At 41.5% G+C, this 72,089-nt stretch overlaps 3 protein-coding genes and 1 long non-coding RNA gene across 5 annotated transcripts; all 4 read right to left on the reverse strand.

Moving 5' to 3' along the window:
- Nucleotides 1-219: 219 nt before the first annotated feature.
- Nucleotides 220-7,300, reverse strand: tlr5b (toll-like receptor 5b). Of its 2 annotated transcripts, XM_084001019.1 has the most exons (5): nt 7,132-7,300; nt 6,096-6,155; nt 2,791-5,080; nt 1,211-1,299; nt 220-901 (listed from the first exon to the last, which is right to left on the reverse strand). In XM_084001019.1, the coding sequence occupies exons 2-5, from the start codon at nt 6,141-6,143 to the stop codon at nt 656-658; spliced, it is 2,673 nt and encodes an 890-aa protein (XP_083857145.1). In that variant the 5' UTR covers nt 6,144-6,155; nt 7,132-7,300; the 3' UTR covers nt 220-655. The 2 variants fall into 2 exon arrangements, with proteins under 2 accessions (XP_083857145.1, XP_083857146.1); XM_084001020.1 differs by lacking the exon at nt 7,132-7,300 and having other exon boundaries at nt 6,096-6,228.
- Nucleotides 7,301-22,297: 14,997 nt separating this feature from the next.
- thbd (thrombomodulin) lies at nt 22,298-24,635 on the reverse strand. The gene has a single exon (XM_084001124.1). The coding sequence runs from the start codon at nt 24,414-24,416 to the stop codon at nt 22,773-22,775; it is 1,644 nt and encodes a 547-aa protein (XP_083857250.1). The 5' UTR covers nt 24,417-24,635; the 3' UTR covers nt 22,298-22,772.
- Nucleotides 24,636-25,286: 651 nt separating this feature from the next.
- Nucleotides 25,287-28,829, reverse strand: LOC311007821 (thrombomodulin-like). Its single transcript, XM_084001162.1, has one exon. It carries the CDS (start codon nt 28,704-28,706, stop codon nt 27,129-27,131), a length of 1,578 nt encoding a protein of 525 aa, XP_083857288.1. The 5' UTR covers nt 28,707-28,829; the 3' UTR covers nt 25,287-27,128.
- A 4,520-nt stretch (nt 28,830-33,349) lies between these two features.
- Nucleotides 33,350-34,134, reverse strand: LOC311007180. Its single transcript, XR_014596406.1, has 3 exons — nt 33,991-34,134; nt 33,612-33,725; nt 33,350-33,392 (listed from the first exon to the last, which is right to left on the reverse strand). It is a non-coding gene; the product is annotated as an uncharacterized lncRNA (long non-coding RNA).
- Nucleotides 34,135-72,089: the final 37,955 nt, after the last annotated feature.

Consider the following 72,089-nt stretch of genomic DNA (forward strand, 5'->3'; position numbering starts at 1 on the left):
TCTATCTATCTATCTATCTATCTATCTATCTATCTATCTATCTATCTATCTATCTATCTATCTATCTATCTATCTATCTATCTATCTATCTATCTATCTATCTATCTATACTCTTCAGCACTCAGGAACCAAATGACTCCACTCAATACTGGAACGTACAATCTTTATTGTTCTTCAGTTTACGTAAAAAAAATGTAAGGGCTTAACAGACAAGTTTTTATAATTTTTTATAAATCATATGTCATTGATAAAAACATCAAACATGTTATATTTTTGCAAACTGGCTATTGTTGTGGCCTGCAACAACAGCCAGTTTGCCAGTTTGCAAAAATATAACTCAGTGGTAGGACTTAGTCTTTTTGAGATTTTATATACAATTAAAGAGAAAAAATCACTGCTCTGCAAACGAATGCCCTTGTGCAGTATCATGACCATTAGATCAACATATTGACAAGCTAAAATGCTCAAAACTGTTATTGCACTTGATTTTTCATTTTACATAATAACAATCATTTCTGTACATGTAATTGGGTCATGGAGTGTTGTAAATATTTAGAATAACAGCTTCCTCCTCCTACTACCTCGCCGTGACACTGTGGATGTTGATATCAGACAGTTATAATGTATTCAAAGGTTAAGGTCAGATTTCTACAGTTCACACAGCAACCGCTCTGATGTTCTCCAGCTTTATGTTGTCTTCATGCTGACGCTGAATGTTAGGCTCGACAGGCTGCGGTCTGTCCTCCGCCATCTTCTTTACTTTGGTGTCTTTGAGGATCTTTGAGTTCAGTCGCTCATAAAACCACTCCAAGTCCTGAGGGTCCTCTGGCCAGGTGAGATATTCTCTCCTCTGTGCAAAAGCCCTGATTGCGTTGTGCTTCATCAGCTGGTAGTGAGCCACCTTTGGTTACATTTCATCAAAATAAAGATTTAGGTCAGAAGTGAAGATGAAGAACTAAAGCTTTTCTATTTCAACTCACTAAAAACTGCAAGGCAACAGTTCTGTGAAGCAATGTCCATTTAAATCTGTACAAATCCTGCCATCTACTGGTGAAAAGAGGGCACTTTTCACCAGTAGATGTGTGTCTTTGGTGCAGCTTGCTCTCTACAGAGTAAATTCCCAGCTAAATCATTTTATCAGGGGATAATGTGTTGATGTTGAGTGTACGAGTTGCAAAATAAAATGATAAGTCAGCAGGCTAGTACACACCTTTCCTACCACCAGCATTATCAAAATGTTCTTCAGCTCCTCCAGCATCCGGCCCTGGGCCAAGGTGAACGCCTCCAAACACCAGCCATCTACAGAGACCCACAGACTGGTTAGTTTTGCTTGTGTCATGATCTCGTTTTATTTGCTTTGTGACTAAAAATGACAGTTGTGTTAATGTGAGCCTTACTATGGCTAGAGTGTTAGCTTGGTTTAATTTCAGTTAATTTATTGGTTTATTCGACAGGGACAGTGCAACAAGCATGAACAGAATTTAAAAGAAACTGCAAGTGAGCCAGAGTTAGCCAGTAAGGCAAATTTTCATCCGTTCATCCGTCCCTGGCCAGATGTTACAGGCAACCTAAGGGCAACAATTAAGCAATGCAAAATACAACTTACTTATCAATTCACCTAATAAAAGCTCATAATAACAAATGACATGTATATATTTATATATGTATATATACATGTCATTTGTCAAGAGCAGGTAGGTGACTCATAGCAACACCGGCATGCAGACATAACATGCAGACAAAGAGAAGAAAAAAAAACCCAGTTAGAAACACATGTAGATAGCACATAGAGCTATGACATTAGCACACACAATAACAGGCATTAAAAAGCAGGACATCCAATAATGAGCATTGAAAAACAGGACATGAACTTGTACAAGTGGGTACATGATTGATTATTATTATTATATTAACCACTGCCTTATCTGCCTTTTAAAGGAATACTGAGTATTTGATTCTCTAATGCCCTGGTATTGAGTTCCAGTCCTGTGCTGCTTTTGCTGAGAAGGCAGCTTGGCCAAAAGCACTCTTTCTCATGGGGACAACACAGTCTCCTCCAGCTGATCCTCTGGTTGCCCTGTTATTGTTTGATCTCTGGGTTATGAATGTTTGAAGAGGAGGAGGGGCAGTATTGTGCAGTATTTTAAAGACCGGGCAGAGATTTGCATACTTAATTAAATTATCCCAACTCAGAAGATTATGCTTTTTTAAAATAAGGCAATGATGATAGGAGTTGGGTTTTCGATCCAGGACCTTAAGGCTAAACCTTAAGTGGTTTAAGAGTGGTCTTGTTTGCTTGTGCAACACTCGTCAAACAGTATATTAAATGTGAAACAATCATTGCATTTATATATAATAGGCTAGTAGCTCTCAAAAATGAAGTCTGCGTCGAGTGTTTCATTTGATGTTTTGGGAAACACATCTGTTCATTTTCTTGATAAGAGTTGGCTGAGAAGACTGACACCACCTTTATGTCTCTGTTAAATACAAAGCTACAGTCAGCATGCTTAGATTAGCATAAAGGCTCAAAACAGAGGAAACAGCTAGCCTGGTTTTAGCCCAAAAGTTTTAAACATAAGGCCATGGCACCTCTAATGAGCCAGGTTGTATAACCTGTTCAAAGGCAAACAGTCTTTATGCTAAGGTAACCTGCTGTAGCTTCTTATTTGTGTCGGAGAATGCTATCAATGCTCTCCTATTATACAGTACTTGGCAATAACAGAAATGAGTCTAGTCTGAAGTGTTATACCCTTTTGACCGGTAATACAGATCAAAGAAAAGATGTTCTACCTTTAAGGAACTCGTTGGAGATGATGCACACCGTCTTCCTACTGCCCCAGACGGCGTCTCTGATGTTTGAAAGGTGATCCTCACCTGGCAGAAAGTCTCTGGCATCAAAACAACAGTGGAAGGTGTTCTCCTCTGAAAACTGGTTGTCAAGCTTATTTAACAAAGCGGCCTCCACCCACAAATAGTCACTGTTGCTGAAGCAGAGGAAGACATCGTACTGCACGTCTTCCACAGGAGGTTTCTGTTTAGGGCCCGCAAGAACCCTGCCAACCATCTTTTTGTAGACAATGAATATCATCCCCCTGAAACGTGCATAAATGATCCCACTGAGCAGGGCAGAGAGGATAAGGGGGGCAGAGAGGAAGAACAGAGCAAACTTAATGTGCTGGACAGCTTGTTCATCATCCTGTTCACATGGTTGGACCATCGTGGTGTAGGACTGCAGAGGAAGGTTTTGGAGAGGAGCTGGAAACTCACATCTGTACTCCTCAGGGCCCAAGATAGTGACGTTGGTCTCATTCAGCCACTTCAGGAAACTCTCCAGGTTACAATCACAGTAAAATCGATTTGCTTCCATGTTGAGGAAGAGGAGAGACTGAAAGGTTGTTGGTTCCGGGGAGGCCAGGAAGTTGTTGGTGATGTCAAGTCTTACTAAGCTGGCAGGGAGGACATTCGGCTGAAGATAGGTCAAGTCATTAAATGAAAGGTCGAGATTTATGACGGAGCTGAGACCTCTGAAAATACCTTCTGGAAGAGTCGTGAGTGAGTTGAAGCTTAGAGAGAGGACAAGAAGACTGTCAAGCTGATCAAACAGGTCAAAGCATTTCCCTTGCTCCCAAATAATCTGCAGGAAACTGTCATGAAGATCAAGCATTTGCAAACTATTTTTATAAGGTACTGTAACATTTCCATTTAGTGTGCACCACTTGACTGAGTTGCCGCTGTAGAAGAATCTCTGCAGATGCTTAAATGTGCTCATTACGAAATAAAAATCCTCCAAGTTTGTTAATCTGTTGTCCGTAACATCCACAAAAATGCAGTTCATAGCAAATTTAGCAATGCCACTCAGTGATGTCAACCTATTGTCATTTAAAAATAGATATTCCAGGTTTGGTAACATTGCAGGGAAACCCAGGCCTTGCAACGAGTTTCCTGTCAGATATAAGAATCGTAATTTGGGAAGACCACTGAAGGTGTTGTATCCCAACACACCAATGTGGTTGAAAGATAAATCCAACAACAAAAGCTCTGTCAGGCTGGTAAAAGTGTGAGACTGTATTTCTCCTAGCAGGTTGTATGACAGGTTGAGCTGCCTCAGATGTCCCTGAAGACCACTGAAGGCATTCCTGTTGATCTGATTGATTTTGTTTTTGGAAATGTCAATAATCCTTGCAGCCTTTAGGGGGCTGAAAACAGCCCTCTCCAAAGCAAATATATAGTTTTTAGAGATGTCAAAAGTGAAAACTGAACTGTTCACAAGGCCTTCGAATGTCTTTTCACTTGGATCAGGTAAGTTGTTATGTGAAAAGCCTTTGCCTATGTGTCCAGACAATATCAGATGACCAATTGGAGTCCCTTGTATTGCTTTGAAAAACTGTGTTGTTGTGTTCATGTTAAACCCATTGGAGGATAAGTCAAGGGTGTTAAAGGCCATTCCTCTGAAAGGGTTCCCACAACTAATCATGTCAAAATCTCCATCATACATTCTACCTAAGCGGTTGGAGTGCAGGTCCAGGAGTGTGAAGTGCTTCCCCCTGAAACCAGCCAGATCCTCTTCACATAATCTTTCAATCTGATTCAATTTGAGCTTTAATTGTTTGAGCTTTGTGAGTTTTGAAAAGAATAGTCCAGGTTGGAGTCTCTCTATTTTGTTACCAAACAGTTCAAGTGTTTCTAAGGACATGAGTGGCTGCAGAAAATTTTCTGCCAGGATGGATTCTTTCAAATTGCAATGATCCAAGAAGAGGTGTTTTACATTAAACAGTCCTGCAAATGCATTTGGCTCCAGCTTGAGACCGTTATCGCCCAGAACCAACCGTGTCAGTTTTTTCTGCCTGAGGAAAGCGTAGTTCCTTATGACAAGCTGCACTTTCTGCGATCCTAGATCCAACTCTTGCAGCTGGGTGTAGTCTCTGAGCGAGGTGCTGTTAATCTCACTGATGTAGTTCAGTTCCAGGTACAGGTGGGTGATGTTGGGAGGTAAAGCAGGAACCCGGTAGTGGTGCTGTGATGCACAATTAGCATTAAGGCCATGGGCACGTAAAGTACATGATGGGTAGCACGTGGTTACCTGCAGGTTGGAAGATTAAATTAGTTACTGATAAATAGCTGAACTCTTACAGTTGAAGGAGTTCCTTTTTCACGTTTTGCTGTGAATCAGATAAGATGATTGATGTAACCCTGATGTTTCTGCAGCAAATGTGTTGCTGGAAACAGGAGCCAGTTAGCTTAACTTTGCACAAAGACAGGAGGAAACGTCATTATTTTAAAGTTCCAATATTATATATAGGTATATGCACATGTCTGTTTTGTGTTTTGATTATGAAGCAGTCTTGGTTCTATATGATACTATGAAGGACTGTAACTTTGTATTGCCACACCCAATCAGTCACTGCTCTAAGCCCTTGCCCCTTTGCAGAATTTGGTTTCTGTGAGTGTTTGTCTGAAATCTCATATATTCTTATTTGATCACTCCAAGAACAGCCAGTCAGAAGAGTGGATCAGAGCCTCCTCTCCTTGATTGGCTAATAAGAACATAGGGTTTAGGCAAGTTTATCCTCACTGTAGTTTCTACGATGAAATACGGTGAAATCAAAGCACCACAAACACAAGATAAAATGGCAGTGCAGTGATAAATTAAAGATATCAGCAGACAGAGCATTTAAGATAAATACATAACAACATAGGTTTGTGTTGTCAGTGACCTGGTGCTTTAGAGTTTCAGATAGAAGCCCAACAGACATGTAAAACTAGATGATTCTCTGTACAAATCCAGAGTTTACATGATACTACAAGTGCCTGTTAGAAACTAGGCATCCTCCTGGCTTACAGACCTGATGATGTTTCTTAATCATGAAATGATTGATGGGAATGAAAACAGGAATGAGAGGCTTTGTTTACAAAAGATACACCTACTGTACAGACCGGGCCAGTCCAACTGTTTCCTCTGTTTCATGCTCTGCAAAGCTAACTGGCTGCCGGTCGTCACGTCTACCACACAGACTGATCTTTTCATCTGACTCAACAAACGAAAAACAAAATGTTACTAAATCAATTTTACTGTAAGAGTGATGTTCCACACATACCTGTAGGTATAAACCAAAGAAAACCAACAGTAGATCTGGAGTCCACATGATGTCGTCGCCCTATCAATATATCCACAGAGAAAGTCAAAAATTAGAAGAGCTTAGCAGATGTGCTGTTGTTGCTTTGTCTCAGCAGAACAAATATTTAGTGAGGACAGAAGAAGGCCATATACTGTCGGACTGTTTGCTTTGGCAGGTTCAGAGTTCACTGGTGCAGCTTCAGTGTCATGCTGCTCAGTGCACGACACTGCATCCCTCATATCAGCTTTAATAATCACACTTCACATCGCATGTGTGCTAGATAAGCTCAAGATGCTTAGAAGTGAAACTACAATCTTCACCTCTGGTTTGATCTATGCATTTAATTATTTTAGTCCTGTAATGGAGGTGCAATAGGCCACTAAATACTCCTTTAATAACACCAACAGATGGGAAGAAAATAGGTCAAATTAAAAAAAGAAATAAAAACTATATAAGACATATAAATAGGAAGAAGTAATGAAGCCTTTATTGTCAGAAGCAAACAGCTGTTTTGCAACACACAGTAGAAAAAAAAAGGAAATTGTGTAAGTCAAATAGGGGGTGGCAAAGCAAGGCAATTTTATTTGTATAGCCCGTTTTTACAAACAGTTTGTCTCAAGGGGCTTTACATGATATCACAACAACATCCTCTGTCCTTAGACCCTCACATCCACTGAGTGCATCACCTCCACATGTGCTTACCATCTGAGTCTATAACCTCTGCTATAATAAACTACGCTTCTCCTCATCACACGTCTTCTCAACAAGCAAACGTTTACAGTGAGTAAGAGATGGACTTCAGTGTTGGCACAGTCACTGGATTTAAACTGAAGGATCAACGTAACAGCACAGATTCAATGAGCTTATTGCACAATAGGCCTACTGGTTTATTTTGAACTACATTTGTAAAAACAGCAACAACAAATAGAACGGCTGAAGACTTGCTTTTACTTTCAAATGCTCGGTTTTCCTGCCGCACCCTCCTGACGGTCAGACAGGGAGACAGAGATCTTACCGTGTTGCTCTTGTACTATCAGAGAGAAGCTTCAGTGTCCCTCGTGCAGGAAGAGACGCAGTGGAATACCTTCTGGTGCAGACCCTCCTCGCTCACACACCAGCTGGAAAACTTGGACAGCGAGAGATATCTGCTCTACGACCCTGAATAATACCTGCCATGGGTTGTCTGTGGCTCTGACTAAACAGGGGATGTCACAATTTCCCATATGAGCAAATATCTTCTTCCTCTTTCGAAGACAACTTGTCCTAGTTTTTCCTGTTTCTTCTTATTGTGGACTCAAGTGACACCCACCAACCTCTATCTCCATAGCTCACAGCTCCTACCACTACAACTACATTGTAGTAACCATACTGCTGTTACTACAACTACAAAGTAATACTGTGTTGTTTCTGTTTTTATTTTATTTTATTTTATTTTCACTTTCTTAAAGCAGAAGTAAGCGATATTTTTGTGTTAAGTCTTAAATAGTTCTATCTTCCGACAGCAATCACTTACATAGAGTGTTTGGACCGAAACACGGGTCTCTCAGTCCCTCTGCTCTGCTCTGAGCCGAGAAGAAAACTTTTCTCGTATCCTACAAGTTTTATCCAATGAGGAGAGAGAACGGCATGAAGGGCTGTGTGTGCAGCCAAGGGATGCGCGTGAATGCGGTGACGTAAGACGAGGACTGTTATGGTGCGTTCAAGGCAACTCGTAACTCGTGTTTTTCCGACCTGTGAAGTGGTACCAGTTCGATCTGGTACGAGTTCACGGGTCAGAAGTTACGAGTGGCTGTTATAGTGACTTTCACAGGTAAAACAGGTCGGAAAAACACGAGTGGGTTGCCTGGAACGCTACAAAGTCGTAAGTCGTGACTTGAAGCTGTAATTTACGGTTTCAAAAGCCTGCCTGGAACGCAGCATTAGCCACAACGACCGGATCGCTTACTTCTGCTTTAACTGACAAATCAGTGTAAGGCAAATGAGGGAATGTGCATTTTATTCATTTCGTCCACTTGGGGGCAGTGGAAACCAGCTGTGAACATCATGATGAATCCAACAGAACTGAAAATAAGTGTTTACTTAACAGTTTCATATTTTATTTAGTCATATTTTAAGTCTAATATTCTCATGTTCTTGTAGCTGTTTTTTTGGCCTTTAGTTGACTGCTCAGTGCTGCTGGTCTCTGTCTGTTGCTGCTTGGTGCAGGTTAGAGGAGATGGACACCTTTGAAACTGAATCCCCTCAACCACTTGGAAATTTAACACAGGTACAGAATTGTTGGGGAACAATGAGTAAATCATGTGGGTCGACCAGAGATATCTTCAGAGATTTCTTCTCTTTACCACGTTTATTCTAACACTGCTGTAACTTCAAGCATAATGTTCATGTGAAGACCGGAACTGTCCCTGTGCTGTTACTGCGGTCAGGACTGGAGGGCTCTTTGAATTGTCAGTGTCATGGATGATAGTTTTTCACCCTGCCTGTAGAGGAGAGCACCCAGCAGAGATCCTTGGATGGAATAACTCCAGATTGTTTAGGAGAGAGAGAGCTTTACAGTGATACCTGAAATGACCTGGGTCAGACAACAGACAGCACATTATGTCACAGTAGCTGTTAACTTATGGTGAATTTAGGAGAAATCTACTGACGAAAGAGACAAAATGAAGTAAAATAACCAGCTTAATGTGGATTTTCTACCATTTCTTTTGACTTTTCTGAAAGAATACATGTTGAGGATGAAAAATGGCCCAAAATCTCAAAATCAGTGCATGAAAAAACAGGGTTTTTGCCTGTACTGTCTCGCCTCAAAATGTGAACTGGGGACACAGTAGATAATAAATGATTTGCTAAAAATACTGAGCATATTAATCATGTCTGAAGGACATGTCAGTAAAAATCTGCGTGTGTTCTGTGAGAGTTTAGTTTTTGGCACAGCTCTGTCTCCCCAAGAGGCTTTACTGTAACTTTAACTTTATCATCTAGATCTAGGAAGAGAGAGGGTTTGGGATTGTGTTCAATCTCTCATTAAAAGTATGTGTGTGTGTGTGTGTGTGTGTGTGTGTGTGTGTGTGTGTGTGTGTGTGTGTGTGTGTGTGTGTGTGTGTGTGTGTGTGTGTGTGTGTGTGTGTGTGTGTGTGCGTGTGTGTGTGTGTGTGTTAAACAGAATTACAAATTTGAAGTAAATAACATTTATTGTGATCAGAAGGAGGAGACTTCGGTGTTCAGACTCCAGCTGGGTCTTCCTAAGGTGCTTCATTTATATGCATGAACGTGGATGGATGCAACTGGTTGAAGATGGTAAAGTGCTGAAATGACAAAACAAAGAAGAGATAGAGTGAGCATTCTTTAAGTTTGTCACCTGACACGTGATTGGCTGAGGTTCAGTGAGTCAGATCATGATTGGATGGGGAAGAGAATGAGCTGATGGAGTAGGACTTAGAGGTTTAACGCCTTCGCTGGAAACATTTCTTACACTTAAAAAAGTTTGGATTGGAAAGTTGTGAAACTCAACAACAGGCCAACAGGAAACGTGAGACAGCTGAATACTGTGAGTTAGTTTGGAGTTAGTTATATCACATGATAGTTAGTTCTAGCAGTGCTGTTGTTTCCTTGTGGAAGTTCTTCATAAATGAGAACATGAGATGTTTCCATTATCATGAGAAGGTTTCTGCCATTGACCTCCCACCTCCTCCTCCTCTATTCCTCTTCCTCTTCTCCTCATCTGTTCCTCTTCCTCTTCTCCTTCTCTCCTCCGCCTCTCCTCTCCTTCCTCCTTTACTCCGCTCCTCTTGCTTCTTCCTCTCCTGCTCATCCGCATTTCTTCCTCATCCGATCTTCCTCTTCCTGCTCTAAACGAAAAACAAGAGAGTGGCAGATTAAAGTTAAACCTCAGAGATCAGGGGAACACAGGTTCTATCGAAAATCTTATAATAACACAGAATATTTACCTTCAACATGAGAAACTTTGAGGACATGTGCCCCCACCATCCTCTTCCTCCTCCTCTGTTCTTCCTCCTCCTCGTCTTTCATGCTTCTTCCTCCTCCTTTCTCCCACTTCTCCTCCTCTTCTGCCCCTCTTCTCTCCAACCCTCTCTCTCCTTCTCTCCTTGTGTCTGGTATTACTATAATATTCTACTGTAATTTTGACACTCGCCTTGCAATCAATTTGTTAAATTCAACTATTTTCTCATAAATTCAAAGTCAATAAACCACAAAGTTTTTCACTACAACAGCCAATAAATGTAAATGAATTCAATCAAATATGATATCAAACAAATTACAGTAAATGATTCGATTCAAGTAAATAAAGCAATTCATTTGAACTGAGTTTCAAGAAAAGAAAGAAAGTAAAGAGATTCAGTTAAAATTGTTTCAAAGAAATTAAATGAAAATTTATTCAAATAAACTCTTTTTAAATTGATTCAAATACATCAAATCCTGACAAATTAATTTTTATCGATTTGAATAAATTAAAATCAGTTCAATTCAAAACTATTCAAATAAATTCTATAACTTCAGTTCAGTGTAATTCAAAGAAATTTGATTTCATTGAAGTCATACTCAGGTGAGGAACAGAAGCGCTTACCTGGAGACTTACCTAGAAGATCATCTGTCATGCACTCCAAGTAAAATCTGTCCCAGGCTCGTTTCTGCCCCCGGCTGTCATAAGGTTCCCTCCTCTCCATCACAAGCCTCAGGTTCCTGGCCCACTCCGGCTCTGGCCCACATCCAAACAGTCCAAGCTCACTGGAGGACTCAGGGGTTTCGGTAGGACATGCCTCCACATGCTCAGGTGTTGCAAGAACCCTATGTTCCTCTTCTGGGGTGGGATGGCAGGGACTGGGGGAAAACTTTGGGGAAAAGAATACAGAGGGAAAACAAGAGTTAGAGGAAGAGCAAGGAGAAAGCCCAGGGATGGAGGAGAAGGAGTGAGATGTACAGTAGAGGGAGAGCCAGGTTCTGGTGCTGGAGCCCTGCTGACCGCTGGGCCGGATGGACGGTCAGAGTCTGGAGCCCTGCTGACCGCTGGGCCGGATGGACGGTCAGGGTCTGGAGCCCTGCTGACCGCTGGGCCGGATGGACGGTCAGGGTCTGGAGCCAAGGACGACCTCCCGGCGTAGTGTTGCTCCATCTGAAGGTCAGAACAAATCGGTACAAGCTTTATTACACCTCTGTTCCACATCACACAAACTAACCACAAAAAAAAACTTAAAATAGTCATGTCACAAAGTGGTAATTTGGTAAATAAAATAGTACTGTTGATTTTGACCTTTCATATGGATTACACTGTGTACTAGTAGCATTGCTAGTAGCATAGTAACATTACTGAATAAGCTGAGAACATAGAAACTGATCAACATAATGTATCAGTGATTATTTCTTAACAGATATCTGATGTTGTCATAAATGATCCTTCCTGGAGATGGAGACACAGCACCTCATTTAAAGTCTTATTGTATCACTGGCTCAGGGAATATTTGAACTTTGCCCTAAAACGGTTGGATTTCTTGAAGTAATCAATACCTTCAGTCACTTATGCATGTTATATTGTTACTCTGATAATTTGATTGTCTCCATAGTTGTTAGTATAATACAAACCTGAACTGTTTTAGAAATGTATTTGCTTAGGGTGTTTTTATCAAATTCCTTCTATTTTTGTGTGTCATGTAATTAACACCAAAGGGATAAGAGTTTTGTTAATTCTAACAACAAATACTAAATTACATAATATATATATAATAAATAACATATAATCAGTCTTCAGGCCATGAAATGATGAGGATTAAAGTACGTGTAGGCCTACTAGCCTACATCATGTCTGTCACCAACAGGTTGGAGGAAATGGAAACAATATTGTTTGTGTCTGTTTATTTAAATGAAGAAGATTTTTTGGTCTGTGTGCAAACTAATTAAGAGAGCAGATCGTTCAGCCTAAACAAACATAAATCTCAATTCCTCAGTTTAGTCACTGGAGGTGTTTCCAATAATGACAGTAACATAACTAGGCTATTTGTCATGTTAAACACATTGAAAACAATGTAAAAATCTCACTTCTTCCTCTGGTGACAGAAAGTCTTCCATCGATGTTCAGAGGCAAAAAGTCCAAGGTTCAATGTCGATCTTCAAAGAAATTGTCGAGTGAAAGCTGGAAATGTTTTGTTTCTGTTGTTGTTTACGTTTAAAATAATGATGATGCACCTGGAGACCAAACATGGCAACTGTGAAATTCTGGAATTCTGACTGTAACGCCTCACCTGTCCAACACCTGTCACCTCACATGACGAGTACGGTCCTTATGGATGTGGCTGCATCCTTGTAAGAGTCATTCAACTTCTTACCTTCAGTTTCCCATGAGCCCTTCACCATTCAGACCTAACACACTTGAATAATACCATTTGTGTGAGTTTGTGGTGATTAGATTAAACCTGCCCAGCTTGTGTGAGTCTATTTTAAAGTCATTGATAAAGACAGTAAAACTACATGCTCTAGATTTAAACAAGATTACAAAGTTGAACACATTCTAGATGAATTATGCTACACAGCCACGCTCTCAGTCAACCAGTTATTTATTCCCTAATGGTAACCAATGTCACGTAGCCTATAATAATGTTAACAATGTAAAGATAAACAGAGCTACTGTCTGTTACTGAGTGTCAGTGTGAGGCCAATGATTGTGTCCTACACCTACCTGAATGCCTAGGTAAGGTTCAGCAGGGTTTGTAGCCAGATCAGTGGTCAGTACAGACCACCTACCACCACTAGGGGGCGCTGAGGACCGTGGTAAGCTCCCTCTTCAGCCAGTCAACTCTTGTGCAGTGGACATGGTGGTGGAAACCTATAAATATCTAAGTGTACACCTGGATAACAAGTTGGACTGGTCCCTCAACATAGATGCACTCTAAAGGGGCAGAGCCTCTTTTTCCTAAGGTCTTCTGACTGGACTCCCCCCAAAAAGTATCAAACAGCTGCAGCTAATTCAGAACGCTGCAGCTCCAGTTTTAACCAGAACAAAGAGATCAGATCACATCAGCCTAGTTCTTAAGACCTTACATTGGCTCCCAGTCAGCTACAGGATAGATTTTAAAGTTCTGCTACTGGTTTACAAATCACTGAATGGTCCAGAATACATGAATGACATGTTAGTAGAGTATAAACCCAGTAGAGCTCTGAGATCTACTGATTCAGGTCAGATAGTGGAGCTCAGAGTTCAGACCAGACATGGTGAAGCAGCATTTAGCTGTTATGCTGCACACAAGTGGAACAAACTACCAGCAGAACTGAGATCAGCCCCAACTTTTAAATCCAGGTTAAAAACATTTCTCTTTTCACGTGCTTATAGCAATCTTATAGCTATCTATTTTCTTTTATTTCACTTTTATTTGCTTTTGCTTTTAACTCTGTTTTTAGTGTTTTGTTTGTTTTTATTCTGTTTTATGCTTCTTTTTTTAATGTTTTGTCTTTATGTAAAGCACATTGAGTTGCCTTGGTATGAAATGTGCTATATAAATAAAGATGCCTTGCCTTGCCTTGCCTAAGAAAGCTCAGATCTCTAAACATCTGTAGTAACATGCTGTAGATGTTTTATCAGTCTGTAGTGGCAAGTGTTTTATTTTATGCTGCAGTCTGCTGGGGAGGAATTTTGTGAAATAAAGCAGGCTAGGAGGCTGGATAAGCTTGTCAAGAAGGCTGGCTCTGTGATCGGAGTAAGGATGGACTCTCTGGGGGAAGTGGTGGAGAGATACACAACGAGGATGGTGGAGGCCATCCTGAACAACACGGATCATCCACTTCATAACACCTTGATGGACCAAAGAAGTAATAATGGTAGACGGCTCCTCTCTCTTCATTGCAGGACTGAGAGATACAGAAGATCTTTTATACCTGCCAACAGACTTTTTAATTCTTCTGCAAATGGTAGATGAGCTGACAGACAAATTAATTTTCCTTTGAGGATTAATAAAGTAATTCATATTCATATTCGTGAAGACCAGTTAGTGAGTGGTCCCAGTGGTTCTAATTCATGTTTTCCTCTCTGTGTCTTTGCAATGCTGTCAGTCAAATAAATGTGCGATGATATTCTGTTCATGAATATACTCTGTTATCGATTCACCTCAGCAGATAGTACTGTTATTGTGACACTTGATGCATTTTATGTAAAGGAAAGGCTTTTAGGTCAAAGTTAGACAACCACAATCCCCCCATACATATCCTCATCCCTCTCCATCCCTGCTCTGGTCCTTCACATGTCATATCATGTTGATTGCGCACATGATATGACAGGTCTGTAACTCTGTGCATATTCTCCCACCGTGAATGAGCCGACTCAACAGAATCCTCTGACACTCAAGTGGAATCTGATGACTCTCGGGCACCACAAGACCTAGTTCTGAAACTCTGTGCTGACCCCTCTCTCCAACCTGCACACAACCCCCAAAATGCCACAACATTTATTCTAAATGTTAGATTCAGATGGGCACTTTTTTATTTTATGTCTGTAACTGTTAATGTAAAAAAACAAAAAAACATTAATAACAGTAACATTACCTTAGATGACTAAATGCATTTACTCACCATATCTGAGTACAAATCTTAGATCCATTATAAACTTCTACGGCATCACATTTCAGCTAAATATTGAGGAAATTTTGTGCTTTTTACTACGTCTATGTATCTAGCTGTATTTTATTTTATTCTATTTTACCACCACCTAACCCTTTACAGTTGAATTCTATTTTTACACTACACGAATGCATCAGTAATGAAATCAGTGATAAAATATGTAATACCTACTTTGACACTTAAAATGGACATTTTACTGAGTGAAATACTTGTATGTTTTACTTTAGAATAACACCATTAACAACAATACAATACTTTTACTCTTTTTATTTATTTATTTTTTACACTGATAAAAATAAAGTGCTTGATCTACTTAAAAAAAGTAAGGCAACTTTTTGCATCATTTTATCCTGTAGATCAAACAAGAGTAGTCTTTGTATGTGCAACATTCATTTTGCAAGTACTGTCAACTTACTTTTGCAGGTGATGTCAACTTACTTTTGCAAATAAAGTCAACTCAATAGTATTAAGTTGCCTTCACTTGCAAAAGTAAGTTGATGTTAGTAGCAAAAGTAAGTTGATGTTACTAGCAAAAGTAAGTTGATGTTGGTAGCAAAAGTAAGTTGACTGTACTTGCAAAATGAATGTGGTACATACAAAGACTACTTTTGTTTGATCTATGTGATAAAATGATGCAAAAAGTTGCCTTACTTTTTCTATGTAGATAAAACATGAGATATTTTTGTTAAGGGGATCTACTTAAATTAAGCATGAAGCATCAAAAAATGACATAAGAACAAAATTAAGAGGGTGAATTCCCTTTAAATCATAAGTACACTCAGCAAATGTGTGAGAGTTCCACTAGAGGAAAGGTCAAAGGGTCACCACAATCAGGAGGTCACAAGTCACCAAAATTGACATGTTTTATTGCTGACAAATTCTCACAAACAAGCAAACTCATGTCAATATATACTGCCATTGAACTGGGCAATAGGCTAAATGAGTTTACTGTATAGAGCTGCAACTATTAGTTGTTTAATTTCTAAGTTTCCTATTACTCAATGTAAGGATTGTTAATTGTTAATTAATCTTTGAGTCATTTAAATTAAAGAAAAATCCAAATTCAGCTTCTCACATGAGAATATTTCTGGTTTGTTTACTCTTTAATGAAAAAAAAGATTAATCTTTAAGTTGTGGACAGTTGGTCGGGATAAAACAAGACATTCTAAGTTGCATCTTGGGCTTCGGGAAACAGTGATAACACATTTTTCACCATTTTCTCACATTCCATAAATCAAAGTATTCATTGAAAAAAAAAAAGAAGACAGATAGTACAACAATGACAATTACTGTTAGTTGTAGCCCTAATACTGTATACTCTGGAAAAATGTCCACATTATTCAAACTTAACAAAGGGGCTTGTTTACCTTTTTTAACAACAGTTACAGTGTTGCAACATTTTAGTGTATTCATGACATGGAACATAGACACTTTGATAAGAAAATAAGACCATAAACTCCATTATACTGACAGCATTGGAAACACTCGCCAGACACGCCATAAGACAATGCCAATGACCCAACACATAACTCATGGGATTCACATCCTATTACATAATGGTTCTTCAAGTGAACTTTGGCAAACATGTCCTCCAAAACAAACATTCATTCTGTCTACCCTGAGGAAGCACTTGCAGGGATGAAACCCCACCGACAGCCTGACCTTAAAGGTTTGAACATCCTAAGCAAATGACAGTTACATTCAAAATCTGACCAATAAATTGATAATGCAAAAAACACAGCACCTCACAAAACTGTACAGAGTTTTCCTGTTCTGTATAGATCTGCCTCCTGTAGCAGTACCTGAAAAGCTGCTTGAAAAATACACCTAAGGTCACTTACAATGATTCCCTTGACCTGAGCTGAATTCTATCAGCCATTTAAAGTGCAGACATCTGATCTGAGTTTACACCACAAAACAAATTTAAGCAGCATACACATGAGCTTCAAAAATGTAACCTGAGGAAGTGCTTTTGGAAAACCTTTGAAAGTGCAATGTATAACCAACAACTGTAAACCTTGTCAAGAGGGAGCTTCAGTAATGTCTGTATGGCTTTTAGGCATGTAAACTGACCTTCAGATCGTGGACCTTGGAGGACACCTTTTGGTTGACATCCTCCAGCTCTAGAAAGATCTTCTGAAAAACCTCAAAGGTGTATTTCAGTTTGTTAGGGTACCTTAGTTCCAAGGCGTAGATGAGGCCCATCAGGAAGGTACAAGCATGTGCGACATCAGGGATACCAAAAAGGACCTCTGCTCCCTCGATGGCTATTCCAGCCTGCTTCTGGAGATCTCCATCTCTGGCTTTGCTGACCACAAAGATGTTGAGGACTTGTGTAGTAAGGGCCTCTTGTACAGTCACAACATCGTCATCATCAAAAACCTGTAAAATACACCAGAAAAAATAAAACCCTCTTGTATATTAATGTGAAGGATGCATACAGTATAGCTCTCTTGGTACTCTTTCTTTCTTTTGAAACAGTTTTCTTTACCTTGTAGTCCTTGATTAGCTCCTCCGTCTTTTCACCAAGGTAGAGAATGAGGCCTCTGATCACAGCTTCTCTTCTGGACTCAATGCTGTTGTCCTACAAAAACAGAAATGAGATCATGTTAAGCACAAACGTCAGACTGCTACTACATATAACTAACTGTTTAACTGTTGTACACAGGGTTCAAAATTTTCAATTGATTCAAAGATTTCAAAACAAAAAGGGCACTCAGGCCAGTTAGGTGTCTATCGCTCCCGTTCGGAAATGTGGAGGCATATTCTAGGAGTGTGCCCCCCTTCTAAAATCCAAGAAAACAGACTTAAATCAACAAGCCAACTGTGATGACGTAGCGACCACCGGCACTGCTGAGAACTTTAAAAAAAAAAAAAAAAAAAAAAAAAAAAAATCTGACTCATTCCTTCATTCCACACAAAATTATGTTAATATTGCTCTATGATATGTGTTGAAAATGCTTTTAAGTATATTATAGTAATGAACAAATTGAAAAATATACAAAAAGGCTATTTATAATTTTTGGCCAGTAAAAAATCTTTCTGACCAGTAGATTTGAGCCAAAAAGTTAAGTTTGAACCCTGGTTGTACAGTAAGTACATGCCTCATTTAACATGTCAAGGGTCTCATCAAGTTTCTTCCCAACAGCGCCTCCCTTCCTCCTGTAGAGGCTCAGCAGTCTGGGTGTGTATTGGTCCAACTTCCCCAGGAATGTGGACTGTAGTGGCTTCAGTGTGATCCTACGGAATTCCTCCTCGATCTGCAAAAGAGAAGAGAAGAGAGATAGAGAAACATCATGAAATACAGGCAAAAAAGAATTACAGAGACACAGGGCAACAGAAACAGATCAGAGGTAGAAAATTGACCCTAAGGGTACACTGAAAGCAACATTTAAGTGGTCATGTGTTTTGCAAGGAATGTTACACCAGAACAAGGCTGTAACTACCGCTGAGGTATTTTTTTTCCAACCTAAATGATTCAATAAAATTAAAATTAAAATAAGAAGATGACACAATTCAAATGTACAACATACCTGGGAAAGCTCAAACAGGGCAGGCCACCGAGCTTTGAAGTCAATCACAGCTGGTTTATTGAGGATCACATCATTTCGACGTAATGAAAAGGTTTTCACCATCTTTTCATTGATGATTTTGGTGTTGTCTCTCTTCTTGTACTCATAGAGAAGCTCTACTCTCTCCTTTTCAAGGGTTTCATCAGTTTCACCTTGAGGATGTGGTGGGAGATAGTTTACCTCGGATTTCTTTGCTTTTTTCAAGCTTTTAGTTGGAGGTCCATCTGCAGCTGATTTTCTCTTCCGACAGTTTACATTTAGTTCTGGTAATCCAAGGTGTTTCACCTTTGCTCTGAAATTGCCAACCTTGTATTTCAGGCTGTTCTGCCAACCATATATACCATTGGATGACACTGGGTCCCTCAAACAGGGGTGTTTCATGACCAGGGCCTCAGCAACCTGCTCCCTTTGTGCTCGTGAAGGATAGGCAGTGTAGACAAAGATGCTGTCTGCTAGTTTGTCTAGAATGTTGGGTTTTACTGAAGGGTTGCTGAGTAGGGTTCCATCCTTTCTGTAAGCTGCATTTGCAGCTTGTAGAATGAGCTCTGTGTCAAAGGAGAAGGTAGGTATCTCAAACTGAGCTGGCCAAGATGAAGAACGAAGAGAGGAGGCGCTCTCTGGAGAAGACTGAACTATGGTCTCTGGAGAAGACAGAAGTATGGTATCACTGGATGGATGGGAAGAACTGGAACGGACATCTTCTGATGACTCAGCGCAACTGCTATCAAAGCTCTCCTGGAGTCCTTTGGCATTCAAAGAATCTTCAAATGTTAGTGTGGTCACTGGTGCAGTAAGAACCACCTTGATGGTGTCTTTGTCTTTTACTTCATTTGTTTCCAGGAGACTGAAAAATTGACCATCAAAATCCTGGTCCTGGAACTGCAAACTAAAATCTTGTTCAATTGCAAATGTGTCCTGTACAATATGCTTCAATTCCTCCACGGTCGCCGGGATTCCGGAGGGCAAGGAAAGCTTGCGAATTTCCTCTTGTAGTATGATTCGAAGTCTGGCAGACATGTTGATTATTCTATAGGAGGGGGGATGAAAGGAGACAGAAAAAAAGGTTCTGTTGAATTTAGGCATACAAACAATAAAATTACAACATAGGTACAGATCTTGCAAATCCATCCCATAAAGAATAAAAGCCAGAATTTAGATCCAAGTACATTCAGACCTTGATGGAGGACAAAAGGGGTGGTCTCTTTGGAGGAGGTCAGGATAGGAGTCACCCGGGAGATTCAGTGAGACGCCGATTTAGGGGCTCGGCTTCTGTTTAGTAGCAAAATCTCCCCGTCTGCTTGCCAGTCTGTTCTCAAAAGTAAAAAACAAAAAGAAAAAAGTATTTTTCATGACATCTTTGCGCTCATCTTAAAAGAAAACTGCACTCTGTCTTTAGAGTGTGTGTGAAAAGGTAATTTTTACACAAATGTGTATGGAACCTTTGCATCACACAGATCCGGCAATACAGCACGTTCTTAAGAGCGACCTTCTGGCACAAATTAAATTACACATGACCGTATGAACATCAGTCAAATATTACAGATGATATTGTTCTGATGCACATGAGAGTTCAGGACCATATGACTGTACAGGAGGGCGAGGGCTAAGAAATTGAAGAATTTAAAGAAACTGAATTTAGGCCACCTTTAATCTGGTGATCAGGTAAATTTATCTTTTATTCTGACAGCCTGCATCAAGATAATATAGGCTACTGTTAATTTTTCCACAGGTAAACAGGTAAGTTTATATTTTGCTACATTTTGGACTGGGCTGTCACAACAATTTTCTCAGTGAAAGACCAACTGAATCTCTGCCCCCAAGCCATAAACTACTTGAAATAATCTAACATTTGCCCACTTCCCCATAACAATTGCAACTGTCTGTACATACCTTCATCCAGCGTGCTTGACACGATAAATCACCTGGTAAGGATACAATGACATAGTTAGTAACCTACCACTAAAGAAAACAAAATCAAAATAAATAATTTATCTTTTAAATTACAGAACATTTGCAAACATGTAGGCTATCTACTACAATTAACCTAGTGTTTCTATATAGTGTAAATACAATCTCTGTCCAATGAGAATCATGTATCTCTATAATGTCAGCTTACTGTTTTCATCTTTATAAAAAAAATGTATTTCCTAGCTAATTCAAGAAGGATTGTAGTTTAGTTTAATCAATTTATTGAACATGTTAAGAAGAAAACAAAACATTGTAAATAATTTATGTAACTAGTAGGAAAGTAGGAACATTCTCTCAACCCATAATAAACACTTGATCGTTAGAAAAACATTGTTTTTACTGGACAGGAAGACTATGAAAAATTGTAATCTCAAGTAACTACTGTCAGACAACTGTACTATGGTAAAAGTACAAGTACAAGAAAGCTAGGACCTTAGAGATTACTACAGAACTGTCACAATTAAGACCATGTGTTTTAGAGTTAATTCATCAGAAACACAGTAGAGAATGTAATTTTAAAAAAAAAATCTCCACCTAGAAGGAGGGGGGCGGGGGGGCTCGGCGCTGTCTATCACCTGGGGCTGTGCTCGCAGCGTTTCAGCGGCTAACAAGAAAAGCTAACTGCCTACACTACAGCCACCGCTGCGACCAAAAACCTCCACAAATTAACTCACAAGCGCGGCCACCCACACCCAGACACACACGGGTGTTTATTTACGGCCGACTTGCATCTTAAACCCCTCGCTAACGGCTAACCCCGCACAGGTGTGTTGTATATGCTGCCGATAACACGGCGCCCGGCGCCGTCTCATTAACGTTATGTGGAGGGGGAAAAACACACATCCCTGCTTACTTCAAATTACAGCCGCTTGCAAACATGAGCTGTGTTTAACCAACTATCACATTAACTTTATTCTTACCGTAAACTTCAGTCTCCACGTTCTGGAACTTCTCCCCTCAGCGGTCCTCCTGAGACGAGCGGTTTGACCGTTTGCTACCCAGAATGCACCACACGGGGCGCAGTCGGAGCAGCGTAAATACAACGAGCGATTTGTTTGTTGTGTGGGTCTGCATAACAAGATTTGTTGAGCCACTTACATAAAGCTTGTTAAGAAAAAAAATCAAAATGACTTGTGTTTTGAACGAATGTAGACTAATTCACAACTTGATATATTTATGTTAAGAGACTAACTTTGTTTTTTTTTGTTAATATCACAGACTTAATTGTGTTACAATTACATACTCTCAGAAGTACTTTTTTCAGTGTACATTGCAGTTATGGCAATTTTATTGTTATACTAAAAAGAACAAGAAAAACACAAGGTGTTTCCCTTAGGTAAAGGGGAAACATGATATACTCATGGATTTGCTAACAAAAGCAATAATGATCAGGTTAGTAACACAAGACCCTTTGAATGCATGAATGTGTGTGTGTCTGTCCTGCAAGCCCGTCTTTTCTTCAAACGCTCTTATTCTAGCTGCGTTTGTTCTCCATGTTTTCAGATGTTGTATCTCAAGACGTCCGGCAGCAGGAGAGGTTGAGCTCTTTCAGTGCAGGATGGCACGACACCAGGTAAAGCTATATCTTATTGTGACATGTCAGGAACTAACAAACAGCTTTGGTGTTTTTTTTTTTTTTTTTTAAGAAATTATGTTAAACTTTCATAACATGGTGTCAGTTGGCAAATATGATTTTACTTAGAAGTGAGAACATCTGTATATGTACCATCTGGAGCATTTCAGTCTTGTGTTAAGTAGCTCCACAAATGGCACCAAATATGATTTTTGGATTCACAATGACCAGTAACTTGTGGTGTAGCTGTGTCTCCTCCGTTTCTCCTGTTTCATATTGCTCTATTAACAATCTGATGGTGTAATGTAAAATCTCAGGGCAGTGGACAGTTTCCTGCAGAATGCTCTTCATTATGTTTTGCTGTGACATTTCTATAGTCCACTCCTAGTGAGACATGGTCTAAGTCTTAATATTTGTCCACTGTTCAAGTCATCGACGTGTATCTGTGATGTTGTGTTCTTAGTTTATGTGTTTTTGTGTGTTTTCCACGTGGTTCATTATTGGGATTTACAGTATCCACGTATCGTCCGTCCCTTGACTGTTTCCTCCACACGGTGGAGCTGTCGGCCTTTGTCTGAGGCAACGATCAAATCAACAGACTCCTCAGTGACATTTTATAATTTAATCATATTTAAGCACACACTGTTTTCAATAACAAACTTCTCATTACATTAACACTGTTGTGAGTTGAGCTGTAGATAAGAACCGGTTTTCTCAGGCAGTGAAGAAAACCTTAGTTGTTACATAATACTTCTGTTGTCTGGTGAGTTTATAGTGACTTCATCTCCTCTCTATTACTTCAATACTGTGGAATCTGCATCCTTCATAGCGGGTTCAAGAGTCTCTGTCGCTCTGTTGTCATGATCTGTACATTCACATGTCTTACTTCAGCTGCCCCCCCCCCCCCATGCTGCTGTCCTTCCCTCATGGTTCTTTGGCCACATGGTGTAAACCGTGCGCCTCTCCCTCGTGAGCTTTGAGCGCACCGTTGCTCTCCATCTTCCCTCTGCGGTCAAGGATGTGATGAGCCAGAAAAACTACCAGCACGATGAAAAAGACAGTACACAGTATTATCCCGACAAAAGCCCCCACTGACACCCCCGAGGGCTGCCGTGTAGGTTCTGGTCTGTATGACGGTGATGTGGTTGGGAAGCTCGGCGCTGTGCTGGACTCGTACAGCCCTCCATCCGTTGGATCCACCGCTTTTACGCACTTGTACTCGTCAACCAGCCTAAATCCTCGCTTGCAGGCGCACACATAGCTACCGTAGGTGTTTGTACAGAGCTGATCACAATAATAGAAGGAGCACTCGTCCATGTCTATGCAAACTGTGTGGCCAGCTCTTTCCTCTGCTATATAACCCTCAGGGCAATAACACTGGAACGCATCGTTTGGGTCGCACTCCGCCGGACACTCCTCCCTCCCGCAGTGCAGTCTGCACCGATTCGGGGACGCCGGGTCCACTTTGTATCCGTCATAACAGGAGCAGTTGTAACCACCGGGAGTGTTGAGGCACTCGTGCTCGCACGGGGCAGAGACGCACTCATTCTCGTCGACGCACCGGTCGCCGGACTTCACGTATCCATCCTTGCAGACACACTCAAAGCCACCGATGGTGTTGACGCATTTGAAGTTCTCCCCACACTGACGGGAATCCTTGCAGTCGTTGAAATCCACGCACGACCTGCCGTCCTCCGCCAGCTTAAAGCCGTGGTCGCACGTGCAGGCGTAGGTGTCTCCCTGATTGTAACAGGCGTGATCGCAGTGCAGGTTTGCGCACTGCGTGTCCGTGTCCATTTCGCAGGCGACTCTGTTAACAGGGTTGACGGTCTGACCCGGTCCACAGTAACAGGACGGGACTTCATTTGGGTCCACTGCGCATTTGTGCTCGCAGCCGCCTTCATAGATCTCGCAGTTCCAGGGAGCCTTCATCCACCGCTTGGAGTAACACAGGTATTTAGTCCCAGAAGACACCTGGGTGGCCGTGGTGCCCGCGGGCAGAGACGGCCCATCATCCACCCTGAAGCCCATAGGGGTGATGTAGATGACAGACGCGCCCATCAGCCGCACGACAGAAAGACTTCTGCACGGGTCAACGATGCCGTACTCACAGAGAAACCCGGCTGCCGGTTCCTCACAGTCTTCCTGGATCCATTTAAAGCCGCTCTCTTTGGAAACTGAGACGCAGCGAGGAGAGGAGCAGCTGCTGTCAAAACTTGGCGCCCAGTTGAAAAAGTCACTTTCGCTGTCTTCCGTCACCCACTGGAAGCCTCGCAGCGCAGCCGCAGCGTCTGGACAGCCGCTCTTCAAGTGCAAACCGATCCAGTACCGCCCCGTGAGGTTCCCCGAAATAAGACCCAGACTATCATGAGAAACAGATGAGCGTATTGTCATCAAGTGGCCTCCTTTAGCTTTACACTGGTCTTGCGCTGCTGTGAAGTCGCTGGGGTCTTGGACCAGCTCATAACACACATTCCCGATGCAGTAGCCGCTATTTGTGTCTGTTTCACTGGTTCCTCCCGTCAGGGAAACCAGCATGACAACAAGCAGTCCCGTTACGTTCTTCATGTTTGCAGCTCGGTTGCGTCTCTTTTAGGTTCTTGCGAGATCCAGCAGTCTATAGGCTTGTTTGTCTGAGGAACTGTTTAGCTCGTATTTATAAGCCCCCAACTCCATGCTACTGGACCGGCGGAGGAAGGAAGTCGCTCTTAATCAGTCCACTTCGCTGCTCGCTGCCTCTTCACTAACTTTCTGCTGGGCAGAGAAACATTATCCCCAATTACGCACGACTTTTTACGCACACACGCACACAAGACGCGCGTACGCAAGGGGCTTCCACCCGACGCCCCCTTCTCGAGTAGCCCCTCCCCCCACTCCCCTCTGCACAACATGTCAACCGGTTTGCCAGTCCAGTCCCTCCCCCCAACACACACACAAACACACAAAACTACTTTTCCTGCACGTTTTCACATTGGTTTCCACTTTTTCTGAACATGAACGTCACTTGCTCTCAAAAGTTCCCTCAAATCTTTTCTATCCACTCATGTACTTTACAAGATAATTCTAGTTCATCCATGTACATTATAAGCATAAAAATATTGCACGTTTGAGAACAATATAGTCCTGTTGTCCACTCCAGTGCACATGCATGTTGTAAAATTGAAATGAAATTAAAATTTCTTATTTTTTTCTTTGCAATTGGTTCTTTACCACCCCAACACTTCATTTATGTACAACAACAACAACAACAAAAAATCAAAATCAGAAAACTTTTTTTTCCTGGGTCTCAGGAGGATACCCCACTCATTTATGTTAAATGGTCTGCAGCCGTATATGTGCCACCAGATAAAGGGAGCAGATGAAAGAAACAGGAGGAGTTTGAAATTAATTAATTAATTATCTCTTTATTAATCAATGTGAGTGTTCAGTTTATGCCCCATTCTCACCTCCTATGTGTGTGTATATATATATACTGTATATACTATACACACGTATAGATATAGATATTTAGGCTATTCCAGTGGTGCTTGCAGAATATGAATATGACTATTACAGAGGAAAACAAATAAATGAATAAACAAACAAACAAACAAACAAACAAACAAACAAAAGAGTACAATCATCAGGATACAGCCCTTCTCTCCAGTGTTCAACAATGGCACATTCAACAGGAAAATGTGATACAGATGTTCAGTGGCTGGGTATATGAGGAGGAGGCGCATGTGTGTTTCCATATAAGAACATTAGCAGCACAGCTTTACATTCATGTGGAGCTATACAGTAAGTTATACAGTAAATTATACATTCAACCATCAGAAAGGCACAGCCAGTGCAGCAGCTCAGATTTATCTGTGAGCAACATAACATAAATGTTTTAATGTTGAGATTCATATAATCAAACTAAACTGTGACTATTAGTATTTAAATGATCTGTGTCATATTCTTTTTAATCTGTGATACATAGAAGATGGTTTTTCTGTAGCCTTAAAATTAATTATGCTTATAAATGCTGCCATTAAGTAGCAGTGTGATGTTCACTGACACCACTTTTGATCAGAATTTGGATTTAAATATGTTGATCTATTGTATTTATGAGTCTCATAAAAAATTAGTTGTCAGCCCTTTAACATGTTCAGCAGTCAGATGGCTTTCAGTGTGTTTGGATTACAGCAAATGACGACAGTCAGTGTGGATGAACCGGTTGGCTGAAAACAGTCCAGAGGTGTTAGTGTTTTCACACACTTCATGAACCATTCCTATAACAACTGCTGCACCCTAAAGTAAGCAGCGGTCCGCCTTAAAATGACTTATCTCAAATGTCCAAATCCAAGAAAGACAGGAATATTTTTTATGAGCAAAACATCAGTCAAGTCGAGTCATTGAGTTGACATAACCCTGAAAAACTTGAGAGATCTTTAAGGAAGCTGCACCATGATAATAATAAAAAAGACCATACTGACTTTTTAGTACCATAACTAGACATTTCTGTGTGACTGCATCTTATTTGTCACATGACTATAACAAATTAACCTGCATTGGGATTGAAATCCAAACTTTCTATCAATCAATAAAAAAATGAAGATGCAGCTTCAGGGAATGATCATTAAAAGACATATGGACCCAATTCCATAGAAACATATATTACACATTCAGAATACATTCAGCTGCTTTTCAACACGTCTTCATTTACTGCAGCTCAGAGCCAGCCCAAGGCATAAGCGAATTAAGCACCTGCTTGGGGCCCCGTGACTATTGGGGGGCCCCAAAAGGCAAGTAACTGTTTTAAATTGTAGTGCATAACTTTTGTCTATCCTTAGAGAAACACTGCGTTATTACAAAAAACTTTAATTACTGTTGCATTTCAAATTGTTGTTGCACTTTTCTGTTGCAGTCTATATTTAAAACCAAAAATTTTATAAAGCAGATGATGTGTTTACAGTAAATGCATTGTCTGTTGGTTTATTTTGTTACTTTTAGTCGACCTATAGGTGACATTCAGTATCCCAGTACTAAATCAATTTGAAGATTAAATGAAAAATCAACCCAGTGCCATTTCAGAATAAAAACCATAGATGGGTAAAACAAAAAACTGCCAGGATATGATGATTCATAATGACATTCATAATAGTATTATTGGCAGTAATAGAGGGCACCAAAATAAAGATTTTGCTTAAGGCCCCATGGAGGCTTGGGCCGGCCCTGCTGCAGCTTTAAAAACAAGAAATATCACAATAACTCCTCAAGTGCATAAAACATGAGAAGGTGCTCAGCGCGGTGCCATCACTGTCTCTGCAGGTCGTTTTTAAACTGCTTGTCGAAGGACAGCCTCTTGTATGTCTCTGTAGTCACCTGCTGCAAGTGGAAAATATCCAGATCCGAGTGTCCTAAAGAGGATATATTCAGTTTGGCGCAACGCAACATTAAATACCGGACCACACAGAACAGCAGCACTACACACAGCAGCACGAACACACTGATGCCCAAAGCGCTGCCGGTCATGACGTATGACGGAACCCCGGCGGACACGGTGTCGGCCGGTGTGGGGCGCGCGGGGATGAAGGCTGAGCCACTGCTCTCCTCATTATAATCGATGATGTCCTCCTTACACTGGTGACCGTCGTGCAGCGTGAACCCTTCACGGCACGAGCATGTGTAGCTACCATATGAATTTTTACACTCGTGATCACACAGCTTTTTGTCCTCACATTCATCATTGTCGGTGCAAATTGTCGTGTTGCCCCTCATGTCTCTGATGTATCCGTCAGGACACCTGCATGCTGCCATGTCCGGCTTGTTTTTGTCTTCGTTGGGGACGCAATCGGCTATACAATCTTTCTCTGTGCAGTTCCGTTCACACCTGGTGGCATTTATGAGTGACACCCTGAACCCATTGTAGCAAGTACACCTGTAAGCCCCGTTGTGCATCTCACACTTGTGCTCACACTCCATACAGATGCTACTGTTCACACACACTCCTGCGTCTTCAAAGAATCCATGTCGGCACAGACACTCATACTTCCCCGGGGTGTTAACACACTCCTGACCCTCACCTCTGCACCGATCCTGCTCCTTGCACTCGTCCACATCCTGACAGGTCATCCTGTCCGGGGCCAGCCTGTAGCCCATGTCGCACTTACACACGTGAGAGTCTCCCTGCTTCTCGCAGCCTTGAGTGCAGTGGTCGCATGGCCCCGTGGCGCAGCTGATTTTGTTGTGATGGAGACGTTGTCCTTCGGGACAGACGCAGGTGTTTGCACCAGTGCACTTGTACTCACAGCCGCCGTCCATCACCTCACAAGGCCAGGGAGCTGGCATCCATGTTCCCTCGAGACATATATGTTTGGACGCTGGATATTTGCTGCCGTCCTTTTCCTCGACAGCCACGACTCCCGTTGTAATCAGGTCCGAGTCTTTTAAGTCGAAGCCCCAGTGCGACCTGTACTTCAGCCTCCCGCTTACGCCTGGATTTAAGCTGCATGTTGTTGTAGATACAACATAACGGCACACGAACCCGTCCAGTTTGTCTCGACACGGCTGTGAAGTCATGTTGAGGTCCTCCCCCATCCGCAGACCGGGACATGTTTCAAGACCTGTCCGGCCGGTGAAGCTCGGTGTCTTTACCCACAAAGAGCCGTTGAATCCGCTGAGAAGACTCCTTAAAGTCTCCTGTGGTTGTTCCACATCGACCCGCAGTAACTCTCCGGACTGTTTCTTACACCTTTCCTGCGCGCCCTCAAAGTCCTCGGGCTCTTGTAAAAGCACCAGACAGTGATCCTTGGCGCAATGGCCGCGCTGAGAGAAGACCGCGTCCACCAGACCGCACAGGACAGCCGCACTAATCAGCAGGTAGTAAGTCATGGTGACACACGATGCTATAAAGCTCTGTGTTGGACGATCTGAGGTTGATACCGTGACTGGAATCTGAGCATAGTGCTCATATATACAAGCCTCCAACTGAATGTGTGTGTGTGTGTGTGCGCCTTTTTTTTTTCAGGCGAGGAAGGAAGTTCGTCCTGGCCAACCTCACTAGCCCACCAAAACACACACACACACACACACACACACACACACACACACACACACACACACACACACACACACACACACACACACACACACACACACACACACACACACACACACACACACACTTTTAATGAGAGATTGAACACAATCCCAAACCCTCTCTCTTCCTAGATCTAGATGATAAAGTTAAAGTTACAGTAAAGCCTCTTGGGGAGACAGAGCTGTGCCAAAAACTAAACTCTCACAGAATACACGCTGATTTTTACTGACATGTCCTTAGGACATAATTAATATGTTAAGTATTTTTAGCAAATCATTTATTATCTACTGTGTCCCCAGTTCACATTTTAAGGCGAGACACTACAAGCAAATACAGTTTTTTCATGCACTGATTTTGAGATTTTGGGCTATTTTTCATCCTTAACATGTATTCTTTCAGAAAAGTCAAAAGAAATGGTAGAAAATCCACATTAAGCTGGTTATTTTACTTCATTTTGTCTCTTTCGTCAGTAGATTTCTCCTAAATTCACCATAAGTTAAGAGCTACTGTGACATAATGTGCTGTCTGTTGTCTGACCCAGGTCATGTCAGGTATCACTGTAAAGCTCTCTCTCTCCTGAACAATGATGTAGCCTCCAAAATTTGTAATTTCCTTCATATCTGCAACAAATCGTAAACGTATGATTTACTTTAACAATCTATGGAATTTTACGTCTTTAAAGGCCATTTTCTCAAAATGAGTTTTTCCTCAGACTCTGAGCCTGAAATCTCCACTTCAGCAGCACTTAGAGACACAAAACCTTTTATTCCTGTCTATATTCTGAAGGTTTTTACAGAGGGGATTGTTGATATATCATTCACAGCCGGATTTATACAACATTTTATTACTAAAAACATGGTAAAATTTGATTTTTTTTATGGCTGGTGACAGTATTTTCTCATTTACAGAGTGATAAAAAGAGATATCCAAAATCCCCTCTGTAAAAACTTTTGACTATTATGTCAACAAAAGAAAACAAGAATTTTGATAGGGGCTTCCATTGTTTGGAAATTAGCGCATATTTCATCAGATACTGCGTAATTTACATATTTAAACATACAATTTGACAAAACTTGTAATACAAAAAAATATTTGTCTTAATGTAAGTGATAAACTTGGGAAGTTTCATGGTGATATCTGTTGTTATTTTTACCCTATTCACCTGTAGTGTCTCCCCTTAAATTTCAGAGGTCTGCTCCTCTCCCCCCTCTTTTACCATAATTAAATTCCCAGTGGCCCCAGTTACAGTAAAATAATATTAATATGTAATTGTCCCTTCCAGGAGAGACTGTGACTCATGCATTCAAAAGGCGGGCAAACTTCCCAAAGGTGCAGTAATGAACACAAAGGTAGGGATGCTATTATCCGACTTACGGTTGATCTAAATCAGTCAGTCGTTAACCATCTTTTCTCAAATTAGCAGAGGAGGAAGAGAGCTGCCCTTCAGCCTCTCAGGGGGCTTCATGACTAGACGCTGAAGAGGAAGTAACGAACAAGAGGGGTGGACACGCTTCCTACACTGTAAAAAAAATTCCGTAGAATTTACGGTAAAATACTGGCAGCTGTGGTTGCCAGAATTTTACCGTAGAAAATACGGTCACAATGTATTACACATTACGGTATGCTGTTTTGGCAACCGTAAATTTCACAGTAGAGAACTGTTATTTGTTTACGGTAATTTGCTGTAAAAATAACAGTTATAATATAAACCTGTTTACGGTAAATTCTTTTAAAAATAACGGATATACTGTAAACCTAATTACAGTCCATCAGTGAAAAAACACGGTAAAACTGTAAGATATAGTACGGTATTTTATTGCAAAATTCACGGTAAAATACTGGCAGCTGTGGTTGCCAGAATTTCACCGTAAAAAATACGGTACAACACATAATGGAATTACAGTTTGTTGGCGTAGATTTTACAGTCAGCAAATGCAAATGGTAAATTATTAAGGAAATAACCAATTAAAGGACAATTCCAGGCGAATTCAACTCGGGGGTGTATTTTCCTATCATTTTAGGTCTAAAAGAAGGAATCTTAAGATTTTCAGTTTAATCGCTCCTGTTTTGCAGTAGTTGCGTCTGTCCCCGCATCGCCATGGCAGCAATGAATGGGAGTGGATGTAAGTTCCGCTGTTTATGCTGTTTCCAGCCCTCAAAGCCGCAATTTTTTTCCACAGACAGCGTAAGATGGAGACTCAAACATGCACCGAGAAGTTTATTTACTTCAAGCAAGCCGACATGTTTGTAAAACTAGATCTAATTCAAAGTCTCCCAGAGTCTTGCGCGAGCCCGAAGTTGCAGTGCTGGTGTATTCAGGTGCAGTTGGAGCTATCGTTTGTGTCATAAACACAGGAATACCAACTCTTGACTTGCTTCAAGTGTACATTTTTTTTTCCACAGACAGCGTCAGGTGGCTACTCAAACATGCGCCGAGAAGTTTTTTTTACTTGAAGCAAGTAAAGAGTTGATATTCCTGTGTTTATGACACAAACTGTAGCTTTCCTACTGCACCTGAACACACCGAGCACGGCAACTGGGTCTCGCGCGAGACTCCGGGAGACTTTGAATTAGATCTAGTTTTACAAACATGTCGGCTTGCTTGCTTAAATAAACTTCTCGGTGCATGTTTGAGTAGCCATCTGACGCTGTCTGTGGGAAAAATTTGCGGCTTTGAGGGCTGGAAACAGCCTAAACAGCGGAACTTACATCCACTCCCATTCATCGCTGCCGTGGCGATGCGGGGACAGACACAACTACTGCAAAACGGGAGCGATTAAACTGAAAATCTTCAGATTCCTTCTTTTAGACCTAAAATGATAGGAAAATACACCCCCGAGTTGAATTCGCCTGGAATTGTCCTTTAAGCCCATTGTAAACCAAAGTACAGACTATAATTGATAAACTTTAAGAACCTCTCTTTGCATATACACATTCTCTGTGAAAAACAGAACTTGTCCAGTATACTCACAAGGCAGTGTTGACATCTTGAAAAGACAGTGTGTGTCCATACATATGAAGAAGGATAGTCCATGATAGAAGAAATAAACATAATGAAAAAAGGAGCCACTTGCCCTGTGTTGATCAACACTAATGAGTCACTGAGTCCAGACTTGGCTGAAGAGGGCTCTTAACATATACATGGTGTTCAAGAAACTGGAACTTAAAGCATCCAGCAGTCACCAGTTCTGCTTGAAGACTGATATATTGTCCATTTGGTGTCCACTGTAGACTGGCATGATCCTCTCTGCAGCCAGAAAACAGAAACAAAGCAAAGGTTAGATTGATGCAGTGCCTGAGCATGGTGCCTACAGAGATAAATTCAGCCTTCTGTTGTTAAACTGAGCTCCAATGAGCTATACATAGAATGAAACCAGCACTCTGGAATATAGTTTTGCAGGTCATCAGGAGTATTTCATTTATTTTATTGTATTAGTGTAAAAGGTAGAAACTGTCACTTTTCAGGACTAAATTATCATCAGTATTTGTTTCACCCTTGTCGAATTGCAGCCTAAATCCTGAATCCTGTCCGTAATACTGATTTTTTTCTACTGTATGTTTGTATGAAGCTGTTGGCACCGTGCACTTGTGGGAGATCGATTGAGTGAAGTTTGAGTTGTGCTTGCATCTACTCATTTGCTACACTGACATAAACCATGGCTTACCTCTAATTAGCCTTGACAAGACTGGTGTTTGAGTCATTGGGTCCAGACTTGACTGAAGACAGGTGGGACAGAGTCTCATACAGACATGGTACAATGTTGAAGAAGCTGGAACTTTGGGCAGGTGTTGTCATCATTCCTGCTTGAAAATTCACCAGCAGTCTTCAATCAGGTGTTTACTGTGGACTGGCATGAACCTCTCTGCAACCAGACAAAGAAAGACAACAAAGAAAACATTGTTAATGATAATGATAATTATTATTATATAGCACACTGTTGCAAAGTGCTTCCTGCAGCAACAACAACAACAAACAAAACATTAATAAAAGAAGTTGGAACAGAAAAAAAAAATGGTGAATGAAGAGCAGGTTTAAAAAATCTAATAGAAAGGCCAACCAATAAATATGATTTCAGGAGGCGCTTATAACAGTTAACAGATTTAGCAGATCTAATAGATTGAGAGAGATTGAGGGAGAAACTGTGGAGGCTACAGCTGAAAACACACAATCCTTTGGATTTGACATTAAATCAGTGATTTTGATGTTTTTTTTTAAGGATAGTTCCGAGGATTTATCCTTAAGGAACTCCAGATAATAGGGTAGTAGACATAAATGGGAGACATAATTATTGATGTGGCCATGTAAATATTTGACAGGTATGAAGAAACAAAAACATTTAGGCTAATGGCAGCACCAGTTCAGAAGCCTATCAATTTAAATGTACTCACTGAAGCCGAGTGTTGATAACGCTGAAGATGTACTGGCCATGCCACATTCCTGCAAAGTAGGCTGCCTTGCATTCTCCAGCTGCACCATGCTGAGGAGAAGGTAAAATGATTTTGTAGTGTTAAAAATGTGTACAACTAAGGATGGGATGGTTCTGTACAAATATATATGTTGAACACAAAATGAACTCATGTAACACTTCAGTAATAATGATAATGGACAGAAGTAACTACATGGATATCTGAACAAGGCAGTTTTAGGCTGGTGTATTTTCCCTCTTCCACACAAACACAGTAACACATAACTTTACCTTAACAGTAATGATGTTGGCCTCCCTTAGGAACTTCTGCACCTCCATGAGAGCAAGGCTCCTCTTCAGACCGTCTATCTCCATGTGCTAACGTTAGCTTCCACATACTTTACTCTGATTAGAAAACACAAAAACTCTGGTTACTCTCAGGTCCTGTCTCTCACGCTACAGTCTCATGCTATAGTAGTCAGCGTTATTAGCTTAACGATCCACCGTTAGCGTTAGCATAACGACCGTTATCGTTATTAGCATAACAATAGACCGTTAGCTGTATTAGCATAACGGTCGTTAGCGTTAGCCTAGCCATCGTTAGCGTTAGCCTAGCTCATGTGCTAAACGGCCAAAGTAACACAAACCATGCTCATTTTTAAATACTTACAGTTCATCTGTAGCTTTTCCACGGACAGTTGGTATCGATCCAACCTGAGAAAGTCCAGTCCGATCCACCGACACTAGTTGCTGAAGCAGTCAGACTTTTTTGCAGACTGAAGCTGGGGCATTTCCATCAAAAATAAAATTAATCCACTTTACTTGTGTCGTCTTTGGCTGACAACAGAGCAGCTTGGTTGTAACCAGGTTGTAACGGCGCTCCGGCCAAAAATAACGGATCTTGGTGGCGCGCAGCAAACCAACCGTTGACCCAACAAATGGGTTACTATGGTTACTGCTGGGTCACCTGTGGGTCACCCAAGCCAGAGCTGACTCAAGCTTCTTTTTTTTTTCCTTTTTTTTTTTTACTGTGTGTAGGTATGTTATGGAGACTACATGTTTGTACAATAGAGATGTTTGTATTTTAAAAAATATATATTTATGTCTAAACTCCATGTTTGCACATTTATTCTGAAATTTATGTTACATATAGGCTATTACATGTTATTTTGACTTAGTATCTTAATCTTATCTTAATTCTGTTTTGACAACATGTAGTTTTTCTATTGCATTAAGTGCTTCACATCGACCCGAACAATGCCCACGTGACCACAGCCTGTCCTGATACCATACTTTTTAACATTCTACTTTCTATAGAAATGATGGTATGATTTAATGGTTGTGTACCGTAAATTTAAACGTAAACACCAGCAAAATCTGTAATTCAGACAGAATGATACCGTCAATTTTACGGTAATTACACGCTTGTGACATTATGGTATTTTACCGTGAATTTTGCGAACTTTTTACAACATTCACAGTAAAATTCCATATTTTCTACTTAGTAAGACCGTAAAATTTAAAGTTATTTACTGTATCTTGATTTACGGTAATTCAGTGTATTTATTACAGTGATATACTATTTTTGATTTTACGGTATTTTACTGTTGCTATTTGACAGTTTTTTACCGTAATTTCTACGGACATTTCTTACAGTGTACCTTCCAGCCTCACTGTGCGGAAACCAAACGTGACTGTAAGTGCATTACATAAATCCAGTTTTTCCTTGAGCTGCCAAGTTTTGAGGTGGAATGTAGCATGAGTCGACCTAAAGGAACGTGATCACATCCGATTGATTTCCTCCCAGAGTGACACACAGTGACTCAGTTGGTGAAGCACAGGTTGCAGCACAGCAGGGACTACAAGCATTGGGACATTAATGTTTCATTTGCATGTGTATTTTGGGACACCTGAAAATAAACTTATCATAGTGATTACAGATAGGAGGGTGAATCACAGAGGTGTGTGTGTGTCCAGTGCTGTTTCAGTGGCTCCCTATTTCCCCTCATGAAAGGGCGTGGCGGTGTGGAACGGGGTGGAGGGGACGTGGTCCGAGGTGTAGCCCACAAGGAAAGGAATCTTTTGTTCATGCTGTAGAAACAAAATAATCAGTCCTCTGTTTTTATTTGAGTTGTGACTGTTTCATTTTGAGATCCTGCCCTTTGCATGGATGCCTATCAGTGGGTGGCGTGGGTTCAGTCCAGCAAAGTGACAAACCAACAGCTTGGCGCCAAAAAATCCAGTCACTCGCCATTGCCATGTTGTTTCTTTGATGTCTATCTTTAATGCCTGCAGTAAGTTTAGCTTGGCACGCCTTTGAGAATGTTTCGTCTCTTTTAAATCAAGCCGGTTCTTTCCAGTCGTTGCTGTTTTCCCAGTGACACCATGTGACGGAGGCGCTGAGATAAGGATGTGTTGTTGTTTTTAATTGGATATTTGTAACATTGCTTCATATTTCTTTTGGAGCAATTACAATGAAACGTGATCCTAGCAGGCCTCTTGCCACTACATAGCCTATACGGTATTCCTAACTGATGCTGGTTGCCATGGTCACCTTCTGGTATGAATTAGTGACAGGTCGACTACGGATTATAGAATGAGGTAATATGCACTCGCCCTCTTACTGCTCAGTAATCTATTATGGCCCATGTATTTGTAGTGGTGGTCATGGTGATCAGTCCTAAAGTGCGCCTTTCTTAAAGGTCCAGTGTGTAATATTTTTCAAGGTTTATTGGCAAAATCTGAACATACTACCAATGAATATATTTGTATAAGTGTATAATCATTATAAAATAAAATCCGTTTGGTTTTCGTAGCCTTATAATTCTTCTTTTATATATACATATAGCAAGGGTCTTGCTTAAGCTGCGTTCACACCGGACCTTTTATTTTTGTCGCTGGCGACAAGTTTACATATTAAGTCAATGCCACTGGGCAACTGAGCGATTAATCGCTGTGGCTACAAGCGACAGCGACAGAGTGACACAGCGATAAATCGCTCTGTCGCTCGAGATAAGAAATCCCAAGTCTCTGGCCGTCAGTCGCTTATTGCTCAGCGCTGATTGGCTGCCGTAATCTATGCGTAACTATGACAACTACTGAAAGCAGGGAAACGTAATACAACTCCACCGATCCAGAAGAGCAAAGCTGGCTGTTTTTGTATCACTACTCTACTTTTCCATAAGCGGGGTCAAAAATGACCTCATGCATTCTTATCAACACTGACTGTCAGTACACATTTACACTTACACATCTGATGTCAGTCTCACCACCCAGGAGGTCATTTTTACACAGTAACATACATGTTAGTAGTATCTTCATTTATGAATTTATTTTCCATATGACTTTTCTGTGATAGAGTATAACATTAGTATTATTGTCATCAAATTAACCTACTTTATGCGTGGACAGTGTTATGGTCCCTGGACCTACTGAATGTTCTCTGTTCGTCCTCCATAGTCAAACAGACAGACGGACACACAAACGACGGATTTTGACATTTTTTGATACCTGATTGATTATGATGAATAAAAAGTGATAAATGAACATGTCAAAAAAGAAATCACTCTTTTGTTGATCATCTTGAACCAAAAGTAAAAAGAAATCTCTAAAGTTTATTGCAAAAACGCATTGATTCTAATTGGGGTCATTTTTGACCCCACTCATGGAAGAGTGTAGGTATTGCAATGGTTAAGCATTATTTGCACAAGAGGTATGCTTATTTGTTTAATAGGGACAGTCCGACCAAAGGGAACTGAATCGATTAGAAAGTTATTTCACAATACATCAGAGCAAAAAACAAGTTTCCCATTGCTGGATTTCAAAATAAAACTAAAAAACTAAATGAATAGGAAAAAAATATTTTATGAATACAAACAGCACTATGAAACATTTGACAGCTAAATACATGCAAGGCATAGATATGAACTAGGTAGGAAGAGTATTAAAACTGAGCCCTGCTCTTACACATGTTGAGGGAGTGTCATGTCTGTGTATGACAACTGCTGATGGCTTATTTGCGTCATTAAAACACATTCAATCACAGTAGTGAACTAGTCATACTCACATAGTACATTCATGTTCATTCTTGTGACCAGGTGTCATAAAATCATAATTGAAATTATAGTGTTGACTGTTTTGATTGTTTGTCAGTGAGCAGAAACCGGGATGTTATTTTACAAAGAAGAAACAAATCTGTCAAAGTGTTGATTCAGCCAACAGTAATAATTCACTCACTGAGCCACTTATGTCGATGAAAACAATGTTTGATTTCCAGGCTTTGTGAGGGCAGTCTTCATGTTGGCACCTTGCTAACTTTTTTATTTTTTTATTTATTTTTTTTTAACGTTATTACAACTACAATACGCACACACACACAAGCACATGAAGTACGTGAAGTACATACAGTAGGCTACACACACACATGTGGAGTATTAGCCTCACATATTTCCAGAGGTAAATCAGAATTACATTATAATGAATGTGTAACCAGTATTTTGTGTATCATTATCATTTATGTGTGTGTGTATTGACTTTGCAATACTAGAAACACCCTAAACAAGGTTGGCATCATTAGTTAATTCCACTTCTTCAGTTCTGATTAATGGGCAGTAAATGTGAAAGTTACAGTATGACTGGCCGTTTGTGCGTCACTGGACTGGTAACTTTGACCACATTTGTCCAAATCTGGGATTTCCAGTAGGCTAAGTGATAGAGATGTCAGGGTGTGGTTTGTGGTGGTATGACTGATATCAGAGAGGATTTCACTTACCAAAGTAAGTATTTTTTCAGTCAGAGAGAGACAGGGAATAGGGAGAAGGGCCTATGCCACGAAGCATAGGAACGCCAGGGGTGGAATTGAACCTGAGGCCGCTGCAGAGAGGACTATACCCTCTATCATTGGGGCACCTGGTATATCTGAGCTACTGTATACGACGCCCGATACCAGAAATGATTCATTTTTTGGGTTGAACTGAAGTGTAAACTGATGTTGCTGTTCTGCTCTGACACTGGTTTTCGGCGCAGACAATAGAAATGAAAAGCAGGTTTAAACCTTGACTACTGCACCGTTACAATGGCTTTAAAACAAGACCACACTCCAGTAAATAACAGGTGTATAGGCTGTTTGTGTGCCAGGTCATAATGACTCATACTTAAAGGGATAGTTCAACATTTTGGAAAATTGGCCCATTGCCAAAATCCCTATAGTCATAGCTGTAGGTTTGTTACCTTTATTTGTCAGTGTAAGCTATTTTTAGAACGGCGGAGCAGAGCCGTGAGCTGCTCAGAGCTACGCTACGGAGGCTCATGGGATTTCTTGGTTTCCCTCATCAAACTCATCAAATACACAATCCAACAACTCCACAACGCTCTGGTGGACAAGTTGTGACCTGCACATTCACCACGCTATGAGATAATAACACAACGTTACCAGACAGAGTTGTTTGTGAGGTAAATGCAGAGACTGCTTGCTGAAAAACTGTCCCTGAATGCAACGTGCATCAGCGGTTTTGCATGAATTTCCCTCTAAAACAACTCTGTCTGGTAACGTTGTGTTATTATCTCATAGCGTGGTGAATGTGCAGGTCACAACTTGTCCACCAGAGTGTTGTGGAGTTGTTGGTATTTGATGAGTTTGATGAGGGAAACCAAGAAATTCCTTTAGCCTCCGTAGCTCTGAGCAGCCTGCTGCTGCGCTACGCTGTTCTAAAAATAGTGTACACCGGCAATTAAAGGTAATGAAGCTACTGCTATGACTATAGCGATTATGGCAAAATACCAAAATGTTGAACTATCCCTTTAAACTATTTACATTATTAAGTGACACCTAGTGGCCGTAGTATGGGCTTATATTTGTCTCATTAACACCTGTAAACGCACAGACACACATGTTTTGCTGTCCACAAATACATTTTTTTTTTTTTTTTACAAATACAAAAATGTAAATATAAAATTTTCCATTTGTAAAAACAAAAAAGCCATTTGAAAAACTGAAAATTCTGTTTGTGAAGTGTGATTCAGCATTTGTGGATCACCAATCACATACCGTAGTAATTATGACAGGAGCTGATTAAGGGAATAGAACGATGTTGTAGTCGTAGTTATAGGAGGAGGTTATGGCGCTTTTCCACTACACTTTCACAGCACGGAACGGCACGGCACGGCTCGGCTCGGTAAAGTTGCTTTTCCACTACAGCTGAGTTCTCTAGTACCTTCTCAGCGGGGGCGGGGTTGGCACGGGGGTGATCGCGGGGCCGCATTGCCCGTGACTCTTTTTTCGATCCGCTCATCAGCTCCAAACTCACTCGTCTGCACCTCGTTAACAGACCACGGTGGTTTTACACACAGCAACATTTGACTCAGGTGAACAAATAACAACAGTCTCGTACAGGTGCTGTTGCCGCTGTGTTTTTGAAATTTCCGGGTTTGATTCTCATGTCGGACATAATGCTTGCGACTCTTGCAGTGACGCCGCTCTGTCCAATCAGTGGAAGGCAGTCGGCTGACGTCACGTTATAGTATCGCTTCGGCTCGCTTGGAACCAGGGCCGAGGAGGTACTAAAAATGATACCTGGTACCAGGTACTAGGGCTAGTGGAAAAGCAAAACAAGCGGGCCGTGCCGCGCCAGTGGAAAAGCACCATTAGATCAACTACACACTGGATTGTAACACAGGAGAGCTGTGTTTGATTCCCATGTGAGGTTGGGGCCGTTCGTGCGTGTCTCCATATCAGGAACTGACCCCAAAGGACAATTTCTCTGAACTTTTACGGAGGCCGAACCAGTCCCTGCCTCGCACTGGCGTAGCCACGGGTGTGCCAGGGTGTGCCAGTGCCACCCACAGAGGAAGCTGGCACACTCAAAAATTTGATGCATTTTTTGTTTTTGTTATAGTCTATAGCTACTAACATGTTATCGATCAGTCAATAAATTTGTAAAAATTGCCGTCAGGTGATGCGTTGCGCTCGCGGAGAAATCCCCGTTTCTGTGTGGAGTTTGCATGTTCTCCCCGTGTCTGCGTGGGTTTCCTCCGGGTGCTCCGGTTTCCCCCACCACTAAAAACATGCCAGCTAGCCTGATCCTCCAGTCAGTGCCCCTGACCAAAGGCACTGGCTCATAATCTGGAGTTGGTCCCCGGGCGCTGCACCGTGGCTGCCCACTGCTCCTCAGGGATGGGTTAAATGCAGAGAAAGAATTTCACTGTACTAGCTGTATATGTGACAAATAAAGTCCCTTTAATGGAATAATTAACGAGTTCAAGGCCAAGCCACGCCGTCTTGCCCTTTAAATTGAGAGCTGGCAGTGCGCACAGGTAAGCAGCGATATCGTTGTCCTCTGCTGCTTTGCGATATAAAACCATCAGGCCAAGCTGTTACATAATCATATGTGATGAATGATGAGCCCAGTAGTTGTGTTCAGATGGTGAAATAGCTTTGTTGATCATGCGATCAAAGTCATTTAAGCGCCGTTACGCACGCCGCACCTCTCTCGTCCGATGCGCTCCTCTCCTCCCTCTCCATGTACCTGGCTGCTCAGCTCTGGGACCGGGACTGAGAGACGTCACCGCTGCCTTCACTCCGTCCGTGATCCATCTGGTCAGCGTGTTTAGATCCGAGTGGCCTGAGTGTCCCACCTGAGCTCTGTGCCATAGCGCGCAGCTCCAGCTCAATGAATGACAGCAGGTCTCCCAGTTACCTGCTCAGCTGCTGCTCAACACTGATCAGAGCAGCTCTCCCTCGTTTGCTGAGGTTTTATTATAAACTAAAATCTTCTTTTGTTCTTTGCCGCATAGGCCTATATCTACCCATCTTCTCTTCACTTCATCTCTTCTCTTCTTGTTTTACCAACCATATTATAATTTTCTCTCATAGATAATCTCCCATGTTTATTATGCTGCAGCTCCACAATATGTTTATTTGTCCCTCTCTCTATTAATGCGTCGGATCAAATTTTTATTCTGCGTTTGTATCCATCCAGCTCTCTGTCCACACTCTCCATGGCGGAAACGATTACGCGCAAAACCCTCATTTAAATACTGCGGTTTGCGCGTGTTGTCATTTAGTGTGTTACTCTTAGTAGATCACCTATTGTGCGTGCGCCAAACAGACACGCAGAAGTGTTTTTTTTTATGACTTTGTTATTTATTTATTTGAGCACGTCATATGTGTGAATGTTTAGACCTGTTGTACTGTTGACTATAAGAGCAGTTACTAAGCAGTTTTTTTTTTACTCAGCGTTGCATATAGATTAGAAGATAAGTATGATCATACAGGCTTGCCATGATGCCACTGTTAAACCCAAATTACTATGTGCAGTCTGTGTCTGATGCTAGTTAAAGGCCTATGGCTTGTTGAGAGCGAATAACACATGGTTTGTTATTACTGATGAGAATGCACACAACATATAATGTTGGAATTCTTTTGAATATTTATGGAGGTGTAACGCTCAGTTTGTTGAAAATAAATCTGGCACACCCAGTCTTTGCAGGTGCACACCCAATGTCTTTTTTCTGGCTACGCCACTGCTGCCTCGGGGTATGTACTCCGAGAAAAAGTCCTTGGTGGGGCTTGAGTTGTACTCGCTGCTGATTGGGTAATACTCAGAGCGGTGACGCCAACAGAAAATGCCAAAATAAACGGCATTTTAAAAGCTCAGCAGGACAACTCATGAAAACTGATGGTCAATTGTTACTTTATGAAGAATGTATTTCTAAATTTGGTGTAGCAGGTACTCCAAAAGAATATGATGTAATCTTTAATGCTATCCCGAGGAATGTATTGCAGCTTCTTTTTGGATCTATAACTGATCTTTATATGACAGCTCCTATAAACAGTATTTTTCTGGGAAATGTTGATGTCACAACTAACGAATGTACAAATAAATACATTAGAAATCTTTTGGTAAATGTAACTATTACTTCTGCTATTTTTGGGGGGGGAAATCTCTTTATAGGGATGTGGAACAGAAAAAAATGTGGTTGATCAGTGATAAATTTTATCTAAACAATAAGACGGAAGTATCTTTCAAAATTATACACAAAATATATCCAGCAAAAATAACATTAGAAAGATTTAAACTTGATATTGAATACTCTTGTGATTTCTGTGGCTTGTATGATGAATCTATTGCACATTTATTTTTTCACTGTTTATATTGTCAGATGTTTTGGTTGAATGTACAAAATTTTATTGAAAAGAAAACTGGACATTCAGTACATCTGCATGAAAAGCACATTTTTCTTTACTTTGAAAACAACCAAATGGAAAATGATTTTTTTTTGTACAACTTGTTTTATTTTTAGATACATTTCATATCCACAAAAAGAAACGGACCGACAGCAAACCAAATTTTACACTTTTTTGAAGGAACTTTATCAATACAGCACCGACATCAATGGACTAGAAATGCCAAAGGCTTTAAAAACAAACTTTATTTTGGAAACATTTTCATTTAATTAATACGCTTTTCTTTACATCGATGCATTTTTTATATGATAATTATATAATGATGATTCTATACTCTTTGTATATTTATACTTTTTTTTTCTTCCCCTGGGTCAACAGTTTTGTTATGAATAAAATAAAGTAAAAAAAAAAAAAAAAAAAACTCAGCAGGAGAGGAGCATTATTGGAAAGCTGTTGCGTAATGATTACGTCACCTGATGAGTTCAGTAGGTCCTACACGGTCATGCTGCAGTGGAGACAGAGCAGGGCCGACTGGGAGGATGTTCCTGTAAAGTTCCTGCCTCCTGGATTTGACCAGGAACTTCCTCAGTGGAAGTGGGGCTCCTGTCTCCTGTTGAGGAAGTAGCTACTGATTTTAAGCCAAATCTTAATCCTTTCTAAACCTAGCCAAGCCGCGACCATTGTTTTAGTTACCATGGTGCCATAGGTTGGTATGCTGCTGTCAGGACAGACCACAATTTATTATTTAAAACCACAACAACGGAGGTCTTGTATACCAGCTATCATAGGGGCGCCGTTTCACTTCACAGCAGACAACTTCTCTGGGTCCTTTAAAAGGCCCAGTTCCAATCCGACCCCTCATGGACTCACTGACTTAGAGGCGCGTTCACGGGAAGTCTGTGAGTGTGTGAGGGCTGTTCCACTGTCAGATCAGCAAGTCAGTGAGTCAGTGAATGAGCCCTTTCTGCCCCATTCCGTAAGTCAGCACCGATGCTGACCCACAGTTCACAGCGTTGTGAAGTCAAATACAGGGGATGCCGTCGGAACACGAGTGTTAAAAAAAAAGAAGTAAATTAACACACGTAGTCAGAGAGCTCCGCTGGTCCCTTTATTGTTAGTGGACAGGAGCAAAAAAAGAAGAAGTTTACTGTCAGTAACGTGTGCAGTTTGTGATTATTGATGATGAGTTGATCAGATCTGATCCAGGAACATTTTGTTTCCCCCTCACACACCTTGTGCGTATTGAAAGTATTGAGTCAACAACATTTTGTTGTCAAGGTAACGTGTCGAGAGTGGGTAAGTGCTGTTCATGTTTACAGCATCTGGACCCTCACAGACTCTCACACTCTGTCACTTAGGGCTGACGTCACTGAAGTCAGTGAGGGTTCAGGGCTCGAGTCTTTAGGGGGCGGATTGGAACTGGGTCTTAAAGCAGAAGTAAGCAGAATGTTTGTGTTAATATAAGTCTTAAATAGTTATATCTTCCGACAGCAATCACTTCTATAGAGTGTTTGGTCTGAAACACGGGTCTGTCAGTCACTCTGCTCTGCTGTAAGCCGAGGAGAAAACTTTCCTTGTATCCTACAAGTTTTGTCCAATGAGGAGAGAGAACGGCATGAATAGCTGTGGGCGGGGACTGCTAACTCCATCGGCTGACAAGAAGTTAGCCAAAACCACCGGATCGCTTACTTCTGCTTTAAGAGTTGTGTAGATACAAAGGGCTGGTTCTAAGCTGAAAAAACAAAACAAAACTTAGTTTCAGGTGATTGCACCCCAGTGAATACAGATCAGTCCTACACACTGGTCCTGCTGCTGCCTGCAGTGCAGCTTTTGCACCTGACAGGGCCGTTGTATAGGGGAGAAAGGTGATGATAATTCTAGGGGCCCAGCGCCCAGTGGGGCCCACAAAAAACCCCAGTAGTCTAATCTTTGTATGACTGATTTATTCTGTGTAAGACCCTGACTAATACTCATAGTACACTGTAAAAACTTAACATCCTTCCAAGAATATTTGTCTTATTTCTTGTCCAAATGTCTCATTTCTAGTCAAAGCCAATCTCTTTCCACTTAAAATAAGACTCATCATCTAAAAATTAACTTGTTTTTAGATCATTTTCACTTGTTTCAAACTAATTTTCACTTGAAATAAGTAGAAAAATCTGCCAGTGAAAGCATGTTTTTTGTGCTTGTAATAAGGAAGAAAAACTTGTTCCACTATCAGATTTTTTCTACTTATTCCAAGTGAAAATATGCTTGAAAGAAGTAAAAAGTGTCTAAAAACAAGCTACTTTTAATATGATGTGTCTTATTTTAAGTATAATGATATTTGTTTTGACTAGAAATTACATTTTGACTAGAAATGAGACAAATATTCTTGGTAAGATACTTGGGTTTTTGCAGTGTAATGCTGCATTAGCATCAAAACAAGGTAGGCTAAATAAAAAAATGATAACACATATGAAGTCTAAGAAAAAAAAACTGGAAAAGTTAGGCGGAGGGGCCCACTTTAGTATTCTTTAAGGGGGCCCAGAATTCCTAGCAACGGCCCTGGCACCTGATGAAGTAGGGCTCTCCTGTCTGTGTGCATGTCCTATCTCTACCTACAGTAGGCCCCTACACCCACAACAGCACTGCCTACAGGTGCAGCTAGAACACCTAACCTTCAACCGGTTTGATGGCACTTGGCTGTAGTGTTGAGATTACAGGGAAAGCTGTCACCAGACGATCAGGAAATGGGAGGTATTTTCCATGTCCTGCCTGAGGATGAAAGGGAGGAGAGCCAGCCGAGGTTAGCTGACCAGTAGCCTCACATGGTTGCACGCACACACACACTCACCTAAATCAGCATCCAGGCGTGATTGTTCATGTTCATTCTTCATCCCACATTATGAGGAATTGACTAAGTTTTGCCGATAAGTTACACACACGCAGTTTTTAATCATTCTGTAAATGTTATCTCACTCCCTCTGGTTTCAGGACGTGCGTGTGTGTGTTAGCAAAGATGTGAGCCACTGACCTCTCCATAAACAGTCTGTACACCCAGGAAACCTTTCTTTTTCTTTATCTCCCTGTCATCACACAGCACTCTCTGTCTCTGAGCTGTGAGTTGTTCAGTGAAAACTCACTGATTTCCAACTGGTGCAAGCGGCAGAAACTACTCTGCTCAGTTGTATTACCTGGTTCAGAGAGTGATCATTTATCATTGGCTGATCGATACAGTTGATAAATCTTTAATAAGATAACGTCCTGTTAGCAGCATTGACTGATCTGATGGCGTCACAGGTGACAGTGAAGTAACAGTATTGAGCTGCTGATAATGTCCTGTGGAAAAAGCACAGTATTGTGCTGTTAATGGGAGGTGGTAGCCAGGTTTTTACTGGAAGTCTCTTTTATTTATTTCCTGCTTCGGTGTAAAAAGGCACACGTGTTGTTATACGCAGGTCAGAATAACTGATACACTGCAAAAACTCAAATATCTTACCAAGAATATTTGTCTTATTTCTAGTCAAAACAAATCTCATTATACTTAAAATAAGAAACATTGCATAAAAAGTAGCTTGTTTTTAGACAGTTTTAACTTCTTTCAAGCAGATTTTCACTTGAAATAAGTAGAAAAATCTGACAGTGGAGCAAGTTTTTCTTCCTTATTATAAGCACAAAAAACTTGCTTTCACTGGCAGATTTTTCTACTTATTTCAAGTGAATATTTGTTTGAAACAAGTGAAAATTATCTAAAAGCAAGTAATTTTTTAGGTGATGAGTCTTAGTTTTGACTAGAAATTAGACATTTTGACAAGAAAAAGGACAAATATTCTTGGAAAGATTTTGAGTTTTTGCATAAAACAAAGTTTGAAAAAACAAACAAACTACATAGACACATCAAAGTTTGTGCTTACATCATTGCTTTGTTCCTGATAGGCTATTCCCCAGACCTGTCTTAGACAACAATACTGGAAACTGTTTCATTTTTTGATACATGCGTTAAATACCAGAAGCCAATGACTTCTCTTTCAGCAGAAGAATAATAGTAATGTAGGCTTATCCTGTTTTTTTTTTTTTTTAATTTCCTCTGAATTTGTTGATGCCAGCAGGCCCGTAGCCAGCCTTGCGTACGTAGCCAGCCATGCACACACTTTATTTTTTATTCATCATAACTTCACTTTGACATAACATGTTTCTCTCCTCTGTTGTTCTCCTCCACTATCCCTTTCTGTGGCTCTCATTTACAACACATTTTCACCATGTAATTAGTTTTTATAAAAAAAAATTCTTCTTATCTAATCATAATAATGTTTAATGTAGTTCTCTCTCTCTCTCTCTCTCTCTCTCTCTCTCTCTCTCTCTCTCTCTCTCTCTCTCTCTCTCTCTCTCTCTCTCTCTCTCTCTCACACACACACACACACACACACACACACACACACAGACACACACACACACACACACACACACACACAGGAATCTTTTGAAGACTCAAACGTTTCTTGTTAATGCAGTCACTAGACCAGACAAGCTAAAACACATTAACTGAAAGTTTATTTGTGTGTCATTATACCAGCTAAACAATGTGTGTATAACTATGGCCAGACCAGTGAGTCAAGGTAGTTCTCTAAAGTGTGACAAAACTTTCCTTGTCTACGTGTTGTACCTTTAATTTTCAACAGTCAGCGGTTAGTCAGTGGTTATACAAACCACAAACCTCCTATAACATCATTATTGACCTCACAGGAAATTATTTTATTAAAATTGAGGAAGTCTCACAATCACACTCTGTCACAATCAGTGGTTTATGATTACTGTAGCACTATTGTGACACTGCAGACGTTTGTCAACTCTTGAATGAATTGAAAAAATACAGACAATATTTCCAAAATGTTAAATATGTAAAACTGCCCAAAGACACACAGTAGACAGTAAAACATAGGAGTTGTGATAAGATAAAAATGTTCTCTCCTCTCTGTAACAGAATCCTGATATAATATCAATGGCACCGACAATTTAATGGAGCAACGTGATGTTAACAAACTCACATGTTCCCGTAAATGTTTTGGCTGCCATTCAAACCTTAGTTAATATGGTTTCGAAATTCTGGCAGGGTCTGGCTTTCTCTCCAGGACCCTTTGCTGACCTTTGAGGAACTTGCTGCGATTATATTGTGTTTCACCCCCTGAGACGCATAGACAAATATTTTTGTCCTGTCTTGAGGTTCATGGTGAGGAAAGGTAGATCCACAGCTTCAATGGCAGGAAATGCCCCCACGGGACCACTGGGTGATGTCACAAACCTTCAGGTTAAACAAGCAATCTTTATTCCAACGTGTCATATTTCTCACTTCTTTGTTTTGACCTGACTGTGAAATGAGGAAGAAAATGATAAAGTCAAACAGAATTCATAGGGAGAAAAACACGTACTGACTGGGTAGGTAATCACTGCACTGACAGATAATTAAAATAGCTAAACTGAAAGAAAACAACAGCTGACATCTAGAGATAATTCTTAGTTTTGATATCACTGACACTTTCTTGGCTTTGGATCTGAAACTCTAAAGTTATGAAAGACATTTGCAGCTGAACACAGGAAATAGTTGCATGAAAATAGCTGGCTTGGGTTTTCCTGTGTATCAAGTAGAAAGTTTTTTAACCCACTTTCTAATAGATGATATGATAAGGAACCTACGACTAAACCAGTACAGTTATTATTTTATGACCTTCCTCTCTATTACTCCAGTGTTTCCCTAATCTCAAGTCGCCTAAACCTATTTTCACCACTTTATGGTAGCACAAGGTGAAAACATTCAGACATATTACCATCTTATATTGTGAAAAACATTCCCGTTCGCACATGGAGCAAAGAGTTAACACTCATTTTCAGTTATTTCTCTAGTCTAGACATATGGTGGATGTTCACGTTCCTCTTTTGGTCTCCACCAACCTTTGTGGAAAATATGTCACGTTAGCTGCGAAATGCTCCACTGTGTGTCTGAGGGAAGTCTTGTGGCTGTGTCACACCATTAATATTTTAACTCATTAAAGGGATAGTTCACCCAAAATTCAAATTTCACTCATTATCTACTCACCCTCATGTGGACTAAGGGCTGGGAGAAGTTTCAGAGTCCTCCGTGCCTTCTCTGAGTTACAGGGGGGCTCCGTGCAGCACTGCATGTCCATATGACGGTTGCGAATGGGCCTCACTTTTCTTCGTAACAAAAAGACACACCAAAAAACATCCAAATACCTCCATACTGCTCGTCTGTAATGTCCCTCTTGTATTGAAGCCCCGACATGAGAAATTGCTCTGAAAAAAATTAAACAAGTCTTTGTTTTAAGCTTGTTTGTAGCGGAAGCTCCCAGTGTCTCAGTTCACTGCTTTGCCTGTGTCTGTGCAGATCGCGCGAGATTCCGGCAGAGCAACACTGGGAGCTTCCGCTACAAACAAGCTTAAAGCAGAAGTAAGTGATATATTTGTGTTAATATAAGTCTTAAATAGTTACATCTTCCGACAGCAATCACTTACCTAGAGTGTTTGGTCTGAAACACGGGTCTGTCAGTCCCTCTGCTCTGCTCTGAGCCGAGGAGAAAACATTTATCGTATCCTACAGTTTTTATCCAATGAGGAGAGAGAACGGCATGCAGGGCTGTGTGTGCAGCCAAGGGACGCCGTGAATGTGGTGACGTAGGGACGAGGACTGTTATGGTGCGTTCAAGGAAACTCGTATTTTTCCGACCGTGAAGTCGTACCAGTTCGATCTGGTACGACTTCACCGGTCGGAAGTTATGAGTGGCCGTTATAGTGACTTTCACTGGTAAAACAGGTCGGAAAAACACGAGTGGGTTGCCTGGAACGCTACAAAGTCGTAAGTCGTGACTTGAAGCCGTAACTTACGATTTCAAAAGCCTGCCTGGAACGCAGCATTAGCGAAAACGACCGGACCACTTACTTCTGCTTTAAAATATAGACTTATTTAATTTTTTTTGGAACAATTGCTCATGTTGGGGCTTCAATAAAAGAGGGACATTACAGACGAGCACTATGGAGGTATTTCCATGGTTTTTTGGTGTGTCTTTTTGGACGAAGAAAAGTGAGGCCCATTTGCAACCGTCATATGGACATGCAGTGCTGCACGGAGCCCCGCTGTAACTCAGAGAAGCCACGGAGGACTCTGAAACTTCTCCCAGCCCTTAGTCCACATGAGGGTGAGTAGATAATGAGTGAAATTTGAATTTTGGGTGAACTATCCCTTTAATGTCATGTTAAAATTCAACCAATGAAGCCCTCTAGTGGTCGTTATAATCACGACAGGATGACTGAGTCAGTACAGGGAGGTTGGAGGGATCTACAGAACATCAGACTTAACTACAGGATGCCATCGTTCATTTCCTCTTTCAAATCCCATGTGTTTATTTTTGTTACCGTGACAATGGGAATGATGTTGCCATCTTGGAAACGCCCCTTACCTACCTACTAACCCGTCCTGTTTGGCGTTAAGTAATCACAGTAGCAGAGTGTTGCGTGTTGATATGTGAGGTAATTGTGTCTCCCTGAGGCTGCTGAGTCAGGTGTTGTTGACGGAGCCCTACATGCAGGTTAGGAAAATAAAGACGTTGTTGCTGCTTGTACTAAATATTCCCTGTTCGGCCGATCTGACCAATCAGGACATGGCAGAGTAGACTACGGTTTAGTCAACTGTTAGGAGGCAGCACTACCATGCCTGCTCTTGTGGGAGACATCAGACTGTATGACGTCTATGTTGATGACTTGTTCTGACACACTGTTGCTCATTAATATCTGCAAGTTAAGCAAGTTGGCTCAGTCCAGCAGAGTGACACATGCTTGTTAATTCTGTGTTTAGTTAATAATTTGAGGTTTTTGCCTCTGAGGTTTATAAATATGTCAGTTCACATCAGTAACGAGTGGACATACAGTGTAATTGTGCCAAGTACTGTGCGTCTTATGTGTGGTTTCAAAATTAGACAGTTAGCCTACAATGTTTGAGTTCATACATGTATAAATGAAACAGTTGTTTCACATTGAATTACATTTAGGTTTGTCTACATGTTGTTTACAATTATTTATTTATTCAAATAATCTTTATGAAATGATTATAACTAGCGTGACTGACGGCAGTGATGCATTACGTAATAAGGAAGATTTTTAGTATGTTATGGACAGTGCCGTTGTATAGGGGAGAAAGGTGATGATAATTCTAGGGGCCCAGCGCCCAGTGGGGCCCATAAAAAACCCCAGTAGTCTAATCTTTGTATGACTGATTTATTCTGCGTAAGACCCTGACTAGTACACTGTAAAAACTCAACATCTTTCCAAGAATATTTGTCTTATTTCTTGTCCAAATGTCTCATTTCTAGTCAAAGCTAATCTCTTTCCACTTAAAATAAGACTCATAACCTAAAAATCAACTTGTTTTTAGATCATTTTCACTTAAATTCACAATAAATAGAAAAATCTGCCAGTGAAAGTAAGTTTTTTGTGCTTGTAATAAGGAAGAAAAACTTGCTCCGCTATCAGATTTTTTCTACTTATTCCAAGTGAAAATATGCTTGAAAGAAGTATAAAGTGTCTAAAAACAAGCTACTTTTAATATGATGTGTCTTATTTTAAGTATAATGATATTTGTTTTGACTAGAAATTACATTTTGACTAGAAATAAGACAAATATTCTTGATAAGATACTTGAGTTTTTGCAGTGTAATGCTGCATTAGCATCAAAACAAAGAAGGCTAAATAAAAAACGATAATACATACGTAGTCTAAGAAAAAAAAAGGAAAAGTTAGGGGGAGGGGCCCACTTTAGTATTCTTTAAGGGGGCCCAGAATTCCTAGCAACGGCCCTGGTTATGGAAAAGTGTATTAAAATGCACACCATCACCTGACAGACCAGAGTGTTCTTCTGAAATAACTGACCTCAGCCTGCCTCCTGTCTCCTTACTGATAGTCTGTGGTGAATGATACCCGGCCATACACAGCCTGACAGTACCAGAGGTAAGGGATAGTTCTCTGTTGATTTTGTAGATGAAGCAGTAGATGGTGAATGTTAATGGCTGTCAGCTCAGAGCATCTTGTGCTGTCCTCTCTTGCATGCTCGTTTTTTACGCCACAGTAAATTCCTGGAATCCCCAGAACTGAATGGGCCTCGTCTCACACAGCGCCACATTATTCTCAGTCTGCGTGGTTTAAACAGAAGCAGAGGACGAGCCAAAGTGTTGGAGTGCAGAGCTTCTTGTTCCAGTCTCATCATCGCCGCCTTCCAACAGGGAATCAAAGAGAAACATTGCATTTTGAAAAACAATGGAGGGGTGTGGTTTCACACTGTTAGAACTATTGGCTTTTCACTGTTTCTCTCATGTCAGAAAGGATCAGAGGCATCAGGTGACTGAACACACTGTCTAATGAGCAAACATTAGCAGCAAATTTTGGCTGTTGCTAAGTCAGACCAAGGGTGAATTCCAATTTCTCGCTTACAATGACGACTGGCTATCTGACCGTAAATTCAGATTTCCTCTCTTTCCCACTGAAAACTATGGTTGCAAGTAGAAAAACATTTGCCTTATTTGAGTAATTGTCTTTTGATTTTTTTTCTAAGTAAAAAAATCTTTATCATTCCAACTCATTCACATGAATGTTATTAACCTGCCTTTATGTAGGCTACATGAACATTTCACTCTGAGTCAGAACACCTCATTATGATGCCTTTAAAGGTACACACAAAACCAATTGAACGTACATATGAACGTATGTCTCTACGCATCTCTTCTTTGACTGGCAGTAGTCATCCCGGTCAAAGTGGCTGCAGACCCTGTGGTCGGCACGGCGCAGTGCATCCACAGGAGTGTCAGCATCCATTTGTAGCACAGCTAGCCCTAACTTGTGAAAGCTGCGCGAAGAGTAGCCCAACATTTTGTTGCCACAATTTGGAAATGCTCCGGTCGTCTCTCTTCACCTCAGTCAGGTTGAAAAAAAAACAAAGTTTCCCTTTAAAAATATGTAAAACAACGAGATGTTACAGCAACATGGTCACTCATCAGAATGAACTAATTCATAATCATTAACTCTTTCTGGGCCCTTCTGCTCTGTGAGCCACTTTAGTTTTAGCTCATTGTTTTGATTTTAACGAGGCAAAAAGGCGAGGTTAAATCTAACCAAGCTTTATCCATCTCGACAAAGGTAGGTGTGCCCTTGTTGGTACAGTTTGTGTTTATTATCATCGTTACCATGGTAACCAAGGTCTTGTAAATGTTGCATTCATGTGTATGTGTTCTTTTTTGCAACTTTACTTTTATTGATAATTTTTCCATTTGTGGGTTTAGTGGCTGCTGTCACACAGTGGGTTTAATGCTGAGGCATGTGATCAGTTTGGATCATTTGGAGAGGAATAGAAATTGATAGGCTAGAAATGTGATAGGCTACTAAAACATGTTGGATGCCATTTTTCAGTCTGTTATTACGTAATTTAGTTATTTGTGTTAGATTATAGCAATGATTCTAATTTGTTTTTGCAAAGTACCTCTAAAATAACAGGACAGTAGCTCTGTGTTTTCTTTATCAGTTCCCAACAACAGAGATTTTGACAGATTGATTACAGGGGAAATCTACCTCATTGTGTTCACAGTGCCACAGACTCAGTCTCCCCTGTGCCTTTTTTTCATACCCTGCTAACACCAGCGTTTCCCTTCAGCTTTCCTCTGTTCCCAGTGCTGCCTTGAGCGCTGCTGGCCGGTGGCAGATGGATGCAGTGATGTATGGACAGGAACACCCCCAGTTCTGTTCTCCATACTTCTGCAGTGAGTCCGGTTGCCCCTCTGAGGAGCCCACACCTGGCAGGCTGACAGAAATATGCTGAACTTCCTGTGACCCCAGAAAGAAGAACAAACACCCTTAGGAAAGTGTAAGTACGTCTCTCCATTTCTCACACACAATGCACACACATATGTTTCCATTCTTCATCTTATATCTTGACTTTACACTGTTTTTGCTTTCCATGTCCCACACACATTCGATTTCTGGCTCTTTATGCAACCATTGTTCTACACAGAGGAACACAAAAGTCAACACAGACCCGTGATAACATTCAACAAGCACACTGCTTTCTAGTCTGCGGTTCAGGATGTTACTGTAACATCATAACATATAACAACATTTTAAAGGGACAACGAGGAGTTTTGGAAAAGCTAAGCGTTTTCACACTACATTTATGAGCCTCCACGCGCACCGTAAAATTCTTTGACCGGCGCAAGACAGACTCATGTTTTCATTCATCAAGAATTAAAGTAGAAGTAAGCGATATTTTTTTGTTAACTCATTGAGTGCCAACCACGTAATTTCTCGTTTTTCGTTCCCATGCGTTGAGTGCCAAAAACGAGATTATTCGTTTTTTGCTTTTTTTTTTAATTATGAAAATAGACACTTTAATACACATTATATGTAAATTTGGGGACTCTACGACGAGGAGAACTGAAATAGATGACGATCAAAGTCACATGACAGCTCATGATCTGGAAGTTTTTATCATAACTCAGCTTCTGCAAACGGAGTTCTGCATGCAGATGCAGCGCAGCTGCTCCGCTCTCACCCGCGAGGCTCCAGCAGCTCGGAGCAGAAACAGGAAGCTCTCAGCCGACAGTCCCGCCCGGTCTTCACCTCGAGCAACACCGTGTCCTCCCCAAAGTCCTCCCGCGGTAAAATCTGATGGTCTCTGGGCCAAAGCAGACCGCCGTCACGACCCGTACCACAGACGGACCGCGACCACCGGCGGGACCGGTCTTCCGAAGCTGCTGTGGCCGACAGACCATCACGTTCCGCGGCTAGAGGCTGTGACACGGCACGGTGCGTCTGTGTTATTGTTGTTTAGTGGCGCCCCCCCCCGCCCCCGCTGGTGGTTTTGTGAATAGAACAACCATTGTTGTATATATTTATCTTATACGAGCCCTTTGATCCAGAAATGCGAGTGTCAGAAGAGCGACAGGCACAAACAGCGCACCTTTCATAAAAGACGCTCTATCTCCTTTTCTAGAAAAAAAGGAGGGATTTTGGTGAAACCCAGCCATGTTTAGCTTGACTTTTCTCAGGAACGGAGGCACATAGAAACAAACGGTTTGTGGTCATTTGAAGCATAAAGTTAAACCTTTCAATTGAGCTACAGTATGTGTTGGTGGCAATTAAATAGAATACACTATGGCTCTACATAAAAAGTCAAAAATGGTCTAAATTGCCGGTACACTTGACTAAAACTTTGGAAAGGAGCGCGGCACTCAATGAGTTAATTTAAGTCTTAAATAGTTCTATCTTCCGACAGCAATCACTTACATAGAGTGTTTGGTCTGAAACATGGGTCTGTCAGTCACTCTGCTCTGCTCTGAGCCGAGGAGAAAACTTTCCTTGTATCCTACAACCTTTATCCAATGAGGAGAGAGAACGGCATGAAGGGCTGTGTGTGCAGCCAAGGGATGCGCGTGAATGTGGTGACGTAGGGACGAGGACCAATAGATCCATGACGAGGGCGGGGGCTGCTAACTCCATCGGCTGACAAGAAGTTATGGTGCGTTCAAGGCAACCCGTAACTCGTGTTTTTCCGACCTGTGAACTCGTACCAGTTCGATCTGGTACGAGTTCACGGGTCAGAAGTTACGAGTGGCCGTTATAGTGCACTTTCACAGGTGCAACAGGTGCAACAGGTGCAACAGGTCGGAAAAACACGAGTGGGTTGCCTGGAACGCTACAAAGTCGTAAGTCGTGACTTGAAGCTGTAACTTACGGTTTCAAAAGCCTGCCTGGAACACAGCATTAGCCCAAACGACCGGATCGCTTACTTCTGCTTTAAAGGTGTACAGAAATGGCCGTTTGTCCTGTTTGTCGCGCCGAGTTGTCACGAGCTGCAACACGAGTTTACCCGAGTGAGGAAAACAAATTTGATTGGTCGTTATCGAGCGGGCGGGATATTCAAAGCTTGAGGCGAGCCCGAGCTCCGTGTGTGTGTGCGTGTCTCAGACGTTGAATGACGGATTACGGATCCAATATCAGTGGCTGGTGAATCGTGTACAGGCTGACGTATAATCCATGCGCCTGCATTATCCAATGCGGAAAAAAAAATACACACTTTCATCCCGGATTTACTCAAAAATAGAATTTTGCACAAAGTTTGGCCTACAACATTAATTTTATCACCCAAAGTGGGCTCAAATTCAATTTTCTTTTCTGTACACCTTTAAAGTCAGAGGTTGGAAGACGATCACACCGTCGTAGTTCCCACCATAAACGGCGATTCGGCGGCGTTATTCTCATGACTCGCCACGAAACCGAAAGTAAAGAAACGCTGGTCGGCGCGAAAATGGGCCCATTAACAAGTGTGGGTAACGTAGATTCATCCACAGTAACGTGAGACTTTTTTATAACCAAATAGAAACTCCTCGTTGGCCCTTTAAGGGAAATGTGCATTTCACAGGCAAAACTAAAATAAACAAAATTACTTTTTTTTTAACTCACTTTCAGAAAGAAGAAAGAAGAAAGAGCTGTTGTTGTAACCCCTGACATTGTGCTGTTCACTCCCATGTTTAGACGCTGACGCGCATATACAGTATAATGTATGTATAAGGCACTGAGGGCAGGGGTCAGTGTGCAGAAAGGAGCTCTAATACTCCAGTAAAAAAGACATTAGCGGGGAGTTTAACTCCACATGTGTCAGCTGTGTAAGTGTGTGTGTGTGTGTGTGTGCGTGTGTGCGTGTGTGTGTAACCTACCAAGGAATTTAGTATTTTCCATGCCAAGTATCTATATAATTTATGTTCAAGCAAGAAGTCGTGTTCTCAGACCTGGCAACGATCCCCACGCATCCTGTGTTCTTGTCTCCACGGCTTTGGTGTATTAAGAGATGTTGTACGCATAGGGAGAGTGCAGAGAGCAACTACATTTATGTTTCTGAATGGCAGTGACCCTCTGCATGGATTTGTCAGCAGCTGGGGAATAGTATCCTGTGGGGAAATCCAATCCTTGGAAGTTTTTCTTAGACCATATTGAGAGTATGTGTGCTCCTGGTGGAGTTGAAATGGGCTTCAAGTACACACTGACACTGTGTATTTGTGAGTCTGACCTGGTGTTCCCACACAGTGGGCCCCCCTCTAAAACCTCAGTGGAATGAAGCTCTCTCCCAAATGCTGTGTGTGGTTACAGGGCAGCCTGGGGAGGCTTCACATACTTCCCAGTCTGGTTTTGTAATATATTTTGCTCATGGCATGGACTTTGCAGGGACAGTGTCCTCCAGCTGGACAGGTCTGATGTGTTATGACTCACTTAAGTCTTAAAACTCTTGCAAAGCCTGCATATGCTTTCCATCTATTACATATCTTACATATGTTTTTTTTTGCTCTGCCACAGTTTGTGTTTAAGGCTGATAAAAGCAGGCGTGTTCTTGCATAAACATTGTGTCAGGTTCAGAGGTGGCAGAGACAACATTCAGCCCACCAAGTGAAAAGGAAATCTTGCGTAACAGTTTTGGCTTTGATGCTGTAAGTGAGGTAAAGCAGAGACAAGGTCGCCGTGACACATCCCCAGTGGAGCAAAATCATTAGAGGACGATGGTGAAGTCATGTTGGAGGTGGCATGGTGTGATACTGTGACACACATTGAAGGAATAAAGAATTGAAAATTGGATGTCCCGTATTGAACAGAAACGTCTAAACAGATGAAACCTGATGACAAACGATGGCCGACCGTAATGTTTTAGGCTACCTAATAATTGTGGCAGAGTGGAGTTTCATTCTCGTTAAGCAGCAGTGACTTCTCAACCCATGTGTTTCCATTCAGGGCAACACATCTGGACAGAGGCTACAGTCCTCAGCATCACCCTGAGGCAGCTCATTACAAACTGGTATGTGAGATTTACCCTTCCAAAACAGTCTTTTGTATTCATCCTCTCTTCTGTTGGCTGTTGGCTCTCTCTCTGTTGTGCGATAGAGTCACTGAAAGAAACTTAAAGCAGAAGTAAGTGATATATTTGTGTTAATATAAGTCTTAAATAGTTATATCTTCCGACAGCAATCACTTACATAGAGTGTTTGGTCTGAATCACGGGTCTGTCAGTCACTCTGCTCTGCTCTGAGTCGAGGAGAAAACATTTATTGTATCCTACAGTTTTTATCCAATGAGGAGAGAGAACGGCATGCAGGGCTGTGTGTGCAGCCAAGGAACGCCGTGAATGTGGCGACGTAGGGACGAGGACTGTTATGGTGCGTTCAAGGAAACTTGTATTTTTCTGACCGTGAAGTCGTACCAGTTCGATCTGGTAGGAGTTCACCGGTCGGAAGTTACGAGTGGCCGTTATAGTGACTTTCACCGGTAAAACAGGTCGGAAAAACACGAGTGGGTTGCCTGGAACGCTACAAAGTCGTAAGTTGTGACTTGAAGCTGTAATTTACGATTTCAAAAGCCTGCCTGGAACGCAGCATTAGCGAAAACGACCGGACCACTTACTTCTGCTTTAACTATTTGCTGATGATGCTGTAACTTTGTGGGTTTTTTATGTGTACATTTTAGGCTGTGTTGTTAACATGCTAGCAAACAGATTCCTATTTGTGTATCCCACAGGTAGAAAGCAACATTACCTTTGTAGGAAATAAACTTTGTTGAGAAATGTTAACACCAGTCCTCACTGTCCTTTCAGCTTCCCTTTGGTCTCTCCCATCTCATGGCTTTTTAGCAGCTAAATGCTTTGTTCAGCTGCTCATTGTCATTGGGTCCATTACACTACACGGGAAGTTCTCAGTGTGTTTTCAGAGATTTTATTTTTTAATTGAAAACAGTTGCTTGCTGTGGCTGTATTTTAGGCTAAAAGGGTGAATCATGATAGATGTACTGGAGGCATGGCTCAGTGTTGTGGGAGTACTCCTCCACTTCCCCACTGTTCCTGGCCAATAAGTTGGCTTACAGCCTGGAAAATCAAAAAGTTTGTTTTGAAAGATGGCAAAAGGCAGCACAGTGTTATGGAAAATTGATCTAGTAGAACATCATAACCATTACAAGCACAGAGAACATGTAGGGTTAAAAAAAAAAAAAATTCTATAATGGAGGACTAATACCTTACAGGAAACAAAATAATGTTTCTCCAGGGGGGTCGGAAATCAAATTCATATTCATATCATTTATATTTTTTCCGGAGACAATAGCAGAGTGTGATTGGCTGTTTGCCCAAAACAATATTCACCATTTGGTTAGAAACTATCCAGTTGTCAGGGGAAAGAAAGCGCAAGACAGCTGGACTCCATTAGCAGGATGTTTTCACTTCCATCAGTTACCCAGATTTAAATTCACCTACTGTTGGTGGACAGTTTGTCCTGAGAGCAGCTGTAAAACCAGTGCAATGATTTACGTAATATACGTCTATCTCTCAAAAATGCAAAAACCAAACACAGCGTTATGCAAGATAAGACATACACATCAATGTACATGTTGTTTCATGGTTATACTCATTACAACTCACAGCTTTGACTCATCTTATTACATGTTCATAATATATATAGTAAACAAACATTTATTTATTTGTTTGGGAAAAAAATATAAATGCAAACATGAATGGACATCCACATCCACTATAGATAGATAGATAGATAGATAGATAGATAGATAGATAGATAGATAGATAGATAGATAGATAGATAGATAGATAGATAGATAGATAGATAGATAGATATGTCATTTGAGTGTTTTGGTCCAGAAGCATCCCTGAAGGACAGGCAGGTGTTTAAAATACTGAACCTGCTCCACCAGCCAACCTGGGATGCTGAGTGGTGGAACAGACACAGCACAGCGCCTTGCTTTTTACATGTTAAGCTCCACAGAGTTTTCAGAGAAGGTTTGAAGCAGGCTGTTGACCTTCTGCTGAGAGAGAGCATTTACTGAAAAAAGCGTTTGTGAAGTTCATCTCAACTGCGCCAACTGTTCGTGCTGATTTTTTTTTTTTTTTTTTTTTTACACCCAATTGACACTTAAAGCAGACATGACAGACACGTCTCAGTTATGCTGAACTTTAAGCCTTAATACAATTTAAAGTGTGAGTATAGGCCCATTATACAAATTCAACCCCCAATAAGTTGTCATGAAGGAGTAAAATTGCTGTAGAGACCCAAACCATATTTGTCCCAGGCTGTCAACGTGTTTATTTCTACAGTGGGGGTCTATGGGGACTGATTAGCTTTTGGACCAGCTCATTTGAAGAGCTTCCACCTCTACCATATTTAAAAACACATCAGTCTCTTTACTACTTGCCAGCAAGTGAAACTAAAATCATCACACATCTTCAGCATGTTTGAACGTTTGCCTGGTCTTGGCTTGCTCTCCTGTCTGGTAAACACTCTGGTTCCTGGTCTTGTTTCCTTCTATTGATGTTCTCATGTCTATCTGACAACTCCAGGGACTGAGACGCTGTGGGCATCAGCAGCTGGCTGGCTCAGAGCTCAGTACCAAGTAGCTGTCTGGAAACATAATACACTTTGGAGACAGCCTATCTTACACTTGTGCTGATAGGATTTATTTAATAATAAATTTTTAATTAAGTGTGATGTGTACTCAGATACATTATCCATATAAAAAAAGGTCAGATCTTGCTCTTTTGTTCACACTTGGTATCTTTAATGTTCTCACTGTGATTGAATCTCTGTCCTCCAGAGGAAAACCTACATGTGGGCAGTGACGGGAATAACAGCATTATAAATAAACACATTACTGTGCTACTTTTTTCAGTAACAAGTATTCAAAAAAGTTACTGTTAACCTCATTATAATGCCATATTGTTACTGACAATAAAATGTGCTGTCACTCCACTATACTTGACTCACTGGAGCGGTTTTCACTCTCTCTCAGCGACGGGACAACTGCATAAGTGATAATGATTCATCATAAACCAATCAGAGGCAGAGTAGGGCCGGTGTTTGTTCAGAAGTGCACAAACTCAGCAGCAAATATACCTCAGTATCAGGAGGAGATACAGCGATGGCCATCTATTGTGTTCTGGTGTTCCACTGTAGTATCATCTATAATACTGAATCTGATAGGTGCCTGTTGCATTGTCCCACACAACAATGCAGTGTAGTGTAGGTAAGTGTACAATGTTAATAATAATGAGTTATTCTGTCAGTTTCATTCATTTGAATTTCATTACATACAGTTGAATTTAAGAGTTCCAGTAACTCAGTTACTTTTGGGGGAAAGTAACGAGTAACTATTACTAATTACTTTTTAAAAGTAACATGCCCAACACTGCATATGGGAAATTTGAGGAGGAGACAAATTAGCTGTATCTATCTAAGATAAACACAGTGTAAGCCAGACTAGTGGTCAGGTTGATCTGATCACATACTGATGACAACACATTGACATGTGTCTTTCCTCTCCGTCTCAGTTGTCTAGGTAACAGTTCAACACGTAAACAGGGTGAGAATGATGAATGACCTATGAAGAATTAAATCAAGAATCTAACACAGAAAATCCCTGACCAGAAGTCTGGTATGGTTTGAATACAAACATATTTGAAGTGCTGTCTGACAGAGAAATATTATATTTCAAACAACCCAAAGGAAACATTTTGTTAAAAGTACAAATGATTGTCTGTGTTTATAGAAAAGAAACAGCTGTGGGTGTGGATTCAAATGCGTTTGTTGATGTAAGATGTTTGGATGTCAAGTCCTAGGCTGCCATTTCTCAACAACATCAATCTGACATATACATCCTAAAATTGCAGATAAACACAATGGAAACTGTAGCTGCTGGTTGTAATTGAAATAGAAAAGTGGCTCTGTAGGCAAAATATTTAAGATAAAAATGATGAACAAAAATATGAATACAAATAATTTGACAGTAGTATTTGTAATCAGTGTCTGAAATAAAGGTTAATGCTGTAGCTGTAAGATGAAGACAGTGCTCAATTGCATAGTAGGTGTCTCATTTTTCATCTCATGGAGGAGAATACAGTAAAATGCCCTGACTCAAGATGTACAATTAACTGGCCTGTTAAGTTGTTTGTTAATTTCTAGTGTTGATTTAAAAAACAATCATTTTCTGTTTTATTTTGAAGTATTCACCTCTTGGCTCATTTCAGCCAGGAGGTGGATGGGACTACAGGTAGAAGTAACTCACAGGCGGCCATATTGGGTTTGACTAACTCCGTGAAAATGTGTGCATATACAGCTATTACTTTAACTATTTGCATATTGTTACTTTCATAGAAATGTACATGATTAAAATGATTTGTGATTTTAAGTATGCTGTATCATAACTGCATTTCTGACGTTCAGAACAAACCAAACGGTTTGAAAATTGGTCAAAACCTGAGCAAGTTCTTGTTATTTTATCAGAACATGCACCATAGGCTTAAAGCAGAAGTGAGTGATCCGGTCGTTTTGGCTAATGCTGCGTTCCAGGCCGGCTTTTGAAATCGTAAATTACAGCTACAAGTCACAACTTACGACTTTGTAGCGTTCCAGGCAACCCACTCGTGTTTTTCCGACATGTTTTACCTGTGAAAGTCACTATAACGGCCACTCGTAACTTCCGACCTGTGAACTCGTACCAGATCAAACTGATACAACTTCACAGCTCGGAGTTACGAGTTTCCTTGAACGCACCATAACAGTCCTCGTCCCTACGTCGCCACATTCACGGCGTCCCTTGGCTGCACACACAGCCCTGCATGCCGTTCTCTCTCCTCATTGGATAAAAACTGTAGGATACGATAAATGTTTTCTCCTCGGCTCAGAGCAGAGCAGAGTGACTGACAGACCCGTGTTTCGGTTCAAACACTCTATGTAAGTGATTGCTGTCGGAAGATATAACTATTTAAGACTTATATTAACTCATTGAGTGCCGCGCTCCTTTCCAAAGTTTTAGTCAAGTGTACCGGCAATTTAGACCATTTTTGACGATTTTTGTAGAGCCACAGTGTATTCTATATTATTGCCACCAACACATACTGTGGCTCAATTGAAAGGTTTAACTTAATGCTTCAAGTGGCCACAAACCGTTTGTTTCTACGTGCCTCTGTTCCTGAGAAAAGTCAAGCTAAACATGGCTGGGTTTCACCAAAATCCCTCCTTTTTTTCAAGAAAAGGAGATAGAGCGTCTTTTATGAAAGGTGCTCTGTTTGTGTCTGTCGCTCTTCTCACACTCGCATTTCTGGATCAAAGGGCTCGTATAAGATAAATATATACAACACTTGTTGTTCTATTCACAAAACCACCATCGGGGGCGGGGGGGGCGCCACTAAACAACAATAACACAGACGCACCGTGCCGTTTCACAGCTTCTCCCCGCGGAACGTGAGGGTCTGTCGGCCACCGCGGCTCGGGAAGACCGGTCCCGCCGGTGGTCGCGGTCCGTCTGTGGTTCGGGTCGGTGATGCCGGTCTGCTTTGGCCCAGAGACCATCAGATTTTACCGCGGGAGGACTTTGGGGAGGACACGGTGTTGCTCCAGATGAAGACCGGGCGGACTGTCGGCTGAGAGCTTCCTGGTTCAGCTCCGAGCAGCTCGAGCAGCTGGAGCAGCAGCGCGGGTGAGCTGCGCTGCATCTGCATGCAGAACTCGTTTGCAGAAGCCGAGTTATGATAAAAACTTCCAGATCATGAGCTGTCATGTGACTTTGATCGTCATCTATTTCAGTTCTCCTCGTCGTAGAGTCCCCAAATTTACATATAATGTGTATTAAAGTGTCTATTTTCATAATTTTAAAAAAAAGCAAAAAACGTAAAATTACGTTTTTGGCACTCAACGCATGGGAACGAAAAACGAGAAATTACGTGGTTGGCACTCAATGAGTTAACACAAATATATCACTTACTTCTGCTTTAATGCTCTGAGGGAGCGAGTTGACTGAGCCAAAATGGCGCCTGTATAGGGACACCATGTCATTGGGCAGAACCGTCAGGTGAGTCATCAAGTCTAATTACATATACAGTATTTATGCATTTCAGGTCACTCACTTCCTGCTCTGCCGTGTTTACCACCTGTGTGACTACCTGCAAATATGTTTCACCTGTCTCATTGTCTTCCCTCCCCTTGAGTAAATAGTCTTTGTGTATCTTCCCCTTGTTGCCAGTTTGTCTTTGTACCTTGTGTCAAAGTGTTCCAGGCTTTTGTTTTCTGTGAAGCTCTGCTGTGATGGTTGGACCACTGCCTGATCTTTCCTCTGTGTTTCTGTAGAGGCTATTGAACTTGTGCCAGTGTCTACAGTTGTGCGTTTGATTCCACTGGTTGTGCCTATCTGATACTGGTTTATTAGTGGCAGTATTTGTCTATTTATGATCATGTGCTGCATGAGCTCTTATGCTGATTGTTGAGACTGTTGAATAGAACAACAACAACAAAATTACCTGTGAGTCAGAAAGTCAGAAAGTTTCTCTCTGTTTGAGATTATTTCCATGCGGTGGGCCAAATTTCACAAAGCAGTAATAACAAAACTATGTAGAAATAATTTAGAAATGATACAGTCCATTATACAACAGTTAGTTCCGACCGGTCCCAACCGAGCAATTTGATTGGACAACGAGACGTTCCATAGTGCTGATATACAGTATAACAGCACTGGGACTTTTCACAGACAGTATCACTCCGCTGTTCAGCTGGACATGAGCTAAGTCAGAGCCAGGCTCCCCATACAGGAGCTGCCCCATCTCTCTGCTGCTGCTGCTGCTGCTGCTGCTGCTGCTGCTGCTACAGTTATAAACGGACCTGAATATTAAAACCTGGACCTGACCTGGTCAGTCTAATTGGAGATAAATCTCTACTAAACCCGGCTGGGAAAAAAAATCGCCGCGGGGGCAACTACGTTTTGACGGCGATGTGTTTTGATATTAGCATTAGCTGTTGTTAGCCACGTAGCTCAGCTACTTAGCTTCAACTGTGTTTATATTGATTACACAGATGATAAACAAATGTAATACGGTATCGATAACGTCTCTGTATGTCTTCACGCTGGTCCTGTTGCTGCGGTGCTGATCAGACACGGGCTCAGAACCAGAAGCAGCACTGGAAGCAGCTCGGTGGAGAAGCTTGTAGCTAGTAGCTAGCTAGTATGAAATGTTTATGTGTTGCCTGGCAACAGCCTTGTCTCCCTTCCAGTTGCGGAACTATTTCTGTTGGCGGAGCTAAATAAATGATTAAATAAACAAACAAATCATAATCTCTTGTAGTTTATTACTGTTCTAAAATGCGCTCGTAGCACTGTTGTATAAAAGCAATATCACACTCGAGGTCGTGCTGTTGTACTGTATATCAGCACGGTGTGATTATCTGCGGCACTCGGCCTGCGGCCTCGTGCCTACGACCGAATCACAGCCGTGCTGATATACAGTACAACAGCACTCCCTCTCGTGTGATATTGCTTAATTACAGTCAACAGTGATAACTGCTGGGCAGATAAAAAACTAAAGAGATCAAAGGGACTTGAAATGTTCCATAATAATTAGTAACCAAGCCTTTGGATCAGGGCTGTTCAACTATATTTTTGAGGGGGGGCTGTGGTCTGTGGGCCGGTCATTCTTCTACACTATCTTCTGTTACCATTTAATTGACAGCAGCAGTGTTGGGCAAATTACTCTTGAAAAGTAATTAGATTACCAGTGGTACTGATTACTCCTCTCAAAAATAAACTAACCATGTTACAGCTCTTATTACTTTATTTCAAAAGTAATTAGTTAGATTAGTTACTCCATTCCCTAAAAATAAATAAATAGGCTAAAAAAAACAACTCCTCCTCAACTCTTCTCACCCAAACTTAAGCCTGGGATTGGTGCTTAAGTTTGGGTGAGAGGAGCTGAGAGGACCATGGAGATCAAGTGGAGTGAACAGAACTTTGAAAGCGACATGTTTACATTTCTGGCCAGACTAGAGTTCTCAACGGGCCTGAAAATTACAACCCGAACCGACCCGACCCGCGGGTTATTAAGCCCGGACCCGACGGAGCCCCACAGACCAGCATTAATCATCTACCCGGCCCGGCCCGAAAAAAAAAAAAAAAAAAAAAGCGGCGTGGTTTCTTTGCAGCGGGAGGTGCCGCTGCCGGTGACGCAGCACTCGTCTTCTGCCTCACCTCACGTCATCTGGCCCCTCCGGTACCGGGCTGCTAACGGGCGGGACTTAACGTACTGCTGTAGGCTACAGTTGCCGTTTGATCCGCGGGCAGCGGGCGCAATTGATTCAATTTGCGCCGCGGGAACGGTGCGCCTTTGTGGAGATTTACCACCAACCAGTGCGCGTGCTGTTGACGCACAGCTGCAGCTGTGGATCGTCGGCATTTTCCGGCAGTAATGTTTCAGTGGTTCTGCCCACAGCAGCACAAGATGCAGAGTGGGATGTTTGTCTGAGACTCACACGTGAACAAACAACAATTTACACCATAAATGTGTTTTATGAGAGAGGAAAAAAGGAAGCCCGAGGTCCGACCCGACCCGAGTCACTTTCATATTTTTTCGACCCGAACCCGGCCCGAACCCGCGGGTCCAGTCGGGTCTGTCGGGCTGGCCCGGCCCGTTGAGAACTCTAGGCCAGACTCTCTGTTCTGCTGTAGGCGCCGCAAGTGTCATAAAATAGGCATGTTTATAGGAGCGTCAAACATTTCTTTCGGCAAAAATATTGTACAATTTCTCCACTCTTTCTTTGCTCTTCACTGTTAATGTTAGGTTTTATGAAAAAAGAAGCATGGACTATTTTTTTATGGTTGATGAGCTGGGGACCGTCTGACTCAAGAGGTTCTGACTCGACTGGCGGGCTGGATCTGGCCTGGTGGTTGCTAGTTGAATAGTCCTGCTTTAGATCAACAGTTAGCCTAGTTCCTGAAAAAGCTGAACTATAGACCAAAAATCTTTTAGCTTTAGAATCGCCTCAGGGACACATCTTACTTCTAGCTCAGTTCATCAACATTGTTATATAGATGTGGGAAACAGCAGCAACTTGGAAATTGGCTCATGGCAGGAAATTGAAAGCTTTGATCCACCAACATGGCATTCTGCCAGGACTCCACTGGCCACAGCTGGTATGGCAGCTTCCATTGACTGGAGTTGAAGGATTTGAGTGAGAGATGGGCTGCTTCCTGCATAGGTCTTGAGGCCTACCACAAAGCCTCAGCATCATCCCTTTGTTGTGCCTAGTCACCAGTTTACCAAGGGCCATGGGAAAGAAAGACCAGCTGGTCAATAAAGAGATCTCATCTGGTCACAGTGATGGAAGCCCATTCCATGTCCTTATGGTGAGCAGGCAATGGACCAGAAGATCGTGTGGTCAGAGTTCTATCTTCACCCAAGTCAGTTTCCCCAGCCCAGCTAATCTCTTCTCCAGGGGCAACTTCAACATACCCACTGTACCAGAGAAGAGGATGACTGGATCATCTTGAGTCTATCCTTCCTGTTGCCTTCAAGCCCTGTGAGATGGGTGCCACCACTGGAACTATAACCAGATGTAGGAGACCGTGGTAGATGTCATCAGCACAGGTGTTTCTCACAGCAAGTAACAACAACCAGCGAGGCAGTCCATCGCCCAACACCAAGAACTGGACAAATGAGGCCTTTGAGAGGAAGAGAGCCAGATATGAGGGGCTGCTGGGTGGATGCCAAAGCAGGGGATGGAAGACAGGATGACCCTGTAGAAGTTTGGTGCAGAGGCTGCTCAGGTAAGTCTCTTGACAGGGAACATAAGCAGTTGGGAACTGAGGAACAAAGTGTTCAAGGTGCATGAAAAGGTGTTGGTAAGACCAGTATAGTGGTAATAAATTGACAGCATGGCTGTGTTGCATTTTATGCGAAGGGTAGACTGTAAACCAAAAACAAAGAGAAAGCCTCGGTGAACCTTAAAGCAGAAGTAAGCGGAATGTTTGTGTTAATATAAGTCTTAAATAGTTGTATCTTCCGACAGCAATCACTTATATAGAGTGTTTGGAAACACGGGTCTGTCAGTCACTCTGCTCTGCTGTAAGCCGAGGAGAAAACTTTCCTTGTATCCTACAACCTTTATCCGATGAGGAGAGAGAACGGCATAAAGGGGCAGTCCTCTCTGTGTGTGCAGCCAAGGGATGCGCGCGAATGTGGTGACGTAGGGACGAGGGCGGGGACTGCTAACTCCATCGGCTGACAGGAAGTTAGTCAAAACGACCGGATCGCTTACTTCTGCTTTAAGTTTTTTCTGAAACAGTTGGCGTGATTGCGATGTACTGGTTTAGTCATTATTTGATCTTTGGCAGTGGTCATTTCCCTTCCCCTCAGTAATGATGTCAACTGTGGTTGCTAAGACATTAATGATGCAGCTGCAAATTCTCTATGATGTAAGACTGAGCCTTGTTTGATGACTATGGTGCCACACTTGTGTATGACTCAGCAGGTGAAGTAGGGATGCTGTCTGAGTTAGTGAAGTCAGACAACCGCAGACGAGAGTCAAAAGGTTTCCTGCTCTACTACGCTGATCCTGGCCACTGAAAACACCAAGACACAACTGACCGTTTGTGTTGGAGCGAGTTTTTCCTGATTTTCATTACTTTCTACATTGTAGATTTATACTGAAGACATCAAAACTATGAAGGAACACATATGGAATTATGTAATAAACACAAAAGTATTGAACAAAGCAGAATATGTTTTATATTTTATATTTTTCGAAGTTGCCACCTTTTGCATTGATGACAGCTTTGCTCAGTCTTGACATTTTGTCATCAGCTTCATTAGGTTGACTCTTGGACTGGTTTTCCAACAGTCTTGAAGGAGTTCAGAGGTGCTGAGCACCTGTCGGCTGTTCTGCCTTCCCTCTGTGGTCCAGCTCATCCCAAACCATCTCAATTGGGTTTAGGTTAGGTGACAGTTAACACTTTTGTGTTTACTACATAATTCCATGTTCCTTCATTGTTTTGATGTCTTCAGTATGAATCTTCAATATAGAAAGTAACAGAAACATTGAATGAGAATGTGTGTCCAAACAATTACTGACTGGTAGTGTATATCTATATAAGGTATTTATCCATGTGTTTAGCTAAAATTAATGGGAAAAAAATGATTGTAAAGGTTAACTAAAAGTAGTAATTGAGATTCAAGAACAAATCCAACCATCCATCTATTAGCTATCCAACTTACAGTAGGGCCGCAAAGGGTCTGAAGCCAGTTCAAGCTGGCATATGGCGAGTGTGGGGTACATGCGTGAATACACATCGGAGAAATGCATGTTTAATAATAACAATAATAATGAACAGCATTTGGTCAGTTTTTGATTCAAAGGTCCCATATTATGAAAAACAGTTTTTTTCTGGTCTCTACATACATAAACTGAACCTCCCTGAGCCTACCTACTCCTAGAATGAGGAAAGCAAACGGGTCCTGCATGGACTCTGCTGCCCACCGACTGGTAAAACGGTGCTCATACAGGCTGTTCAGACTCAGCTCCTGTGGTGATGTCACGACGGGAGTGAGGCCGGCCCCTCAGCACGATAAAAGGCCTATTACGTCTATTTCTATGGCTGCAGTGCACAGCAAGAAACTCCTGAACTGAATTGATGAAATACCGACCAATTTTAAGTCATAAAGTGGTAATAATCTTTGCCGTGTACAGTAACCATGTTACTTAAAGGTGCAGGCACAGAAACAGCTTGTTCTCAGTAGAGCTCATATGAGCGACTTTTAGACAGCCGACATTCAGGACCACGGATCAGTTTGGGGCAATACATTTCGAATACAGTTTAGTTGGACGTCTGACAGCTGAGTGAATTGATTTAAATGAACACATTTGTTGTTGTCCAGATATGTCTGACAAAAAGCTCAAAACGAGTTCTGGAGTGATGAGGAGCATCGTTTTTATAATATGTAAGTTTGTTATGTGACAAAATATCATTACGTTACTGCAACATAAAAGTTTGATTTGAAAGTTTATTATGAATTTACGGTTACCATGGTTTCTCTTACAGTAAGTGCCTCAAGTCTTTAATCTGAGGGAACACCCATATCGTCCCTGGTGAGTTTACTGTTCCAAATGATGTCGCAAAATCGAACACACTGAACATTTCCATGACATTTTATGATTACGATGGATCATGTGTATCAACATCATGATGTGGGAGTCATACAGCAACTCATGTTTCGTTATGACAACACTTACTGTCATGGTATGACTGTGGACTCCTTCAGTGTCGCAGCAACGTTGCACAAAGTCTTCTAAGGGAATCTGCAGCGTGAAAGTTGTACGTCTCAGCAACGCCCTGACATATTCATCAAGTATTGCACAGCTTTTTACAAGCACATCCAGCACAACACAAATATACCGTTAGTGTGTCAGTTTAATTTGTTTAGGGTTTAACCCACTAATGCAGCTTGTGATCAGTCTGAACCATAAAGTTTAGGTTTTTTCTTGTGGGGCATGAAAACTTCCATGCAAGTTGTGTTCTGTTGTTCTGTGAGTTTTGGGACAGTGAGTAGTGTTTGAGTTGGCAGCTACCTCAGCCCCACTTTGTGATAGTGATGGAAAAAAAGAAGAAACAAAGCAAACTGCGGTAAAGAGAATCTCCTATGTGTGATAGCATTACTGGCAAAGCCCTTCGTTGTCATCGGTGGACTCCTGCTCTGTGTGTGTCAGTGACCGGTAGTTTAGTCTGCATCTGGAGAGAGTGTGAGGACTAACAGTGAGTGGGCTGTGTGCGTCTGTGAGAGTGAATGTGTAATTCTTCCACAGGATTTGTTGTATTATAAGAAACAGTGGTCATTTAATGGGAATTCTGTCATACAGATGATTTGACGTCATTAACGACGTCAAGATTTTTTTCAGGATACACTTCCTTTTTACTCATCGGAAGAAAAGACTCTAACAGAAAATGGCATTTTCTCAAGGGCTGTGCCTTATTTTGTCCATTAATGTTTGACTTTCCAATGGTAATATAAGGAAGACACAAAGCACATGTTGTGTCAAGGGATTCTCTTGACCTCAGAATCAGGAAAGTCCATGTAAAATATTTTCTGTGGAATATCTTGCTTTTAGGGAAAATGTCTTGGGAAACCACTTTATCGGGGGCGAGCATGAGGCGGTTCAAATGAGTGTCATCAAGTCAAATGGAGTTCAGTAGGAGGGGGGTTCCAGAGTATTTTCTGGTGGGGGGCACAGGGGTAACAACAGTGAATCTGGTGGGGGCATGAAGGCTGCCATTGACCACCCTCTTGAATATTTATATTGTACAGTCACACACTGTTTACAGTATGCCTTCATCTTGCTTTTATTGGCCACATTGAATTTTTCACCTAGCAAAGGAACATGCCTATGACATTTCCATTTTCCACTTGTCAATATTAAAATTCTAACCAATCAATAATCAACTCCGTCTTGTAAATGGGAAGTCTTAGCAGAATAAGCAACACAATATATTCTCAAAGTGAACATCAATATCTTATAATCTTAGGTCGACTCTGTACAAGCATCTCAGTTTTGTGTGACAGTCAGTCAATATATGCAGAATAACCAGAACAAGTAGTCAAATGGAGAACAATAACAATCTTACACAATTTTCTTTATTTCCTACACAGAACACTGGGATGTTTGCTGTACAGAGCTGAGCCTTAGTCATAAGTTTGTGCTTATAGCTCTTTACAGTGAACATAGCACTGGTAAAGAGCTTTACACAATGATTGACATTGCCACAAGTCAATGACCATTGGGATGGCACATAGGGTGGCCAATCAGATTGCAGGGGGAGGCGGGTGCCCCCCTTGCCACCATGGAAGACTCGGCCCTGTTTCAAGTTAAATATTTCTGTAGCCCTTCATTACAAAACGCGTCACAAAAGGTTAATAATTAACAAATCAACTACACCATGCAATGATTAAAGGGACAACGAGGAGTTTGTATTTGGTTATAAAAAAGTCTCATATTAACTCATTGAGTGCCGCGCTCCTTTCCAAAGTTTTAGTCAAGTGTACCGGCAATTTAGACCATTTTTGACTTTTTATGTAGAGCCATAGTGTATTCTATATTATTGCCACCAACACATACTGTAGCTCAATTGAAAGGTTTAACTTTATGCTTCAAATGACCACAAACCGTTTGTTTCTACGTGCCTCCGTTCCTGAGAAAAGTCAAGCTAAACATGGCTGGGTTTCACCAAAATCCCTCCTTTTTTTCTAGAAAAGGAGATAGAGCGTCTTTTATGAAAGGTGCTCTGTTTGTGCCTGTCGCTCTTCTGACACTCGCATTTCTGGATCAAAGGGCTCGTATAAGATAAATATATACAACAATTGTTGTTCTATTCACAAAACCACCATCGGGGGCGGGGGGGCGCCACTAAACAACAATAACACAGACGCACCGTGCCGTGTCACAGCTTCTCGCCGCGGAACGTGAGGGTCTGTCGGCCACAGCGGCTCGCTCTCACCGGTCCCGCCGGTGGTCGCGGCCCTTCTGTGGTACGGGTCGGTGATGCCGGTCTGCTTTGGCCCAGAGACCATCAGATTTTACCGCGGGAGGACTTTGGGGAGGACACGGTGTTGCTCGAGGTGAAGACCGGGCGGGACAGTCGGCTGAGAGCTTCCTGTTTCAGCTCCCAGCTGCTGCAGCCTCGCGGGTGAGAGCAGAGCAGCTGCGGTG

This window comes from Trachurus trachurus (genome assembly GCF_905171665.1).
Source record: "Trachurus trachurus genome assembly, chromosome: 24".
NCBI classification, from domain to species: Eukaryota; Metazoa; Chordata; class Actinopteri; order Carangiformes; family Carangidae; genus Trachurus; species Trachurus trachurus.

Coding starts and splice junctions, on each gene's coding strand:
- thbd (XM_084001124.1), bottom strand. CDS start 24,416: ATGAAGAACGTAACGGGACTGCTTGTTGTCATGCTGGTTTCCCTGACG.
- LOC311007821 (XM_084001162.1), bottom strand. CDS start 28,706: ATGACTTACTACCTGCTGATTAGTGCGGCTGTCCTGTGCGGTCTGGTG.
- tlr5b (XM_084001019.1), bottom strand. CDS start 6,143: ATGTGGACTCCAGATCTACTGTTGGTTTTCTTTGGTTTATACCTACAG. Junction 1,300..2,790: donor CTCCAACGAGTTCCTTAAAG/GTAGAACATCTT, acceptor GGGTCTCTGTAG/ATGGCTGGTGTTTGGAGGCG. Junction 902..1,210: donor TAATGCTGGTGGTAGGAAAG/GTGTGTACTAGC, acceptor ATGTAACCAAAG/GTGGCTCACTACCAGCTGAT.